Source organism: Cibotium barometz, chromosome 39 (assembly GCF_041138505.1).
Source record: "Cibotium barometz isolate CiBa-2024 chromosome 39, ASM4113850v1, whole genome shotgun sequence".
Lineage (NCBI taxonomy): Eukaryota > Viridiplantae > Streptophyta > Polypodiopsida > Cyatheales > Cibotiaceae > Cibotium > Cibotium barometz.
The window spans coordinates 44058027-44130115 of record NC_141084.1 but is presented as its reverse complement, the minus strand read 5'-3'; the positions used below and the strand labels follow the sequence as shown (position 1 = coordinate 44130115).

The following is a 72089-nucleotide window of genomic DNA, read 5'->3' as shown; positions in this document are numbered from 1 at the left end:
GCAAGCAAGCAAGCCACCATAAGCGAGAGAGAGAGAGAGAGGGGGGGAGAAGGCAAGACTCAATTGAGACAAATGGGATTGTCCCTTTTCATATTTCATAAAATGTCTTATATACATGAGCTCATATTTACAATGTCTTGTCACCTAATTACAAATGGGGCCCAATACTAGTCTTCCTAGTTTATCTAGCTCTATGTACATCAATTCCGTATGATCGGCATTGCACAAGTCGTAAGCTTGGTCATCCCATGTCTCATTTACAATTAGCGATCAGAATGGTTACAAAAAGATGAATTACAAAGGAAGTATAGTTGCCACGCGAAAGGTCATGTTAACCAGAAGGGCTAACATACCTCCCTCTCTCGATTGCAGGTCTGTCTTTGGAACTGGTCAAAGACGTTATCTGTAGAGTAGATAGAGTAAGTGCATACAAAGTTCCATCAGCGAGGTAGGAGAGGGAGGGCATGATGGAAGACGCGATAGCTCATCCAAAAGGTCAACTCCATCATGTCTTCAAAAGTTTGGAGCCTCCAAATAGGTATCCACATGACTCGTTCATAGTAGTCAAACATCTGCTTGAGTGTGGGCCCTTTGTTGATGTCGAAGGCGAGGCCTTGGTCTCCAGCAAAGTAATGGTCCCATGTCAGGAGGAAGGACTCCAGCAAGGTGATGATGAGGTTGAAGAATCAAATTATGGCAACCACCACTAGGTTGTGGACCTGGTCATAGTGGTGGATGAAGTCAAGGAAGTGCTTGACCATGGATTCTTTAGTACATGGATGTTGTGGCGAGACGGGGGTGCAAACCATGGGAAGTTGAATTGAAACTTCGCGCTCTTCTTTTTTGCTCATCGTGGAATGTCTTCCACGCCCACCGTCTTTGAATGGTAAGATAATCCAGGCTGATCCTCAGCGCGTGGGGCGCAATATAGTAGATGTCGAAGATGTTGCAACATTTTCACATAGGTCCCCACGACCTCGTTCTATAAGATAGTCAAAATGCTTCCCTCAGTATTCTTGACATAAAACAATCTTCAAAAATAGGTTTCACATACAAATACAGTTTCCAAACAAAATTCCCATCTTTCCACAACATTCCACATCATTCCTCATCATTTCATATCATTCCATGTCATTTTTCATTATCCCACATTTTTCTACATCAATTTACATCACATCCATTCACATCATCCCACATCAATTCACATCCATTCACATCATCCCATATCATTTCCACATTCATTCACATCATCCTACATCATTTCCACATTCATTCACATCATCCCACATCATTTTCACATTCATTCACATCAACCACATCAATCCACACATCAATCCTCATCAACCCACATCAATCTACATCAATCTACATCCTTCCACATCACTCCATATCAATCCATGTCAATCCACATATCTCACACATCGCTCCACATCAATCCATATCAATCTGCATATCCCACACATCACTTCTCATTACTCCACATCATTCCACATATCACCCCACATCACTCCCTACAATCCACACATCCCACATTCCACACATCCCACATCTTTCTCCACACATCCCTCCAATTTCTACAAACAAGATGGTCTCTTTTTGCTTTGAGCGAATCAGGTTTGATTATCAACTTTCCTTGATCTAGTTATCAGATATTTTGTTCCACTATCAACCAGATTAAAAGTACAGTTATTCTACTTTTCATACTGCCATAACTTTCTAAGTCGTGGCCATTACTTGGCTCAGTTAAAGGTAACTTTTTCTCGACTCAATTATTCTAAATTTTCATTCACTTTTTACATTCATCCAACTAAGCGTGCTTCTGGTCTTACCGTGTTTCTAGTCTTTTTCTGGGAAATCTCTTTTCCCATTCAGAATGTACCCAAGATTCTATTTTTCGAGATTCTAGATGCATACTTCATAATTCAAAAAATTAAATATGTTCGTGATTCCTCTTTCTATTTAAAATTTATCCATGCTTTCTTGATCCATTCCTATGAATATTTTCACATTCTTATCTCAATTTTCCAAAATAAAATATGCTCATTATTCTTCTTTTTTAATAAAAGATTTATGATTACGACCTCGTGGGATTTACAAAATCAAGTATACCCATATTTCCTCTTTCTAATTAAAAATTTATGCACCCAAACTAATTCATTTTTATCTAAATGAATTATATTTATAATCATTTCCATAATTCTCATAATTTGAATGAATCTAGAAAATTTGTGCATAATCTTCTTTTTTTCGAGTAAATGAGTAATGCTCAAAACTCCACTTTTAGCATAAAATTTATTATGCATAAATGCTTTTCTAATGATATAAATTTTACCATAGCTTCCCCACATTTTCTATGAAAGGAGAATGCCTAAAATTTCACTTTTTGCATAAAATTAATCTATGCAAATCCTTCATTTTCTAATGATAAAGATTTTACCATAACTTCCCCACATTTTCTATGAAATGAGAATGCTTAAAATTCCACTTGTAGCATAAAAATTAATTATACATAAAATTCTTTTTCTAAAAATTCTACCATAGTTTCTCCGTATTTTCTATGAAATAAAAATGCTTAAAATTACACTTTTAGAATAAAATTTATTCTATGCATAAACTCATTCTCTAATGGATGAAATTTTTGCCATAGTTTCCTCGATTGAAAATGCTCAAAATTACACTTTTAATATAAAATTTAGTTTATGTATATACCTAAGCTTGAACATAAACATTAACTCATCATAAATCAAGAAAAGCATGGTTTTAAGAGAAAAAATTACAAAATAAAAAGCCTCACAAGCATGAGGGATGTAAGGAAGAAGATTAACATTAAAAAAAAGAGTATAAACTTCATTATTTAGGCTTACCCTTGGTTTACTTGATTCTTTACCTTGTAAAAATTGTGTAGCCCTCAAGGAAAAAGCTTGAACACTAGGGGAAAAGGGTAATTTTCAAGAGAAGAAGAGGTTTAGTGAAGCACCAAAGCTTCACAATGGAGGGCCAATGAAGAGGGAAGAGGAAATTACACTAAATTAAAAATTACACTAGCATAGAATTACTTTAAGATGAAAAGACAAAGGAATAGGGTTCTATTTATAGGTGAGGGAGGCCACCAACCAAGTCCAACTAGAATCTAGAGGTTTCCAGCTTTACTTTGATCTAATTTGGACAAGTTTTGGACCAGTTAGGCCCACTTTTCTAATCTAGTTTAAAAGAGGTGAGAGGAGAGATGAAATATCTCATTTTTTTGATTAAAAAATTGGGATAATCATGAGGAAGCACCTAAATCAACGTACCATATATCATCTTTATATGTTGCTTCTACATTTTCAGACATGGCATTAACGACATGCTGCATAACAAACAACCTTTCATTATCCTCATTGTTTTTGCTGGAGGATGCATAGTTGTTTTGCTCTGCAATTTTCCATTTTACATGTCAGCCTGCTTCTTATAACAATCTGCCTGCACATGTCCAGGCTTACTACAATAAAAGCATCCACATGTATCATTATATTACCTTTGCCAATTTCCATAACCTCTTTGACTCCCCCTGCCTCTCTGAATTGGCCTCTTCCACCTCCATGTTGTTGTTGTTGTTGTGAATTCTGGGACTGTTGTTGCTGCTGCTGCTCGCCATAATTTTGATTACCTGTTCGGCCACCTCCTTAATCGTGTCCACCGCCTCCTCTACCTCGTCCTCTTCTTGAACTTGTGTAGAAGGCCTATTGCTCTGAAGAACTGTTTTTGTTTTGTGAAGACTATTGGTCTTCCCCAAGCTCTTCTCTTCTATAATCAACATAGACACCAAATGTGTAAAATTGGAAATGTTTTCCCGAGTCTGAATAGGCATCTTGAACGCATTGTATTATGGCCCGAGACCACATAGACAGACTTCCACCTTATCATCATCATCTACTGAAACACTAATAGATACAAGGGATTCCACAATACCCTTTATCTTCAATGCATAGTCATTCACAGACATACTCTTTTTCTCCACAGTATGAAGTTCATTCTTCAACTGTATCTTTTGTGCCTTGGTATTTGTTTTATAGAGTTTTACCAAGGTGTCCCACGCCTCCTTAGGGGACTTGGCATCCTATATGTGCCCAATCATGGTGTCCTGTATACTGATAGAGAGCCAATACATAACTTTTCTGGCTCCTTGGTTCCAATCCTTGAACTCTTTCACATCTGCAGCTAGGGATTTCATAAAGATGTTCACAAATTCGTGATCATGTTAACAAAACGTGTTATTAACATTCTAAAACATGTGATCACAACATATATTCACAAGACTTGATCTCTTACTACCGGCCAAAACTTACTATTCTTGTAAACCCGCCGGGATTCTTTGTTTCCCGATGGGCCCGTCGGGAAACAAAGAATCCCGACGGGCATATTTCTTATTAATAAAAGGCGCCCGACACCCTTCAGCCAGCTTTTCGTGAAGATTGTCCTTGTTTTGGGGGCGTCACATCTTTCCTTGAAGTGCTTATACAGCTCCCGGTTGGCTAGGAGCGTCCTCTAGGGAAGAACGTCCTTATCTTACGGGCTATTATCTTTCCTTGTTGGCACTCCTAAGGCTACTGAGCCACTAGTCCTCAGTTCTTTGAATTGTGGGCAGAGTGTGGTTCGTAGCTAATACTCGCGGAGATTTAGGGACAAAGTTGGAGTCACTTCAACTTTGCGTTCGAGCAGCGCAGGTAGTCTACCTTATTCTGCTCTATAAATGGTTTGATGGAGCCAAGAGTCCTCCTTAGAGACTTGTATTGGTTCTTGATATTTGATATAGCCTTTATTAGACAAGGGTCTATTGTCCTATACTAGAGTGTTGGGCAAACATAGATCTTTGATTTGCTTTGTCAATGTTAGAGTCTTAGAGAAGGTCTTTTGTCCTATACTAGAGTATTGGGCAATCATAGATCTTTGATTTATTTAAAGTATCCTTAATTGGGTACGAAAGACATCCTTCATCGGGGGTGCAATGTGCATTGTATACATGATGTCAATTACATGTATCTTAATCTTAGAATACACATTTATGCATTTGTCTTGTCTTATCGTGACGCTAAAAGTCTAGCAAAATTTAATATCTACAGTTCTGTAAGTTGAAAAATAAAATTCCTATAGGCAAAAAAACTTTCAGTCATCCTTTGCAGTTAGCATGAATCGTCATGGATGTCTTTCTCTTTTAAAATAAAAACAATAAACAACATATATGACGAGCTTTTATTTTTTTCAAAATAGATTCAAACTAGTTTCAGATTTTTGCTTGGCTACATTTTAGCTTTTCAGTAATCACTTTGTTTTTTAAGGCTTCTATATTTCTGTGGTGGTGATATATGTTTTGTAATATGTGAGTGACTTTGTTGTTACTTCGTTTTTGTATTCATTATTGTATGCTTGCTTGAATAGGTTATTTTGAGATGGAAGAAAACGTTGGACCTAGCGATACTTCTAATAGAGCCCAAATTCAGAAGAGCAGAAAAAAAAAGGCACCTGGGATAGAGTGGCAATATGTAATTAACATCGGTGACTGATTCATAGATTGAGAGTGTAAGCTATGCCACACAGTAAAATCGGGTGCAGCGCCTCGATTAAGAGAACACTTTTTAGGTGGAGTGAAGAAAAAAGGCTGAGGATGTACCCACCCCTCTGCACCTGCAGTGGCCAAACGTTTAAGAGATGAAATGCAGAAGAAAGACGCAAGGAAATTGTTCTCATCTACTGCCAATGTATCGAGGCAAGAAGAACATTGTTGTTCTAATCATCAAACTCCGGAAGCATCGCCGGCTTGTACTCCGAACTTTAATGTGCAACCAGAAAGTAATCTACCCAGTGCATCTTCTTGCAAGCGTCACTTTAACATACCCATGTGTCAAACTTCATTGGCAGGAAAGCTTACGTAACGGTCTGCTCGATGATGCACAGCTCGCCCTTGCTGAAGCGATCTACTTTTTAGGGAGTGCTATGGTGATGGTGGAGATGAGCATTGGAAGAGAGCATGGAAGAAAATCGGTGAATTTGGATCAGGGTTTTCACCGCCTTCGTATCATGCTATGCAAAATGATCTATTGGAGAAATGTTATGCTCAAGTGAAAGAACGTGTACATAGAATGATTCTTAGCAACATAGAGCTTTCTGGATGTAGTATAGTCAGCTTTCTGGTCCAATGTACAAAGAAAACCATTAATTAATATAATGGTTGTTTCACCTAGAGGTGAGACTTTTATGCGTGCCATGGATTCGGCTGGTGCAATAAAATCTAGGGCATATATTGCTAGTATCGTTGCCTCTGTGATAGAAGAAGTGGGTGCTAAAAATGTAGCCCAAATTGTTATGGATAATGCAAAAAATTGCAAGAATGCATCCAAAATCTTAAAGTGGCAGTATCCACATGTTTTCCCGTCTGGCTGCAATACTCATAGTTTGAATCTTGTATTGAAAGATTGGTATAAAAGTGATGATACCAAATGGTTTGCCTCAATCGTCGATACTGTTCGCAAGCTTGTGAGATTTATGCTCAAGAGACAGAGAGTGTTAGATATTTTTCGGCATCGCATGTCAGTTATGTTAAAGCTTCCTGTGGAGACCAGGTTTTGCACTCACTTCTATACTTTCGAGTCTCTTCTTCAAAACAAAGATGCAGTTTGTGAAACATTTACATGTATGGCATTTCATGATTGGGAGAGCGTTTAGACTGAAAAAGTGAAAGAGAAAATTAAAGTCTTAAAGACAGCCCTCACGAAGAAAACCTGGTGGAATAGTGTAATGGATGCGTACCACTTAATGATGCCTGTTATGTATGCGATACGAAATCTTGATCAAAGAGCGCTTAATCTTGGAAAAGTATGGATGCAATGGTGGACTGTCCAGCGGAGTTTAGAGTGTCCTAAGAAATTAGAGCATTCGGTGGTTGAAAAGCATTGGCGTGTACCATTCTCCAATCGACAAAGAAAAGTCCTATTGAAGTACTTCCATGCCAGATGGATTGGAGCGCATACACCATTACACAATGCTGCTTATATGCTAGATCCTGAATACTGGAATATGGATTTGATGTCTAACGTTGAGGTGGTTCAGGATTTCTACACAGTGGTTAACACTTTTTATGACAATGTTGATGATCATGTAAAATGTATAAAAGAGATGTCATGTTTTTGATTGAAAGAAGGTCTATTTTCCAACTCCCTTGTTCAACAAATGGCTAAAGAGCAACCTGCATGGAAGTGGTGGATGATGAATGGTGGTGAGCACTATGCTTTGTTGTGCAACCTTGCGATGAAGGTTCTAGGCTAGTGTTCTTCGAACACTGGCTCAGAAAGAAACTGGAGCATGTACAAATATATTCACAGCACTATTCGCAATCGACTTCTTACAGACTGAGCTGATAAACTTGTTTACATGTATTGCAATGAAAAAATCCTGTGACACATTAAAAGCAAAGAATATGAAGAAGATATGGCCAGATGGATGTATAATTGTGATGATGTAGAAGACGAGTACTTTGACGTTGTGCACTAGCCTTGAGATAGAAGATAATCTGAGCATTGACTCGGATGAGCTCAATCAAGCAGATGGGAGAGTAGACAGTGAAAGGATTTTAGAGCACGATGTTAACATAGGGGAAGAAGGAACTTGAAGTTACTTAAAATTAAGTTCATTATATGAATTATCAACTCAAATGAAAGATTTCAATTCGCCATTACAAGTCATTACAATTTGTCAGTACAATTTGTCATTACGCAAGAAGTGTTTGTACATTTAGCTTTCGTCTTGTGAAAGAGATTGCGAAGTACACTAGGAGTAGTAGAGGATGACCCCGGTGGTTTGTATTCATTAGTCATACCGAACATAGCATAAATACCACGGTTAATTGCTATGCTGCCTAATGTACATGTGGACACATTCTGCATCTGTCTCACCAAGCATATCAAGTGATAGTAGTGGCCACATGGTAGAACATAGTGGCCGCTCCAACCGTCGAATGGTTTGTAGCACATGGGACATTGCGAGGTGGAGGAACTAGTAGCACCGCTAGCAGCCCCCACAAGCTCAGGATGCATCAAAAAATGTGAAATATGATTCCCTTGATGCATAGGATTTAAATGTGCAGATAGTCCTTGCACATCTTGGCTAAGCGGGGTGAGGTGCTCTTGAACCTCTCTGTTGGCCAGGGGGTGTTTGGGCCTGTGACAATCTCACTGCTTCTTGCTCCTTCTCTGCGAGTTTTGCCCCTAGGTTGTCTTTGACCGCGTTCAGCTCTAGCCCACCAGCCCCTTCCACCATGAGAGCAAGCTCCTCTCTTGTGAAGGTCACTGTCTCTTCACGCAAATCGTGGGTGTTGACAGTGACCTCTCTAGAAGCGAAGTCCACAGGCGTTTGTAGGAAAAACTGGGCATACAGCATCTTGGCAAAATATAGTGGAGCGTCTGCATTGTGGAGAGGATGACCGTACACTTCTAAAAATATTCGTTCCGCATTATTTTTGATGTCGTCTTGATTGCATCGCGACACCTTCCACCTTCCCTTCTTGATCTCGCCATCTAGGCATGGCCATATCTATTTAATCATATCTATGGTTATTTGTTTGTTGATGTCTTTCCATTGGGCATAAGAAGGGTTTGCCCATTTTGACAACTGGCACGCCGTTCTAGTCGCTTCACGAGCAATCAATCCGTGTGCAAGGGATTTCATGTGCTCGTACGACGTCTTAGCTAGCTCGTGGCGCTCGTTTGCTTGTGCATCTCCCATGTCTGCACGAATAGAGGACAAATAAAGATGACTTTAGGCTTTTAATGAACTATAAAATAAAACGTACGACAAATTCATCATTTTCCTAAAAAACTTAATTTTAAACACCACGGGATGAAAGATGAAATGCAAAGACTCGGAAAGTATCCACTTAACATAAAAATACTTCAAAACATTGCACACATTGGTCATTCTTCAAAGTAAGGAGGACACCATGTTCAATTACATAATGGGATTAAATGATACAGAAAGCTCCACCAGCGGACGTTGCGCCCTTGCTAGTTCAATCTTAAGTGATCTAAAAAAATTTGCTACTTGCAAGAGAGATTTTCTCTCGTCACAATTAGGCAAGCACATCCAATTTCTGACTTTATATATAATTACGTCCATGGTGGCTTTGTCGTGAGTACTGCCGCCCATCCACAACTCCTGCACTTTCCTCCAAAAGTCATATAACACCTCTAATAAATATCCCAAGGCAAAAACATCGCTCACAGGAGTGTATGCATCTTCCAAGAGAGGATCAAAAATCTCTGGAGCTATCCATGGTCGCTTGTTCCGCTCCCTGTCGGCATAAGCTTGAGCCTCTGCCACCTTTTCTGGATTTTTACTCGCTTCGAATACAAAATTGAGCGATACTCGCTTTTTGGGCGCTCTCAGCAGAAGGCCCCAGTCAATGATACCAATGCGTGCTTTTAAATCCTTTGTAAAATCTAGCACAACATTGAAGGGATGTAGGTCAGTGTGAATGATACTAGCCATGTGTGCGGCTGCTAGGCCATCCACCAGCGCATGCATAATGTGAGGCATATTCAAAGCCACCTCCTAAAAAAGCGTTGATTCCTTCAATTTAAGTCTGTAATAGTTTCCCTTCTATCTGGTTTAATCAGATGAAGGTTAGTTCAGTATCTTGACGTGGTTAGAAAAATTCGTTAAGAAAATAAAAATGGTGGAATCGTCCCCGTTTTTCGAGCATGGGAAATTTTCCCGGTTTCAGTTTTCGAAATGACTACCAGCTTAGTCTCGTGCCTAGACATTCGAGGGCGAGGTCCCGAGTGAGAAACCCTGCACCCGCGCAAGAGGAAGCTACTTCCGCTGCTACCATCCAGGGATCCTGTGCGCAGAGGGGGCAGTGGGATTTCAAATAATATACCAGCCTATAAGGGCAGTACCAAAGGGAGCCCAAACGTTACATAGGGGTGGTAGAGGATCCCTTGGATTACTGAGAAAATTTTGAGCCCCATTGGATATTGATGCATCACCTTGGTGTGCCCAAATGTCCTGTTTTTATAAAACCCTTGACATGCTAGAACCTAGTGAAAGGAGAAAATTTGGCCATACCAACCTATGAGGATAGTGTTGGATGGGGCCCAAACTTTTCACAAGGTTGTTAGGGAATGCCTCAAACTTGTATGCAAATTTTGAGACCCACCAAATATTGACACATCACGTCTATGCGCCCAAATGCCCTCTTTTAACTATGGCTGATGAGCTAGTGAAAAGAGACCATCTGGGCATACCAACTTATACGGGTGGTGTTTGATGGATCTTAAAATTTGCACAAGAATGGTAGAGGATGCCTTGAACCACTGTGTAAAGTTTGATCCTCATTGGATATACTCACACATCATGTCAAAGCACCCAAATTCCCTCTTTTTAAAAATCCTAAACATCAGGGTACCTAGTGAATGGAGGCCATTAGGATGTTTGATGGCAGTAAAAATTTGTAGAAAACGGCTAAGGGATGCCTTTAACTAGTGTGAAAAGTTTAATCTCCATAATCAGATACTTGCACACTATGTCGGTGTGTCCAAATGATGTTTGATCGGGATAACGCTTTGCATGCAGGGGCTAAGGGATGTCTTGAAGTGGTGTACAAAGTTTAATCTCCATTGAATACATACACATCACATTGGTGTGGCCAAATCTTAATTTTACTATAGTTGGCGACCCGGGCGACCCTAGTAAAAGGAGGCCATTTAGACGTACCAACTGATATGGGCATTGTAAATTTTGCACACGAGCCCCATCTCACAAAACTTGCTAGGGTAAGGTCTCGTCTCACTTGTTTGGTGTTTGACAGCAAACTTTGAAAAGGAAGGATCTTAGGTCCCATGCCCCTCCTTGCTAAGTTTGGTTGCAATAGAACACCGAACAAGTGAGAATCGGCCTTGCCTTGGACATTTTTCACTCACAAGGGCCCTAACTCACAAAATTCATGAGGATAAGGTCTCATCTCGATCGTTTGGTGTCTGATGATAACCAAACTTTGCTAGAGAAGGGTCCAAGATTCCCTCTCATCCTTGCCAATTTTGCTTATACTTTGATATTGAATGTGCAAGAATTTTCCTAACTTTGGTAAATTTTGCACATGGGAATTGTCTCACAATATCTGACAAGGTAAGGTCTCATCTCGATTATTCGATGTCCGATGGTTATAAAACTTTACAGAGGAAGGGTACTATGTCTCATTCCCCTCCTTTCTAATTTTGGCTACAATCGCATACTGAAAAATCGAGAAATTTCCTTACCCTAGCAAATTTTCACATGGCCCCAGTCTCACAAAATTTGCTAAGATGAGATGCTGTCTTGATTGTTCTGTGTTTAATGGTAACAAAAATTTGCATGGTAAGGGTCCTAGGTCCCATTTTCGACCTTACAAGTTAGGTTACAATCCAATATCAAACATGCGAGAAATCGACTTACCCTAGTCTCACCTTGATAAATTTTACACATGGGTCCCATCTCACAAAATTTGCCGAGGTAAGGTCTCGTATCAGTCAATTGGTGTCTGATGCTAACCAACATTTGTAGGGGAAGGGTCCTAGGTACCATGTCCCTCCTTGTAAAGTTTGGTAAGGTCTCGTATCAGTCAATTGGTGTCGGATGCTAACCAACATTTGTAGGGGAAGGGTCCTAGGTACCATGTCCCTCCTTGTAAAGTTTGGTTTCAATCCCCCGGGGGGGGAGGTCACTATATGTAAACCCTCTATATCATGTGCATTCAAGGCCTAATTAAAAAACACCTTATATGTGAATTTCTCATGAATAAAACATACCCTTTTTCTATTCAATCTATGATATGCCCTTACCCGAGCGAGTTGTTTACATAATATTCACTAGGGTAAGGCCCCATTTCTATTGTTCAGTGATCAGACATCACATTCTAAAGGCCGAGGGCCTATTGTTACAAGAAAATATTATATATTTTAATTTAAAAAAATAGCTATTTTTCTCAAACTTTTAAATTACTCATTTTTTTACAATTCTGACATTAGAAATGAGCTGAGAAGGCCCAAAACTTTTAAAAATGATTGTAAACATGACCATGTAAAAAAATATTATAAATTATCAAACAAAATGATGTTTTTTAGGTGTCGAAAATAACCTCGATAATGGTGCCAAAAAAGCACCAAAAAATTACCGACGTGATTGCTGGCACCCTATAAAAATTTTGAAAATTGAAGCCCGATACTTGGGAACCTTCCAAGCAAAATAGGGCACTGTCCACCCTAACTAGACACATGACATCATTAGTATTGTAGACACATGACTTGGGGACCTTCCAAGCATAAGCATAATCATAACATATTTAAATAACCATAATGCATTAGGGCACAGTGCATAACCATACAGATTAGGCATAGTGCATAAGGTCATAACCATAAGGCATACACATTATGCATATAGTGTAAAACACCTAAACTATAATGCATATACATTAGGCATAACGCATTTTGTATACGCATAGGGCATTAGGCATAACACACGCATTTGGCATAGCGCATCATGCTTAACGCTCCTTGCATAGTGCATAGTGCGCATACACACTAGGCATAGCACTTAACGTCATAACCATAATGCATTCGTCAAAGCGCATAATATATACGCATTAGGCGGTAACCATAAGACATTAGGCATAGTGCATAACTCCATAATCATAACGCAAATGCATTAGGCATAGCACATAACTCTATAATCATAACACATACACATTAGGCATAGCGCTTAATGCCTAAACCATAACACATACACATTAAGCATAGTGCATAATGCATATGCGTTAAGCATTAGGCCATAATCATAATTGCTGCTGAGCAGTTGAGTACCCTGAGTAAGACCTTCAATGATGAGGCATGGGAGCCTCTTTCTCTCCATGCAGCCCCTCTCTCTCTCTCTCTCTCCACACGCAAGGCCATTCTGTCGACGTGCATGCGCACTCTATAGGTGCTACGCTCTCTCTCTCTCGAAAGTGCAGTGCACAGTCTTTCTCTCTCTTCTTCTACACACAAACTCTCTCTACGTGAAGGCTACAACCCACTCTGTCTCTAGAGAGTGCAAACCACACATCGAGTATATCTCTCTCTACTGCCCAACCTGCACTCTCTCTCTAGAAAGTGTAGTAATTCTTTCTAAGCAGGCTGTTATTTCTCTCTCTACAATTGAGCACTTTTATGTGGTTAAAATTGTGATTTTAATTTTAATTTTTATGCACACACCAGGCACACAGAGAGTATGCTCATATAGTAACAAAGAAAAACAATCAATAGCAGAGAGAAAATTCAAAAATTTAGAGAGTTTTTCAGCTTAGAGAGAATCTACAGTTTGCAATCAATGAGAGAAAATTTAAAATTATACCTACAAATTTAACTTTCATGAAAAATACACATTTTTATTTGCCTGCTTCAATGTAGAGCAAGAAGATAAAAGTACTTCAATACTTCCCTCCTACTACAATATACAGCAAGAAATAATTTTAAAAAATGACAAATTTCATATTTCTCTTTTTTTTTTAATGAGTTACCATATTTCTCTTGCATAAAAATTGCACACACACATGCTCAATATGCAAGTCTTTAACATAAACTGGTACACACATTAAAAATGAAAACCTGATTTTTCTCAATTAAAATTTAATCCTCTTCCTCCAAAACCCTTTCACACGATCCCCTCGTAGCCAGGCTCGCTGTGGGACCACCGAAGGAATTTGAGTCGGATCAACCACCCACCGTCCAGTGACACCCCCAAGCGTCCATAGGCAAGCGCCCACACCGTTAAAACCAAGGTGTCCCATACCACACGGCCTAGCCCCCTCGGGGTGACCTCATGCCATGCTAGCCTCGCAGGCTACGCACTAGCTCTCAAGCTAGTGGGTCTCATGTGTAGAATGAGGCCTTCGGCCTCGTATAAAGTCACTGGCTGCAATGGTTGCTTTCACACAGGGGCCCGCCCGGACATCCGGACACCAGCCCTAATGCTAGACCTACCCACACCTATAATGTGGACGTAATATACGGCCTCTACTTCAGCAGCCTCGATAGCAGACCTACCCACACCTATAATGTGGACGTAATATACGGCCTCTACTTCAGCAGCCTCGACAGCCACAACCTCAACAAATCCCGCTCCTACTCCACCCGCCCCAGCAACCAGTGCAATTTTCCATCCTGTCGCCAGTTTGCATGATGCCCCCAGGGTGCACTTTGTGGATAAGAAAGAGGACACATCAGCACCATCTGGTTTGCTTCGCACCTACGGCCTATAGCCCAAGGCCATCAGTTTACGGTGTTATTTGACACCGGAAGTTCGGAGGACTTGATTTCTCCACAGTTAGCCAACGAGTTGCACTACTCTTTGACTCTAGTGCACGTAGATGTTGATTGATTCACACCCAGCATCTGCACACAAATCACGCAGAAAGCTGAAAAAATCCAATTCCAGATTTAGCAAGTCTCATTTAAGCGAGATTTTCTAGTTGCCCCCTTGATTGGATGCGACATTGGGTAATCCGTGGATGGAGTTTCACACACCGGTCCTAGATACCAAGATGGCGACTTTTTTCCTTACCGAAGGAGTCCCCACCCCCACATCCATCACCTGTGATCGGCGCCTCCCGGGTTTCCCCCTTATCTCACATCTTCAGGCTCTTAGAGCACTCAAAAAAGGCACTGAGTGTACCCACAGCATCTATTCACAGCATTTCATTGGTTGGAGTAGCTCCGGAGTCCGAGGTAGCAGCAGAGCAAGATATGGAACCCAAAATGAAAGGCCTTAGTGGACAAGTACTAGCATCTCATGTTGAAGGATGAACTTGCTCCGAAGCTTCCACCTTCGAGACCGGAGGATCATCACATCCAGTTGATTCTTGGCGCATAACCTCCCTGTTAGTTCCTCTATCGCTTTATCCAAAGCTTTGGAGGGCGAATTGGAAGTCAAAAATAGCACTTACTTCGGGCTGGATTTATCCGTCCATCGTCACCTCCTTTTGCAGCACTCGTTCTCTTCGTCATGAAGAAGGACAAGTCCACTAGCTTATGTGTGGACTATCAAGCATTAAATAAGCTTACCATTAAGAACCGGTTTCCCATGCCCCGCAAAGTATATCTTAGAGAGACTAGATGGCGCGAAGTATTTTACAAGATTGATTTGAGGAGAGGCTATCATCAGGTCCGGATTTTAGAATGTTCCAAAGAAGGGTTTCCAGACTGAGCGCCATTTCAAGTTCGTGGTGTGAGGACTCACAGGCACATCAGGGACTTTTAATATGACGATGTATCAAGCTTTTGCCGTCCTCATTGGCAAATGTGTTTTTATCTTCCTCAATGACATCCAAGTCTTCTCCATGACATACAAGCAGCATTTGTTGGATGTAGAGAGGTCTTCCGAATCTTGGAAGAGAACCAGTTCTACGCCGACGCCAAAGAAGAGCGTGTTTGGAGTCCAAGAGATCTCATATCTCGGTTTATCATCAGTAGAGTGATGGCATTTGGTTAGATTCCGAGACAAGGTCCAGGCCATCCAAGCTTGGGAAGTTCTTCAAAACGCTCAGACATATGGCAATTTTTTCAAATACAGCAGCTTCCCTTAGAGACATACTTAAAGGCTATAAGACCAAGAAGCAGAAAGTCTCAGTCCCAAGAGAAGCATTGGAGAGATTTCATGCTCTCAAGCGGTTAGCGTCCGAGGCACCAATTCTCAAAATTGCTTCATGGAATGAGCCCTTCGAGGTCATCAACGGATGCCAGCAATATTGCCATTGGAGTCATACTTCAGCAAGATGGCAGACCAGTGGCGTATTATAGCAAGATGGCAGACCAGTGGCGTATTATAGCAAGAAATTGAATAGTGCTCAGCGTAACTATTCAGTTTATGACAACAAAAATTTTGCAGTTATCTCCACCCTGAAACATTGGAAACATTTCTTGTATGGGCAAGAATTTGTGGTCAAGACTGACCACCAAGCTTTGAAGTAGTTGCAGACGATGCCTGCACCAATTGGAGCGATTGACAAGCTCGATGGAGCCAAATCTTCCAGCAATTCGGCGGCATGATCGAGTACCTTCCAGGGAAGCACAATCCCATGGCGGATGCTCTAAGTCGCAAGTCCGGTCAAGTCCAACTGGTTCATCCAATCGCATCATCCACACATCAATCCACAGCATCCATCCATCCATCCACATCAATCCACATTATCCATACATCCATCCACATCAATCTATATTATCCACACATCCATCCACATATTCCATACATCCATCCACATCATCTATACATCCATTCACGTAATCCACATTATCCACACATCCATCCACATCTTCCATACATCCATCCACATCAATCCACACGTCAATCCACATCATCCATACATCCATCCACATTATCCACACATCAATCCACATCATCCATACATCCATTCACGTCAATCCACATTATCCTCCACACATCAACCCACATCATCCATACATCCATTCACGTCAATCCACATCATCCATACATCCATCCACATCAATCCACATTCATTTCATAAGTATTCTCATTCTCATCTAATCACATCTTTTTCTATCTCGTCACTTATTTCCTCATTTATCCTCATCAGATCTCATCCACTTGCATCTACCCATACATCTCATCACTTCTCATACATTAACATCTATCCTGTTTACATCGCATCTTATCACATCTCATTCATTCACATCCCGATTCACATGCTAACACATTCATTCACGTTCCTTATCGTTCATTCACATCCCAATTCACATGCCATCACATTCATTCACATCCCTTATCATTCATTCACATCCTGATTCACATGCCATCACATTCATTCACATCCCTTATCATTCATTCACATCCCGATTCACATGCTATCACATTCATTCACATCCCTTATCATTCATTCACCTCCTAATACACATGCTATCACATTCATTCACATCCCTTATCATTCATTCACATCCTGATTCACATGCTATCACATTCATTCACATCCCTTATCATTCATTCACATCCTGATTCACATGCCATCACATTTATCAGATTCACATCACATCCATCCATTCATTTGCATTTATCACATCCATCCATTCATTCACATTTATTAGATTCACATCACATCCATCCATTCATTCACATCACATCCATCCATTCATTCACATTTATCTGATTCACATCATATCCATCCATTCATTCACATTTAATAGATTCACATCACATCCATCCATTCATTCACATTTATTAGATTCACATCACATCCATCCATTCATTCACATTTATCTGATTCGCATCACATCCATCCATTCATTTACATTTATTAGATTCACATCACATCCATCCATTCATTCACATTTATCTGATTCACATCACATCCATCCATTCATTCACATTTATCTAATTCACATCACATCCATTCATTCACATTTATCTTATTCACATCACATCCATCCATTCATTCACATTTGTCTAATTCACATCACATCCATCCATTCATTCACATTTATCTGATTCGTATCCCATCTCATCACATTTATCTAATTCACATCACATCCATCCATTCATTCACATTTATCTGATTCATATCCCATCTCATCACATCTATTTACCTCTCATTCTCATCACATCTATTCTCATCACATCCATCCATCCATTCATTCCCATCTATCTGATTCGCATTACATCTCATCACATCTATTCAGCTCACATTCTTGTCACTCCTATTCTCATCGCATCCATCCATCCATTCATTCCTATCTATCTCATTTGCATCACATATCATCACCTCTATTTACCTCTCATTCTCATTACATCTATTCACCTCACATCCATCCATCCATTCATTCTCATCGCATCTATTCACCTCACATCCATCCATCCATTCATTCTCATCACATCTATTCACCTCACATCCATCCATCCATTCATTCTCATCTATCTGATTCGCATCACATATCATCACATCTATTTACCTCTCATTCTCATATATCTGATTCATATCACATCTTATCACATCTATTCTCATCACATCCATTCTCTATTCATTCTCATCTATTTGATTCATATCACATCTTATTACATCTATTTATAGAATGTAAGAGAATTCTTATTTTTGATATAAACATTCTTTATGCATTTATTTATGCACAAGAACAACTTCAGTGGGAAACAACACTTTATAAAAATCCGTTTATGCATCTATTTATGCATAAAATTTAATTTTAAGGAGAGTAACACTTTCGAAATAAAAATAAATCTTTTATGCATCTTTCTATGCATAAAAATAAAATTAATGAGAGTAACTCTTTTGAAATAAAAATAAATTTCTTTATGCATCTTTCTATGCATAAAATCAAAATTGATGAGAATAACACTTTTGAAATAAAAATAAATTTCTTTATGCATCTTTCTATGCATAAATTCAAAATTGATGAGAATAACACTTTTGAAATAAAAATAAATTTCTTTATACATCTTTCTATGCATAAAATCCAAATTGATGAGAATAACTCTTTTGAAATAAAAATAAATTTCTTTATGCATCTTTCTATGCATAAAATCAAAATTTGATGAAAGTAATGCTTTTATAATAAAAAAATTCTTTTATGCATCTATTGATGCATAAATTTAATTTTAATGAAAGTAACACTTTTATAATAAAAAATTCTTTTATGCATCTATTTATGCATAGAAATCAAATTTGATAAAAGTAACACTTTAATAATCAAAATATTCCCAATATGCATCTTTCTATGCATAGAAATTAATTTTAATGAAAATAACACTTTTATAATAAAAATTTTTCTAATATGCATTTTTCTATGCATAGAATAAAAATAACACTTTTAGAATACACAAGCGGTGGGGATTACTCTTTTTGAATAATAAAAAAATAAAACTTATTTCACCAAATTTAAGAAAATTTTTCCATAACCTCCTTTGTATGGCTGACCATTTTTCAATTTTTTCACTCTAAAATTTACTAGAAATTATCCAAGATGATTTAAATCATTCTAATCTAATCAATTTTCACTTTATTAAGAGTAAACAATATGAAAAAATTAATTTCATCAATTTTATTACACATCTAGGATAAAGAAAGGCTGAATTCAATAATGAAGAGAAAGGGGAAAGCCTTTCCAGCAAGGCATAACATCCATTTTCATTTCATTAGGAACTCAATGGAGTCTTTTTGGGCCCTTTAATTTGCCATGAGGTTATGGAAACGTTTAACTTTTTGACAAATAGGAGCCCGCCATGTAAGCAAAAACCATGGGTTTGTAAGAGAGGTGTAAGAGTGGTCAAAGGGTGCACTTTTTCCCCCAAAAGGGGGAGGGGGCTTACAATTTTTGGACCTCCATAACTTCTACATACAAGCTCCGATTTGAGCGGAGATTACAGATCCGTGATCTACGCATCAAGAGCTTTCCATAGATATGTTACATGATATGGTTTTATTCGCTAGATTTTAAATTCCATTTTTTTTTCAAAATTCAAATTCGAATAAGGTAGCCGTTTTGAAGCTTCAAATTAGAAAACGTTTCTTCTTAAGAGAAAAGGTTTGACTCCCTTAAACTGCCAAATAAAAGGGCCCAAGAAGACTCCATTCAGTTCCTAATGTAAAGAAAGCAAAAATCAGAAAACCATAAAATAGAATAAGAAAAAGTAGAATTTCTAACTTACTAGGAGTTTTTGTGAGATTTCCTTTGGCTTGATGGTTTGAGGGATCTACTCTTGTTTGCAACAAGAGTGGCCACCAATTCTTTTAAAGAAAAAATGGTCAAAAACAAATGAGCTATCAATGAATTCACTGTTTTTTGCTCTAGGAGGAGTAGAGTAACAGTGCATAAAACACTATTAACCATTTACAAAGGGGGAGGCTTCATTTATAGGAAAAAGTGAGCCTCTAACCAAGCAAACTGATTCTAGAATTTTCTAGATTGGTTTGGTCAATTTTTGACCATTTTTAGGTCAGGTTAGCTTACTTTTTGGATCTAATTGAAGCAGGAGACTAGAGAGATGAAAATATCTCATTATTTGTGAGTTTAAAACTCAACCACACATGTGAAATAGGGGCCTCCTTCATGAGGGAAATTTCCCACACTGTGTCAAAAATGCATCATTTCTTCAAAATATCTGTTCTTTTTTTACTAATAACCTTGTCCTTAGTAACTCTTCATCTTATGTGAGCATTTACTCATTTTTTGGGGGGTTTTTATTTATTCTTCCATTTATCTCTTCCCTACATTTGGATTAATCTAATTGGTCCATAGGAACCTTAATTCAAAAATTTTACAAAATTTAGACCCTTCAAAATTCACGAATCATCATTTTTCAATCAGAATCCAATTCAACTCATCAGTTCTCAACCAGAATTTAAAAATCATATCAACCACATTGGAACTCATCATCTGCACGGTTCTTGTTGGAACTATAAGGTAAATACCATCATGTCTAGGCCTCAAGCAAGTCAAGGATTCCATGCAATTGCGGTACTTCCATCTGAAGACCTAATTACTAAATTATGAATTTTCGTCTGAATAACAATTTGTATGAATTTTATCACACAATTACAATCTTTTACTGTTTTTTCATAAATTTTTGATATTTTGGCTTCTCGATTGATCTTCATTAGCCAATTTGCTCTGATACCAACTGTAAGATCCCTGTACCCACCGCGCAACGAATTCTGGGGTGCTAGCAACGGAAGTAGCACTTCTTGCACGGGGCAGGGTTCCACACTCAGGGCCTCGCTACCCACGGATATCTGGACAAGAGACTAATTCCTTGGTTCTTCCAAAACTGAACCCGGAAAAAACTTCCTTCGTCCAGAAAGCATAGGACGAAATCCACACTGCGTAAGACGAGGCTACCCTTTCAAGTAGAGATCCTCGGGCATAGTCCTAGCACTATGCTTTGCAAGGCATCCATCCTAGGAAACTGAGAGCCATTTGACAAGTTCCAATTTAGACTGAAGGTGAGTTTGGCCCTCCCACTCGACGCTTACCAGGTCAAGTTCTACCTTCTCTACTAGGCCTAAGGCTGTGGACAACTGGATGGAGAGTAGCTCTCCCTCGCCTCCATCTTCTAGGAAGCTGGGAAAGTGGATGCTTATGTACACCGAGCGAGATTCGCCTACTTGTTCCAGCACAAGCTTTTGTAGATCCTTGGGGAGGTTACGCACAAGGGTAAGGACAGCATCCATGCTGCAGCAGACATCTTGGGTTAGCTTTTGCCACACTAGGATGTAAATAAGATTTGCAGTAGCTAATAAGCGGAAGTATGAAAGGGTGAGGGGACGACAAAATCTCAGCCGGACGTTCGGCTCCAAACAAGGAAACGAGGTGTGTTATTGAAGAAATATCTTATAGTCAATGTGCAGGATTCTCAGGCCAAAGTTAGGGTTAAGTCTCCGGAGGGGTGGTGGGGGGTCGGATTCATGAGCCCTTTGTTAGCTTCCTTTTTGTGAGGTTAGAAAAGAAAGAAATTGACAGCATATTGATGTTGTGCAGGGTTGCAGATATATATATATATATATATATTATTTTTCTTTTTTTCCCCTTTAGACAAGACTAGTGGAGAGACTCGACAGAAACTAAAAGAAAATAGATCGCCAAGAAACTTTACATTTGTTTCTGCTTTCCAACAAAGAGTGGGTTCACCCAATAAATGTCCTTGACGCTCATGCGCACTGTCAGGCGGTACCTACGTGGTGAGGTTTGCTTTACTTGGCTAGGAGTTTTGGAGCTAGCCTCCTCCAAGTCCACAAAAGATGGGGGAGAGTTCACAGATGGCTCCGACACAAATGTTACCCCCCAAGGGCTGATCCTAGACTTGAAGGGGTGCTTGACTCATCTCCAAGCTGCTAGGACAGCCTTCCGAGTGTTCGGGTCAATGACATAAAGGTTTGGGTCACTAGATTTGTTGACCTTCATGACGTTCATCAACGGGAAATCCAAAATCCCGGTAGCACTAACAACACATCCATTTTCTTAGTTTGTTCCCTTTTGTTTCTCCCTTTTTATGATTGACAACTTAAACAACACAAAACGGCAAGTGCCACACCAATTTTACACGAGTTAGCGCGCTAATTCCTCGTGACAAATGATGTTATAAACTGAAGGTCTTGACACCACCTCGGCAGGGGTGCCACCTATGAGAGGGGAAAAATTGGGTAGGGTGCCTCTACACCCCAAACCAACCTCCGCTCTCACAAAGGATGCTAGAGGCAAGGACCTCCCTAGCAACCAAGGTTAGAGGGGCACCACCTAGTAGCCAAAGATGCGGGCGGCTAGGACACTGTTATGCAAGGAATGCGAACAAGCAAAAGTGCTAAAGCACACACATGGCTTTGTATTCAAGACAAGCAAACAGCCAACCCTTCCTTTGCGAGGAGGCACCTTAACACAATAAGAAGGCTTACTAGAACGTGAACATACTAGCATAGTGTGAGCAAACACAAATAAAGCAAGGTGCTAGAAACAATCATGACAAATGCTCCAGGCATGCCGGCATACACTCTGAGGTCTCTTGCATCACAAATTCAAATTGACACCCACCTCTAAGCACACGAAGAGAAACCATGCATGCATGACCTATTAGCTCCAAGGCCTAACTAATCCACAAATTTCATTTAAGGACCATTATCTACTTCATTTGAGGAAAGAAAAAGAGAGAGAGAGAGAGAGAGAGAGAGAGAGAGAGAGAGAGAGAGAAGGGAGGGGAAAATAGAGGGGTGTGGGTAAGAGGAACAATTCATGCATGGTACGGAGAAATCCAAGCAAAACACATTAATTTCACATGCTAAGAGAAGGAAAACCAAACACAAAAGAACCAAGCTCACAAAACCTTGGAGCGAGAACGGCACTTGTTTTCTTCTTGAAGAGGGAGCCTCGGTGCCACCAAGCAATTGCTTTACAAAATATGTGCGTTTATGCGCAATGATGTAGGTGTGAATGCCCAATGCTATGAGTGAGGGTGGTGGTGAATGATGTATTACCCCCTCGCTTGTGCTTTCAAACTTGTGTGGTTACAGAGGTGTCGATGAGGGATATGCTAAGTGAATGCAATTTCTTCTATGATGTGTTTGGGTTTTTTTTTGGGGGGGGATGATGGCATAATGCTCATAGTGAGAGCTTCATGAAATGGGGTGCAAGTAAGCTTATGGTTTTCCTAAGAGAGGTGAGGGTGGTGGTGGCTCATGTGGGAATCCCAAATGAGAGCTAGGATGCAAGTACTAATGTGAGTATTCCCCATAACGGGCCATATGCAAGTGTTCTCTCTTCTCTTGCTCTTGGTTGGATCCCCCAAATGAGAGGATATGGGGGGTATATATACAACTCCCCTCTCATGGTTTAGGGTTTTGCCCAAACCATGGTTTTGCAAAATGTGTGCTAGAATTCCATTTCACAAAAAAAGAAATGATCACCCTAGATACCCCCTCTTAGATGGAGGGCTCTAGAATGAGGTGTTGGGCTGCTACAGAGATGAGCGGTTATATAATTTTCATAAAAGATGGGCATGATACATCATATGGACATGCAAAAAGAAAGGAAAAAAATGAAAAGGAAAATTTGGTGTTGAGGCTACCCTCCCGCAGTTGGCATTGCCGGGCTTCCCACTTGTCAAAGATCTCATCCCTCTCTCTCACCATCATCAAACCTTGTAGCTATCAAGAATGGAAGGCTCATGCCCTCCTTCCACTTACACCTTGCATGCCCTCCTTCCCACTTGTCAAAGATCTCATCCCGCTCTCTCACCATCGTCAAACCTTGTAGCTATCAAGAATGGAAGGCTCATGCCCTCCTTCCACTTACACCTCGCCTAGGTGATGCTTCATGGGTGGACTCCATGAGGGGGCATGGAGGTTTTGGGTATTCACATGCGTGTGCACATAGATGCATGTGCATGCATGCATACAAGGATGTAAGAAAGCATGTTTGTGTGTGAGTAGGCATGATGAGCGTGGCCTACATCAAGATGTACAGGAATGCTTTAATGAAGGTGCTAGGGAATCATGCTCATGTAGAGGTTGGACTTGATGGTAGACAATGATTCCATCCTTCTATGCTATGCACACATAGATGGGTAGCTTTTGCATACGGCATAGGTGGGCATCCATACTTACAGGTCATGAGTCTAGTACCCTTGTGCTTGGCTAGGATGTGCCATGTATATACATGCTTATTGTGGTGCATGCTTATGCCTTTTTGCCAAGACCTACTCATGGGGGTGTCCATGAGTGGACTTGCATGGGTACATATTTTTATGTAAATGCATGGGCATGTGGATAAATGCTAATCATATGTGCATGAGCTTATATGGGCCTTAATTGGGTATAGACATGGCTAATATGATGGTTGCAAAGCATAATCTTTTTTTTTTTGCAATTTCCTTATTTTTTAAATGTGGATGAAATGTGGTTTAGCATGTCTGTGGGTGCATTCATGTTTGTAGGTGAATGTGTATGTGTGTGTGTGTGTGCCTTGTATGTATAGTCGTACGTGTGTACGTGTGTACGTATGTGTATACATGTGTATGTATGTGTATTTGTGTGAATGTGTGTACTAGGTTGGTGTGTGCTTGTATATGTGTGTATGTATGTGTGTATTGAATATGCAGCTTGTATGTAAGTGCATGAGTATACATGTGTGTGAGTGTGCATATGGATGCACGTATGCGTGTGCATTCATAATATGTGTGCATGTAAGTATGTGTTTATGTGTATAGTCCTGAAACGTGGGATAGAATGCATAAGAGAAGGTGAGTGTGTGTGAGTATTGTATGTGTTGGGAGCGTGTAAGTGTGAGTGCATGTGTGTATAATGTGAACAAATGTGGGTGTGTTTGTGATGGGGAAGGTGCACGTGAGTATGCATACGTACATGTGTACATATGTGCTTTGTATGTATGCGTATGTCTAGGGGATGAGAGCGTGGAAGAGTGTGTGTGTGAGTGTGGGCGTGCAAATATATGTGTGCACAAATGTGTGTGCTCATAAGCGTATGTGTGCCCCGTAAGTGTGTGTATGCTTGCATGAGAGCGTGTGCATGTGTGTGTAACTTAGAAGGAGAGCAAAAAAGGGCATGTGTGTGTAGCTTAGGAGGAGAGCAAAAAGGTCACATGTGTGTGTAAATATGCATGTATGTGTGTGGGCATGAGGGCGCACGAGAGAGATGAGCGTATGTGTGTGTGTAGTGACTGTGGGCGTGCATATATATATGTGTGTGTAGTTATGTGCGCAAGAGAGAGTAGGAGAGAAAGAACGAGAGAGAGTGTATGAGAGAGGGAACGAGAAGAACGAGTGTGTGTGCTCGTATGTATGTGTGTGTATGTGTGTGTGTGCTCAAGAGAGAGTAGGAGAGAGGGAACAAAAGGGAGTGTGTGTGAGAGAGGGACAAGAGAGGTGTGTGAGAGAGGGAATGAGAGAAAAAGAACGAGTGTGTGTGCTCGTATGTATGTGTGTGTATGTGTGTGTGTGCTCAAGAGAGAGTAGGAGAGAGGGAACGAAAGGGAGTGTGTGTGAGAGAGGGACAAGAGAGGTGTGTGTATGGTGTAGATAACGAAAGAGAGTGTGTGAGTGTGGAAGCATGAGAGAGAGTTTGAGAGAGTGAGCAAAGAGAAGAGGTGTAAGAGGGGCTCTCTCCTAGCATCATAGAGAAGGGATCCTATGGGCTCCCCTTTTGTGAAGCAACAGGGAGAGAGATGATGCATGGGCCGACGAAGACCCATACGGCAAGCAAAAGGGGGGGGTGGTAGCAATAGAGAGCATGGGGGTGGGGCTTTTGTGAAGCGCAACAGCACAAGCGAAGGGGGTGGTGGTCAGGGCGAAAGCAATGGGGAAGTAGGGGCTTGCATGCCCCCCCTTTAACCTTTATATATATATATATACATATATATATATATATATATATATATATATATATATGTGGGTTTGATTCCCCAAGGGACCACCCATAAGGGGTTGTCCCACGCTCATAAAGAGTGAGACAGGGAGCTCTTCTCAAGACCCGAAGGCCCCAATGATGCACCCACAGTGGTGGGTTTTGACCACAAGACCTGCCGAACACCATCCCCTTAAGCTACGCAACTTGTTGTGGCCCGAGTTCACACACACACACACATTTTTAGGGGGGAGACGGTTGCAAAAATTCCCAGCACACTGTTTTTTCCACTTGTAGGGCTCCCCATACCTTACACTATATGAGTTGTACTATGCCTACTCTCCCCACTAATCACATGTCTATACCCTTTGCAAATAAGAGGATGGCCTTGTTCACCCACTGATAATGTTTACTGCTAGAAACATGACAATTAAGGAACAATTAATAATTTTTGGGTAACCTAGGAATTAAGGGCATGGTTTACCTTGATTGGCTCACCATAAGTACATAAAAAAGCATACATCTATTGATGCATGTAGACAAGAACAAATTTTTGTCTCTAACCTGGTTAAGGTATATTGGAAGGTCAAGCTGAAAATCTTCTTAACATGAGCCTGGCAAAGGGGAAAATGCAGGTAAGTATACACTTGTCTTTTCATGCTATCTAGATATTTGGCTCGTAATATCACGAATTGGCTCTAGTAGGCTGCTTGGTTAAGTTGTTTAACAAGACTTGCATGCCTATGGGAAGAAAAATTTGCATGACACTTGCTAATTGTACTCACTAACTATCTCATTAGTTTTAATGGAATCTATGACAAATACCATGGTTATATTCTAAAACTTGGAAAAGTGTACTCCTAATGGCTGATGGAGTTCCTATTGTGTTTTGGTCTGGTTTTGCTAGTGAGCATGATAGTGTTACTACCTTTTAAGGGGTATGATAAACATATACTCTCGGACTATAGGAGTTGTATGCTACATGCTATCTCCTACATCTTAGATGCTTGTGTAGGCAAAGGATCTACACATCACCTATGGTTGGCAGAATTTGGGCTAGTATGATGGCACTAATTAATTACTATCTGTCCTTTCTGATTACTTACACTTTGTGCTTGATGTTTACAGTTCAAAAATGCTATTTTACTAATACAATAAACATTCTAACACTATCATAGTCTATCTTTTACATACAGATGTCTCTTATTGAACATCTTTATAATGGCTTATTAAAGGGGGAGAGATAGCTGGAAGTTTATTTCTTTGATAATGGTGCAATGGCATTTATCTTGTAGGCCCTCCGTGATTGGTATGTCTTATGGGTCTTGTTTATGCATCCAACTTTTCTAACTAGTTTGGGATGCATGCAACTCTTACTTGTCCTTTCTTTCTAGTTAAACATGGGTTAACTCCTTCTAATATCCTTATGCCAGCTAAGTGCCGAGCGTAATGAATGCAGTTTTTCACGAGCTAACTGTAGGTCAAAAGACTTTGGGGACTCAACATTCCCTGCTAGGATTTTTTCTTAGCACAATGCTTCATTTATTTTTAGCTACATTAATGCTTTGACTATATGATACTACATTCATCTTTACTACAAGACTCAATGTAGGCCTTGGAATGTTCAAATCACAAGCTTACTTCTGATTGGATTTGCAGCACACATGGTTTGCTAGGTTTCATACCACTGGCTAATTGCAAAAGGAAGGATCTAACACTCTCTGTTATGCTTAACATACAAATTTGTCTAACTTCTCATAAGCATAAGTTTACAGAATTCTCTTGGTTATATTCATGGTGCACTGCATCTATGGGTGCAATGAATTTTGTTGATACTTGCAAGATGTAGCATCACCTGCACTACTTGCTGGTTCTGGGTATTTTTAGTAATGATGTTGAACTTCTAGATTACTAGTTTGCTGATCTTTATGTGAAATTGATGAATGGAAGTAAGGAAATACATAAATTCCCATGTATGCTTAATTTTTATGGTTTTTATGATTTTTGTCTTCTCTAATATGAATATGATGTTATGCCTCATTGAAAAAAGGCATTCCCCTCTCTTCTTTAGTAAATCCAACCATTCTTTATCCTAGATGAATGATTAATGGATAAAATCAAGCTTTTCATAATGTTTCTCTTTGATAAGTAAATGTTTACATTAGAATGATTTAAATACTCTTGGTGAATTTCTAATTAATTTTAGAGAGTTAAAAATTAAAAAATGGTCAGCCATACAAAGGAGGTTATGGTGAAATTTTCTAAAATTGAGAAAAATAAGTTTTACTTTTTTATTTCAAAAGAGTAATTTCCATCGTATAAGTATTCTTAAAGTATTATTTTTCATGCTAGGTATAGAAAATGCATACTAAAACTATTTTATTAAAAAAGTGTTACTTTCTTTAGAATTAAATTCTATGCATAGAAGGAAGCATATTGAAAATGTTATTTTGATTATAAAAGTGTTATTTTCATCATAAATGATTTTTATGCATAAATTAGATGCATAAAAGAAATTCTTTTATATTAAAAGAGTGATTTTCATCATAAATGATTTGTATGCATAAACATATGCATAAAATATTTTTTATATATTAAAAGTGTGATTTTCATCATAACTGGATTTTATGCATAAATTAGATGCATAAAGAAATTCTTTTATATTAAAAGAGTGATTGTCATCATAAATGATTTGTATGCATAAACATATGCACAAAAGATTTTTTTTATATTAAAAGTGTGATTTTCATCATCATAATTGGATTTTATGCATAAATTGGATGCATAAAAGAAATTCTTTTATATTAAAAGAGTGATTGTCATCATAAATGATTTGTATGCATAAACATATGCATAAAAGATTTTTTTTATATTAAAAGTGTGATTTTCATCATCATAATTGGATTTTATGCATAAATTGGATGCATAAAAGAAATTCTTTTATATTAAAAGAGTGATTTTCATCATAAATGATTTGTATGCATAAACATTTGCATAAAAGATTTTTTTATATTAAAAGTGTGATTTTTATCATAATTGGATTTTATGCATAAAAGAAATTCTTTTATATTAAAAGATTGATTTTCATCATAAATGATTTGAATGCATAAAAGATTTTTTATTAAAAGTGTGATTTTCATCATAAATGGGTTTTATGCATAGATTGGATGCATAAGAGAAATGTTTTTATTCTAAAAGTGTAATTCCTACTAAATTGGATTTATGCATAGAAAGATGCATAAAGAATTTATTTTAATCCAAAAGTGTTATTCTCATCAATTTTGATTTTATGCATAGGAAGATGCATAAAGAATTTTATTTTTATTCCAAAAGAGTTATTCTTATCAATTTTGACTTTATGCATAAATAGATGCATAAAGAATTTTATTTTTATTCCAAAAGAATTATTCTTATCAATTTTGATTTTATGCATAAATAGATGCATAAAGAATTTTATTTTTAATTCAAAAGAGTTATTTTTATCATTTTTTATTTTATGCATAAATAGATGCATAAAGAATTTTACTTTTAATCCGAAAGAGTTATTCTTATCAATTTTGATTTTATGCATAAAAAGAAGCATGAAATATTTATTTTTATTTCGAAAGTATTATTTTCATTGAAATTGAATTTATGCATAGATAGATGCATAAAAGATTTATTCTCATTAAAATGAAATTTATGCATAGTAAAATGCATAAAAGTTTTATTTTTAATTCAAAAGTGTTATTTTTCTTAAAATTGAATTTATGCATAAATAGATGCATAAAAGGATTTTTATAAAAGTGTTATTCCTGCTAGAGTTGTCTTTATGCCTAATTAGATGCGTAAAGAATCTTTATATCAAAAATATAGAATTCTCTTACATTCTATCAATGGATGTGGATGTGAATGTATGAATGTGGATGTGGATGTATGAATGTGGATGTGGATGTATGAATGTGAATGTGAATGTGAAAATGGATGTATGGATGTGGATGTGGATGTGGAAATGGATGTATGGATGTAGATGTAGATGTGAATGGATGAATGTGGATGTGGATGTGAAAATGGATGTATGGATGTAGATGTAGATGTGGATGTGGATGTGGATGTGGATATATGAATGTGGATGTGGATGTGGATGTATGAATGTGGATGTGAAAATGGATGTATGGTTGTGGATGTGGATGTGGATGTATGAATGTGAATGTGAATGTAAAAATGGATGTATGGATGTAGATGTGAATGTGGATGTATGGATGTGGATGTATGAATGTGAATGTGGATGTATGGATGTACGAATGTGGATGTGAAAATGGATGTATGGATGTAGATATGGATGTGGATGTATGAATGTGGATGTAGATGTGGATGTATAAATGTATGAATGTGGATGTGGATGTACGAATGTGGATGTGAAAATGGATGTATGGATGTATGGATGTGGATGTGGATGTGGATGTATGAATGTGGATGTGGATGTGGATGTATGGATGTATGAATGTGGATGTGGATGTACGAATGTGGATGTGAAAATGGATGTATGAATGTGGATGTGGATGTGGATGTGGATGTGGATGTACGAATGTGGATGTGAAAATGGATGTATGGATGTAGATGTGGATGTATGGATGTATGGATGTGGATGTGGATGTATGAATGTGGATGTGAAAATGGATGTATGGATGTAGATATGGATGTGGATGTATGGATGTAGATATGGATGTGGATGTATGAATGTGGATGTGAAAATGGATATATGGATGTAGATATGGATGTGGATGCGGATGTATGAATGTGGATGTGAAAATGGATGTATGGATGTAGATATGGATGTGGATGTGGATGTGGATGTATGAATGTGGATGTGGATGTGGATGTGAAAATGGATGTATGGATATAGATGTGAATGTGGATGTACGAATGTGGATGTGTATGTCGAATAATAAATGCGAAAAATGTATGTGAATGGATATGAAGTCGATATGAGCGAATGGATGAGATGAGATGTCATGTGAATCAAAATGTGAATGAATAATATAAGATGTGAACGAATGAGATGTAATGAGAAATGGATGTGATGAGACGTAATCTTAATTAAGAAAGATAGGAATGGATGTTATCAGTGAATGAATCTGATGTGATGGGATGGAAAATGATGTATTTGGTCAAGAATGGATACACATATAATTTGGATTTGGGTTAAGTAATATGGATTGATGTGCAACAATCTGGAAAGACGTGAGTTCATTATAGAAATTGTATTTGTGAACTGTTTGTAAATGATTGTTTTATGTCAAGAATGCTGGGGAAGCATTTTCACTGTCTTGAGAATGTGGTCATGGAGACCTACCTGATAAAGTCATTTTCACTGTCTTGAGAATGTGGTCATGGAGACCTACCTGATAAAGTTGCAACAGCTGACGGAGAGTCAACGGAGGACGTCTCACGTAGCAAGGTCGGCCGAGGTCTTGACCAGCCTCGGTTCGATTTAAATGGTGAGCTTCTGGTACGGTGGATGAGGGACCAAGGAAGCGGCCTATGAGTGAAGCGCTAGGTGACCTACGAAGGACCCTAGAGGGTGCTGACCATATGGTGCTCGGTCGAAGATACCCACATGTGCATCGTGGAAGATATTGGAACAAGGAGTAAGAGTTGTTTTCTGAAACCGAGTATGGATCTGGTTGAATGACCTTGTTGGTCCTCAACGGATGAGTCCATGACTCTTTTATATGGACCTGTTGGTTGATCTTGCTGATCTTCCACGGAGATTCCATTTTGTTATGTTAATATATTGCCGGTTACTATGAGCTAGGAACTATCGAAAAGGCCCCTGAGTGAACAGGTGGTGAGCGTTCTGATTGCCTATGTTGCCATAAGTACACCGATGAAGGAATGATTGGAAATAAGGAATCAACCAGGGATTTTAAGGATTGTGATCAGTGACACAATGGTTTCTTTAAAGGATTGTTTTAAAGGATTGTTTTAAAGATAGCTGATGCTAAGAAAAAAGGTAATTTCATATTGGGTGTGTGGTGTGACTAGTTTTATGTTTGCATGAACATTCAGCTAGGGGGCCTGGGAACTCTTTTCCCTGGTACCCGGGACAAAACCTAACCAAATTTCTAATTGGATCCCATCACTACAGTGGTTGGGCGGTTGGTTAACCCATGGGACTGGATGGGGTTAGGCTGGACTGATGGATCTGTAAATCGAGACTCAATTTCTGTTTAGTTCGATAGATGAAGTAAATCCCGGACAAAAATTATTCTATGGAGAAAGAATCAACGGCTGTGCCTCTCGATGAGGAAAAAAGCGTTGCCGCATAGTTATTGGGCTGAGGCTGTTTCTACAACAGTTTACATCATGAACAGGACTCCAACTGTAGCCATACATGATGTAACTCCAGAGGAGAGGTTTACTGGTAGAAAACCTGATTTGTCTCATCTGAAAGTCTTTGGATGCATTGCATATGTGCATGTGCCAGATGAGCTGAGAACTAAGCTGGATCCAAAAGTTGAAAAATGTGTGTTTATTGGATATTCCCTTGAGCAAAAGGGATACAGGTGTTATAACCCTGCTACACGTGAGTTGAGGGTAAGCAAGGATGTTGTTTTTGATGAGATGAGCAGCTGGTATGTTGCTAAAAAAGAAGCTATTGGGGCTGATGTGAGTGGAAATGTGGTTGCACAAAATGCAAGTCAGCAAATCACAGTCTTTGAGTGGACCAGGAGAGTCCTCATCTAGTGGCTCAGTTGATAGACCATGGAGTAGCAGGCTGCATCATAATACCAGTCCTGCAAATGTGGTTAGAACATCACATAAAGGCAAAAAGAAAGTGGTTGAGTCCCTTGGTATGCCTGACATTTCTGCAGGGCATTCTCATGTTGATGGAGAGTCTAGTGGCTCAGAGATGAGCCTTGATGAGGAGCTTGGGATACTAGCTATGAGAACACCTGGTATAAAGAAGGCTATGGAAGCCATGAATGCAAAGCTACGAAGATCTGGGAGAGTGAAGAATCGTGTGCAGAGATTTACCTATGAAGGTTATGTGGCACATCACTATGCATACATAGCAAAGGTTGTGCAGGTTGTAGAGCCCACATGCATTGATGAGGCTATTGGAAATGTGTGTTGGGAAAAAGCTATGGATGAGGAGATGGATGCACTATATAGAAATGAGACTTGGGATTTAGTGCAATTGCCTGAAGGCAAGAAAGCCATTGGATGCAAGTGGGTGTACAAAGTAAAACATAACAGATTGATGGAAGCATAAACAGGTACAAGGCTAGATTGGTAGCCAAAGGATATGCGCAAACATATGGCATTGATTATGAGGAAACTTTCCACCCAGTTGCCAAGATGGCAACAGTGAGAGTTGTGATAGCAGCGGCTGCATCAAAGCAATGGTCTTTACATCAAATGGATGTAAAGAATGCATTCTTGCATAGGGATTTGTAGGAAGAAGTGTATATGTTGTAGCCACCTGGTTATGAGGATGTGAGTCACCCCGAGCATGTTTGCAGGTTGAAGAAAGCCTTGTATGGCTTAAAACAAGCACCAAGAGCATGGTCTGACAAGATTTTTGAATACCTTTTACTATTGGCTTTCATGTAGCCAATGCAGATTTCTCCCTGTATGTAAGACACGGTGATAGAGGGGTTATGCTTGTTGTCATCTATGTAGATGACTTGATCATTATGGGGGACCATGATGCAGAGATCTTTGATGTAAAGATCTTGCTTAGACAGAAGTTTGAGATGGAAGGATCTAGGGGAGCTCAGATATTTCTTGGGCATTGAGGTGATTAGGTCACCACATGGTATTGGATTACTGCAGAGATAGTATGGCTTGGACATGTTGTCCAAGTATGGTATGACAGAGTATAAGCCTATCTCAGTGCCATTGGATCAGAATGGCAAGTTGAGTGCAGATTCAGGAGAGATTTTAGAGGATCCTACTATGTATAGGCGCATAGTAGGAAGCTTGATCTACATGACGATCACCAGGCTGAATTTGAGCTATGCTGTTGGGTTGGTGAGTCAGTTTATGCAGGCTCCTCAGAAGCCCCATTTGGATGCATTGAGATGCATACTGAGATATGTGAGGTCTACTTTGCATTGTGGACTATTTTATGAAACTGGGACATATATATGTGTACATGGGTACAGAGATGTTGATTGGGCTGGTAGTATCTCAGATAGAAGATCTACTAGTGGCTTCATGTTCTCTTTGGGGAGTGCTACTATGACTTGGAGAAGCAAGAAGCAACCTACGGTTTCTCTATCCAGTACAGAGGCCGAGTACAGAGGTGCTGCTATGGTAGCATGTGAGGTAGCTTGGTTGAGAAAGCTACTTGTAGATTTGGGTCTATCAGTGGATAGACAAGTTGTCATTTTCTGTGACAGCATTAGCAGTATACAGTTGGCCAGGAACCCAGTTTTTCATGCTCGCAGCATATAGAGGTCCACTACCATTTTGTCAGAGAGAAGGTCTTGGTAGGAGACGTTGACCTTGTTTATGTCAGCACACAGGATCAGGTAGCTGAGATCTTCACCAAAGCATTGGGTACAGAGAAGCTCCGTAGATTCAGGGCTTTGCTTGGTTTACATGAGATAGAGTTGAGCTCGAGGGGGAGTGTTGAGATATCAAGCTCATCTAGTGAGGCGGTGGACACTGATGACCCGCCTGGGGGATAGGCCCCACACTTACACCACTGGCATTGATTGGTGAGATCATGGGTGATATGTGGCCAGTGGGATGACAGGCTGTGTGACGGTCATTCTAGAGACTGGCATAGTTATAACGTCAGCTCATTTAGTTGGGTTCACACTATAGAGAACCCTATTATGTATTTGGTTGAGTACCTTTCATTTTGTGAGTACTCTTATCTTTGTATACGGTGTGTTGAGTGTTGAGTGAAGAAGAATATTTTCAGCCTCTCACCTTGTGTGTTCTCTATTAGCGGTTTGTGAGTGTGTGTGTGCTTGTTGCAAGAGCTCAAGCTCTCTTCTCCCATGTATATTTTTCATACAATAGAGTAAGATGTGATTTTGTATTGGTTGTTTTGGAAAAAATGGGAGTGGGACACTTATTCAACAAGATGGTGAAGGCCTTGCTCTCAAATGCTTAGGCAAGAGTGGGTCTACATGGATATTAGTCTGATGCCTTTAGCCTCAGAAGGTCCATAAGGCGGGGCTGCCCCCTACCCCATTATTGTTTGCAATGGTTACTAATCCCCTTCTCAAAACATTGACAAGTTGGTCATGGCAAGTACCTCAACTTTGCAAATGGAGATCACTTTGTGTCAATTTTTTGTAGATGATAATAGCAATAGTATCAAAGATGATATGGATAATGTTAAAGAGCTCCTTAGAGTATATGATGAATTTTACAAAGTCTCAGACTCAAGGATAGCCCCTTCCAAGACTGAATGTTTATTGTTAAGTTGAGGTGGTAAAGCTCAGTGGTTGGATGAATTTGGTTTGAAGAACATTGGTCCAGGGAATGTAATCAGGCATAGGATGCCCCATGGGATTAGATCTCTTCTCTTCTCACAAATGTTTGAGTGGTTTTTCAACAAGCTAAAAAACCGAGTCTACGAAACAATTAGTGCTGAGAGTGAAAACATTATTTTTCAGATTTACTTTAAAATTTTAAGCAATTTCTATTGCTGTTACGTAAATTTACAACAATAATTTCTATTGCTGTTACGTAAATTTACAACGCTTTGATACCAACTGTGAGATTCCACTGCCCCCTGTACACACCAGATTCCCGGATGGTAGCAGCAGAAGTAGCTTCCTCTTGTGCGGGGCACGGTTTCTCACTCGGGGCCTCGCCTTCGAATGTCCGGGCACGAGAATAAGTTGGTGGTCATTCCGAAAACCGAAACCGAGAAAATTTTCCATGCCTAGAAAACGGGGACGATTCCACCATTTTTGTTTTCTTAACGAATTTTTCTAATGAGGTCAAGATACTGAACTAACCTTCATGTGATTAAACTAGATAGAAGGGAAACTATTACATACTTAACTTGAAGGAATCACTACAAGGGATTGGGCTCATACCCGCGCTCTTAGCCGCTAAAAATGACTTGTGAAAAAAAGTAGCGGGCCCGTGTATCAGCGCGTGTATAATCGCGGCCAGAGACATGCGTGTAAAACCGCGTGTACAGTACCTCTCAGACGCGCGTCTACACGGGTATATACCCGCGTTATTGTATACAGACGCGTTAATACACGCATCTATACACGCTTCTTATTATATTAGACGCGCTTATACACGGGTGAATAGCCGCGTTCTGCTCAGTTCATGTTCCAGACGCGTTTTTACTTGCGTCCATACACGCGTTTTTTTAATTTAGATGCGCTTATACACGCGTGACTTCCAGTTTATACGCGTTAATACACGCGTAATTTCCAGGGTATCCGCAAAGATACACGCGAGTTTTAGCAGTGTTGACGCGTTTATACACGCGAACAGAGAGCAAAAAAAAAATCCAGAGAGTGCTATTTGGTGCCTGAATACTGTTCCAGCATTCCAGCACCCAATAGCACTCTCTGGTTTAGGGTTTTTGGTGCATTATACCATCCCATTAGACCATCCACGAAGAACATATGCACGAGGGAGATTAAGACAAGAACGACATGAATGCATACTGCATTGTCATTACACGATTCAAGACAGCCATGAATGTAATACTATCGATCAATCAATTCAATATTACTATCAAAATTTCATACATGTATACAAGGGAGTCCATATCTCGAAGTAGCCCATGGCTTGAGTTTACAAAAAAATATATACAATCACATCCTAAATATGGAATGTGATACTACAAGTCTGAGTACTACTCAGACCCAGATGATGACTCGGTGCTCCCCCCATGCTCAGATGAGCTCGCATCGGTCGGAATGTCCGAGGAGTAGTGCTCACGTCCACCCTCTGCAGCGGCGGCCGGTGGATCATCAGCAGCTTGTGCCTGTTCAAGTAATATATAGTATATAAGTATATATATATGCAATTCAATAAACCAAAACCATTCGTTACGAATTTTCAAGTACCTGTCGACCGTATGGTCTCATGGCCAACTCAAACTGCGCGTCCGTAATACGTCCCTCGGCTCTGAAGATGGCCCACGTGTCACGTCTGCTATGCCGGCGAGCATACGCAGTATCGTGGGTTGTGGGCTTCCTCCCCGTAACCCGTCGCTGTATCATAATCAACACAATTCGTAAGATTAAAACAATTCATAGAATCAATGAATTAAGTAAACAATCAAATAAAGTGGCAGGATACTTACGAACTCTGCCTCCCATGACTCGACGCCGCCAGATCCGAAATGCGAAGATCCAACGGTCTCCATCTGGATCCGTCGTGCCTCCACATGCTGCCTGCTCTTCACGCCACCCTCTGCTCGTTTCTTTGCCTCCTTCCACTCGCGTTTGTGCGCAGTGGCAGGTTTCTCGGCAGGATAGCCACCCGCAGCTACATTTAGCCGGTCATCGTACGCGAGTTTTTTAAGGTGAGATCTTTTATTACTTAAGATCTCCCTTATTCGCGTCCTTCCCCATACATCCGAGAATGTAGCATGTGGGGGATTGGGGTACCGACTATGTACAGCCTCTATCACCTCCCCAACTAATCTGCTATTTTGATCTTTAAATTTAATAAAACAATTTCTATATGAGTTTGATACTACCCCACGCATGTATTCCATTACCTCCCTCCCCCTCGCATCCATCACTATCCCGCCCCTATCCGTCACATCATAGCAAACCACTCTCTCCATCTCTCTCATCTCCTCCTCTTCCGAACTGTCTCCTCTAACTCTTCTCCCTCTATCTCCTCTCTCACCCCGTGCCCTACTACCTCCCCCACCTCCCCCACCTCCCCCACCAAAGCACCCGCCGCATCCTCCCCCACTCCCACTCTTCCTACTGCTACGGGTGGAGTCACGACTGGGGGATTGTCTACGTGACGGTGGCTGTGAGCCCTGACGTGACGGTGGCTCTGAGGGAGCACGTGATGGTGGCTGTGATTGAGGGTGTACGTGAGTGTGTCTGGGACGAGGTATGTCTCCTCGGTGGACGTGGAAGAGGAGAAGCTGCATGCCGTCTCGTCGGACTCGGAGGAATAGACGGCACTGGAGTGCCCTGGATACTCGCGATAGGGGTATAGACACCAGGCAGGGAAGGAGGGGGATGGACATACATATACTCTGTAAGCTCAACCGGACCAGGTTGGCGCCCAAAGTGATTCATCATCTCCATCAACCAATTGCTGTACGCAAATGGATCGGATGAAGAACCTGGAATATCCATAAAGAACCTGCAACAAACATCATCAGGGCTGTCTCTTTACTCACACATTGTCATTACACAAGTCAATTGCCTGCAAACCCTAAACCCTAAACGCCGCAGTTTTTTGTCTGTAGAAACGCGTGTATACACCCGTCAAAAAACGCGTGTATACACCCGGCCAAAAACGCGTGTATATGCGCGTGAAAAAACTCTGCAGACAGGTTACACGCGCTTCTACACGCGTTCGTACACGCGACCTGCGAAAAAATTTTCTCGAAAAGCCCGACCCCCCGACAAAGACAGAATGTCCTGATAAAAGGACCAGCCATTGTCGCCCCTGTCAGGATGCAGCAACCCAATCGTGTGCAAGAAGACAAACCCAAAGAGCAAAGAGCAAAGTAAACAAATCTGACAAAAAGAGACAAGGCACAGGACAAAGTGACTCACCTCTGGAAAAGTGAGTCCTCTCTGCTCCTTCTCTGCTCCCTCCTTCTCCCGTGTGTGTGCTCCTTTCTCTGCTCCCTCCTTGCTGTTGGAAGAGGCGAAAACAAGCGAAAACGCATGCACTGTTGATTTCTAAGTTCAAAATCTATATTTGGGGAAGGCGGGCTATTTTTAGTTTAAATATGCCGCCGCGTTTATGTTCGCATTTATGAAGGCGGGTATATTCGCGTGTATATGCTTTTAGCTGCGTTGATACACGCGTTTTGCAGAAAATAACTGTGTGAATACACGCGTTTTTTAGGAAGTAGCCGCGTTAATACACGCGAATTTTAGGAGATAGCCGCGTGAATAGACGCGATTTTGTGCTTTCATTAAAAATATATAGTGAGTTTGTGTTTTCTGATTTGTACACAGGATGTCATCAACCTCTTCAAGCAGTTCTGGGGAAGATGAGACAATGCGTCATCGTAATCGCGATGTGTGGTTGGGACAACGGATCAAATGTATGTGTAATCGATGTCAAGGATGCATTGTACGAGCACGTCGAATTATCTTGAATCACATCTCCATGTATGGAGAATGGAATCAAACAGGTTTAGAGGTGAGTAGATGTAAATTGATGGTATTCAAATGACTCATGGTATCCAAATTAAATTAATAGAGTTGTAACATATAATTTGATAAATTGAAGCAGGATGCAGTACCACACCCTAACATGGTACCCTACGCGCGACGAGAGCACGTAAAGCGTCGACGAGATGATGCTGGAGCTTCGGGATCTATTGTCAGAGATGAGTGGGAAAGGGACGACAATAGCCCTGCACCCCACGAAGTTGTGGAAGAGGAGGTGCTTGATGATATGGTGCGGAATCTTTTTAAGGATGATCCCAAAGGTATGGACGACGATGATATGGAACAAGAGCATCTTTATAAAGCTTCATCGACACCGGTGTTTGAAGGGTGCACATTCTCAGTTTTACGTGCTTCACTTGAACTACTTAATATACAAACAGTTTATGGATGGAGCAATGCAAGTCTTGACGCATTGTTGAAGTAAGCATTCTAACTTATAAATTTGAATTAGTGGTTTAAGGTTTAGGATTTAAGACTAATTATAATTGATGATATTGGATGCAGGCTATTGTCAAACATGCTTCCAAAGGAAAATAGACTACCCACCTCAAGAGACATAGCGAGGCGATATGTGACATCTCTTGGAGGACTGGATTATGATAAAATACATGCATGCGTCAATGATTGCATTCTCTTTCGTGGGACGCATAAGGAGGCTCTGACATGTCCCACTTGTGGTGAAGCAAGGTACAGAACAGATATGAAGAGTTTTGATGTACCTCGTAAAGTCTTGCGACACTTTCCTATAATTCCTCGCATCAAACACATGTTCAAGTGCAAATCCATAGCAGAGCTCATGTCATGGCATTCCTCACATCGATCGGATGATGGCATGTGGAGAATTCCCACAGACACTCCTGCTTGGAAGCATATTGAAGATGAGTGGCCCAGCTTTAAAACAGAGCCCAGAAACTTGAGACTTGGCCTGGGTATGGATGGAGTGAATCCATTTGGTTTCAAAAGCACCGCATACAGCGTGTGGCCAGTTGTGCTGGTGAATTACAACCTTCCACCATCAATGGCGATCAAGAAGGGACATCTTATGTTATCCCTTCTAATTCCAGGGAAACATAAAGTCAAGCATATGGATGTTTATCTTGAACCACTGATTGATGAGTTGGAGGAACTATGGAGAGGTGTTGCGGTGGTGGACATTAGTAGGCCTCCCTCCTCTCGACACTTCGACTTAAAAGCAGTGTTGATGTGGACAATGCATGACTTTCCAGGATACAGCGATTGTTCTGGTAAGAATTCTAATTACCTCCCTACTCTATTACTATTGGCTATATATATTAATTAGACGGTTTGACTTTATTATTCTAACTTTTATTTATATTTTAACAGGTTTGAAAACATCGGGTAAACATGCATGTCCTGTTTGTGGCCCCTCGTTAGTACATGAGTATGCTGATGGTTTGTGTAAGACTATATTCGATAATCATCATCGATTTCTCCCCTCAGATCATCCTAAATATGTTGCTAGTAAGAGTAACATTCCTCCACAAACACTTCGTGCAAAAGATTGGAAGCGTATTTGGGAGTCTACAACTATTCTTCCTCCAGATGGCATGAACAGGTATAGTGATGTTTTTTCAATCTTGTTTTGTGTAGTCTCTAATTGGATTAAAGGTCACATAGAGCAATCCCTTGTGCAGGTACTCCATTTTTTTTCGGCTGCCATATTGGACCCATCTTAAGATCAACCATCTTCTTGATCCCATGCACATCTTCAAGAATGTGGGATCTGGTATTTGGGAACATATTACTGGTAAACGAGACAATGTTAGCGTACGTGAGGACTTGCGGGTCGCAGGACGTATGCGTCAAGCTTGGCCACGAGAGGTGGGTGGGCACGTTCGTCTTCCGCCTGCACCATGGATTATATCAAAGAAAGAGGAGAAGCAGGTAAAGCAGGCCATCACCACTTTGCGTACTCCCACTGGATGCATGAGATCATTGAAGGGAGCCTTTACAACCACTAAGAAAAGAGGCGTTGAGCAACTATATGGGTTGAAGTCCCACGATTGGCACAAGATGCTTCAAGTAAGTGTTTTCCAAGTCTTGTACGTACGTTGAAATTAAATTTTGTAATGCCATAAACCATAAATGTGCTCTTATGTGCGCAGTTCATACTACCTACTAGCATCGACCATTGTGCGAATAAGAGTTTGAAAAAATGTATTTATAAGATGGGCGAGCTTGTGAGGTATGTAAAACCCATGCTCAGATCACCCTTCATTATACCTTGCAAAATGAACGTGCATGAGGTATAACGTACTATTTATTTATTTTTCAGATATGTTAGTTCCAAAGCAATTGATCCAGCCACGTTGGATGATGCGCGTGTTATGGCAGTGGAGGTGGTTTGTTTGGTAGAGGAGACTTTTCCGCGAACCATTCTCACAAGTCAACTACATCTCATTGTGCATTTAGTGGACGAAATTGCTTTATGTGGTACTGTGCATGCACGTTGGATGTTCTTCCTAGAGCGCTTCATGAAGACCTTAAAAGACTTTGTGAGGCAAAGTGCAAGGCCTGAAGGAAGCATGGCCGAGGGTTGGTTGATACAAGAGTCTCTTGTATATATTTCAGAATTTCTTGGTCAGGTGGACAGCTCTTTGCCACGACTATGGAGCAATGAAGAGGACTTGAGGATGACCTCTATTGTGCCTCAAGGAAAAGGACAGAGTAAAGTAATTGACAGAACATTGATTGATGATCTCAATTTCACTTGTATCCTTAATAGTGATGTGATGAGCAGATGGGTTACAAGATATGAGGATGCAAAGACAAAAAGGCAAGCAGAAAGAGCTCTCTTTCGGAGGCAACATGGCTCTCGGAAGGCGTACCCTAAGCATCTAGCAACACTTCCGAATGATATCCATGTTGATTGGTTGCATGAGGAAATGGAGAGAGCAGAGAGCGACGAGGGGCTGCATATCACGGCGGAAGAATGGGAGTATGCACGAGGATGCATGTCAAAGGTACATAGAACTAATGTTTTGCATTAGTTGTAAGTGATTTGCTTTTAATATTTATTCACATTGCTTACACAAATATTGCTTCTATTTTGGTCCAGTGCACTATGTTCAATGCTATATGGTGTGAAGGCAAGCATTTTCGAACACAAAGAATTGATGAAAAGAGAAATACACAAGATTGCGGTGTCATTAGTAGCTTTGAGGGAGCTAATGGAAAAATGGATGATTATTGTGGCATAATCCAAGACATATTTAGGCTTGACTTTCGTCGCTTCTTTGTGTATGTTTTGGATGTCAAATGGCAAATGAACGTGGTGGAAAAAGGGCCTGATGCAACGATAAAACGCCATGCAAGTGGATATGTAACTATTGACTCTACAAAGTTCTGGCAAACAAAGAAAGATAGGCTCGTATTGCCACAACAATGTGAGCAGGTATGCATTTTTTTTACTAATGTGTTTCATGTACATATATATCTAAGCTCGCGTACCCCTTGACTTTTGATATGCTAATTAATTACTGTACTATGTGTATTTGAGTAGGTTATCTATCTACCAATGGTGCATGACATCAAATGGTGGTACGTCATCCCTATTGCACCACGTTCCAAAGTGATGTATAATACATTCACTGATATGGAGCATATGGAGGATGTAACAAGCCGCAATGAAGATGACGTCGAACATGCCATTGAAGATGTTGTGATCGATGATCAAGAAATAAGAGATGATCGTGATAATGAGGATGAGCATGCCATTTCTCATGATCATGAGAATGACCCTACCATTGAGGATGATGGTGATGTTGATGAGGATGATCAGGACATCGATACCATTATCAATGGAGTACAGAATATCGATAGTGGAATAAATTTAATCGTAGCCTTACCAATTGATCAAATGGATATTGATGTTGATCGTTTGACAAGGATGGATCTTATTGAAGATGAGATCGAACCCTAACCAATCCGTCACTGTATGTTCTAAATTGATGACATTTCTATCATCTCATATGCATGATTTATTTTTGAATATATTTCATTGTTGTAAATGCATGTAGTGGGATTGTGTAATGATGTATACTGTAATGTACTATGAGATGGTTTAAGGAAAATAGTTTTTAATTTTGTTAAGGAATTCAGTTTTTTTTCAGTTTTTCTCTGCCATGCGTGTATTAATCCGTGTGCAGTAGCGTGTATTTACCCGTGTATAATACCGAGTATCACCCCGTAAATATTACCGTGTATTTATGCGTGTATTACTGCGTGTATATAAACGCATTTATACACGCGTTTATAAATGCAAATATACACGCGAACTTAAATGCTAAAATACACGCGCCCGATTCTATTCAAATACAAGCGCGACCATACACGTGTTCGTAATTTATCGCGTGTATGAACCGCGTGTATGGCAGCATTGTCTTGTAGTGAATCGACGCTTTTTTCCTAATTGAATTAGGCACACCCATTGATCTATTCATTAGAGAAGTCTTCAGGATTTTAATTAACTACTCGAGTTCTAAGAATATTCCTATCAATCAATTTTATTATTAAAGCTCTACTGATACAAGATGACTATGAGAATATTGGCATCGGTTTTCTTCACATACAATGTGCTTTCAACTCGACTATTCACATAACCTTGGCTGGTTAGAAGAGCATGTATCTTATCATACCAAGCTCTTGGAGCTTGCTTTAACCCATACAATGCTTTGTGTAACCTGCATACTTTATGCTCCTCACCAAGAACTACAAAACCAATGGGCTGATTTACATATACTTCCTCCTGTAAATCCCCATTTAAGAATGTAGTTTTGATGTCCAATTGATGCATTTTCCATCCTTTATGTGCAGCCAATGCAATATCACTGATCTTATTGTGGTCATTCTCGAAGTAGGAGCAAAAGTTTCTTCATAATCTATTCCCTTTTTCTAGGAGTAGCCTTTATCCACAAGTCTTGCTTTGTACCTGTCAATAGTACCATCAAACTTTCTTTTGACTTTTTACACCCACTTTGTTCCAATGACATGCTTGCCTTTAGGCAATTCCACAAGATCCCATGTATTGTTCTTCATGATAGAAGAAATTTCGGCTTGCATAGCTTGCAACCAATGCTCATTCTCATGTGCTTCTTCATAAGAAGAAGGCTATTCTGAATCAAAGAGACTACCATGTATATTCAAAGCATGGCTGGAACTAGCCCTCGTTCTACCTGTGAGTGGAGCTGCAAGTTTGCTTTCTTACAAAGTTTTCAGCAACCATCTTGGCACTGACTTGGCTGTGTCTATGGCTGTTTGCTCTTCCCTGACAAGATCTTCCACTTCTTCCATAGAAGGGGGCTAAATGGCTGGCTGTTTCAGTGTTCTACATGAAGATTTTCTTGTGTAGGGACTCGCTGATCTGAATCCCCCCTAATTGCAATGGGTAAAAGTCCTTAAAACATGTCCTGTATGTTTGTATTATTGCTTTTATACAAGGTGTACATGGGCTGTTCTGAATTTTCAGCAAATACCACATCTCTACTAACAAAAATCCTTCGTGTAGTTGGATTATAAAGACGGTATCCTTTGCTCTCATTGTTGTAGTCCACAAAAATGCATTTCATTGCTTTGTCATCTAGCTTTGTTTGGAGTTGTTCTGGCACATGTGCATATGCCAAACACCCAAATGTATGCATATAATCCATTGTTGGCTTTCGGCTATACCAAGCCTCAAATGCTGTTATGGTTTTCAAAGCTTTTGTTGTTCAACACATGAGTTGCACACATTATAGCTTCCATCCAAAATTTGTGAGGCAACTTTTTTGCTTTCACCATGCATCTTGCCATCTCCATGAGAGATCTATTTTTCCTTTCAGCTACACCATTTTGCTGTGGTGTATAAGGCACAGTACATTGGTTTTTGATGCCCTTTTGAAGCTTATAATCCTTGAAAGCATTTGACATGTATTCTCCACCTCTATCTGAGCGAAGTGTTTGGACTTTGCATCCACACATATTTTCAGCCATTGCTACAAAGTGTCGAAAGCATGTAAACACATCTGCTTTCGCTTTCAAGGGGTAAGCCCAAGAAAACCTGGAGTAGTCATCAATGAATGTGACGAAGTAAAGATGGATGGTGTCCCGCATCGGACCACATACATCACTATGTATGAGCTGTAATTTACTTTCAGCTCTAACAGCTCCATCTTTGGGGAATGGTTTTCATTGCATCTTTCCCAAAATACACCCCTCACATACATGTCTTGGTGGAGACTCAAGAGGCGGCATATTATCAACCATATGATGCTTCTGCAAAAGCATCAAACTCTAAAAATTTACATGCCCAAAACGAGCATGCCATAGCTCTGCATCATGCATAGCAGGAGTGTGGGCAGCCAATGTATTTGCATCATAAGTACGCTTGTCATAGCTATCCAGCTTATACAAGCCTTTGTATCGTGTTCTAGAAGTGACTATTTCATAACCCTTTGATGGGTCTTTTACCAAACACTTCCCATCTTCAAATTCAACCTTTAAACCTTGGTCGTTTATGGCTGAGACGGAGAGCAGATTTTTCTTTATTCCTGGAACATACAATATATTTTTCATACATATATTGGCACCATTGGCTACAATAAGTATGACATTTCCAATTCCCTTTATTGGATATGTTGTATGATCTGCACATGATACAGTGCGGCCATTTGAAGCATAAACCAAGTGTTGAAATACATCTTTGCATGAAGTGATGTGGCTCCAAGCACCACTATCAAAATACCATGTCTGTCAGATGCAATGCAAGCCATATCAGTGTCTGAAGCACTTGGTGTGCCACTAGTGCATGTGACCAAAAAAGTGTACTCTTCTTGGATTATATTAGCTGATTGCTATGCTTTGTCATTAGAAGAGTCTGCGACTGCATTGCCTGCTTCTTTCCTTTTCTCTTTTGCAATCTGCTTCCTACATTCACTGATGTAGTGTCCAGGCTTATGGTAGTAGTGACATTTGCCCTTCTTTTTGGGCTTGTTTGCATCCCCTTTGTCAGACTTTTCACCACCAAAAGAGGGCTGTCCATGACTAGCCTTGCTAGACTGTTGTCCCCCATGCTTAAAGCTCTTTGCTTTACCCTTATCCTTGGCTGTAAATGCCTTGTCTCCACCATGGTTGCTCGATAAGTTTGTTCTTGTTTGCACCTCCTGCAAGAGTAAACCCACCAGCTCTTCAAAAGTGACGGGATCACCACCTCCTCTCATTGAGAGGTTGAGAGAGGTGTGAAAGCCCAAGTAGGAAGGTGGTAAAGAATGAAGAGTGTTGGTGACCATCTGTCTATCTAGGATAACCTCATCAATGTTGAGCGATTGTTCCTACAAATCTTTCACTTTGATGAGATGATCTGCCATGGAGTCACCCTCATCCATAGAAAGAAGATCCAATTGCTTCTTCAAGTAGGCAACTCTTGCCTCGTTGCGTACCTGATACATTGCTTCCAATGTGTCCCATGCAAGCTTCGATGTCTTGCGAGAACGAATGTGCGAAATAATAGTCCTTTTCACTGAAAGGGCTATCAATGACATGGCATGTGCATCTCTAGAGTCCCATCTCTTTTTCTCTTGTGTGGGAGCAGGTTCTACATCAGGAGCTCTTTGAGAACCTCCCCTTTGAGGCGTGGCTGGTTGTATGGTAAGTGGGCGTGTGTCATCACCACACACGATGCCCCAAAACCCTTTGGCTACCAGTAATTACGGATCATGAAACTCCAGAGGGAGTAGTTGGATCGATCCAACTTGTCCTCCTAGGTGAGAACACCAAATACATCTGTAGCATTGTGTGCCATGTCAACAAAATATACCTGCAAGCAAACCAAGCACCTATGTGCACTGCTAGGCAACCAAATGTCCTGTGCAAATGTATGCCTGCAAACCAAAGCAAGTGTAAACCTGCACCAAATTGTCCAATTACACACAATGTGTATACATACGCGACAAATCACAACTGTAATGCCCAATTACATGCTCCAATCTGAAAATCCCCAATTTTTATGCATTCCAATTGCTTCAATGTGTATTTAATTGGCCAATTTTCACAAAAGCCCCAAATTTCTGCAACTTAAAGAGGTTCAATTTGCTGATTTTGACCTCAATTTTGAAGACCCCAAATTGCAAGCAAAGCAACATGCCCAATTTTTTCAATTTGTCCTGAAATTGAGAAATCCCCCAAATCGCTTGAACCCTTTACCACATGCACTGTAGTGTCTGCAAAATCTGCATATTTTCACCACATGCACTATAGTGTCTGCAAAATTGTATCTAACCTGCACTGAAATGGTTGCAAAATTTGTATTTGTGTTTGAAAAAAAAAATGTATAGAGAATACCTTTAGGCAAGGGTAGCACGTGTAAAGCAGGTGTTAGGCGTGGAGCAGAGAGGTGCAAATGTTGACCAGATAGCCGCGAGGCGCAGGCATGCAAAGGGAGCGAGAGGGAGCCGTCGTAGCTGCTGTAGGGTCAACGAGGAGCTAGAGCGCAGGGTCGACAGCGGCGCACAGAGCGGACGGGACAGGCGGAGGCGGGGCGGTGCCAGGGACCCAGCGGGGCGGAGGAGGGCTGCCCACTATCACAGCCAGCTAGGCTGGGCGAAGGAGGGCTGCCCACTGTCGCAGCCGGCCAGACTGGGTGGAGGAGGACTGCCCACTGTCCGCAGCCGGCCAGACTGGGTGGAGGAGGACTGCCCACTATCGCAGCCGGCTAGGTTGGGCGGAGGCAGCTTGTTGCGCAGAATGAGTGCCGGTCGGGCTAGGCATTGGTGGGCCACTATGCACTAGAAGCATTGGCGCGGCTGGGCGGTGGCGCGGCGAGTTGAGGACCAAAAGCCAACGGGGAAGAGCGACAGCGAGACGGGCAGGGCGGTGAAAACCAGGAAACACCCTAGATGTCAGTTTTCGTCGACATTTCGCCGGGTTTGCTACAGAATCTCCACGGGCAAAATTCCAGGGCGAGCTCCCAGCTCTGATACCAATTGTTGGTGTTGGACTCACACACTCACACACACAAACCTGCACATTAGGGTTAGGTGTAGGATAGAAAAGCTCACACAGAAATGAGAGAGAGAGAGAGAGAGAGAGAGAGAGAGAGAGAGAGAGCCAAAAGTGTGGTATCCACAAAATTCAAGTCAACCCTTGCATGTGTGCCACATCCATATAATATAGAAGTACAAAATATTATATGTAGAGTGTCCTTTCACACTTGATATCCAAGGGGAAAAACCACATGGGAAAAAGTGCCCTTCGTTAAGCCCTGTTCACAAGTAGCACTACCATAAGTGAGCATATTCTTACACTACTTTCTTTGTATAATCAGATATGGTCCACAATATTTGGGGGATAACTTCTTGTACTTCCCAAGAGATAGAGAACTTATTTTGGGGCATACTCGAATGAAGACCATATCTGCTTCTGTCCTCTTCTTGTTTGCATACTGCTTCTATCTATCCTGGGTAGCTTTTATATCTTTAACGAATTGACTGCATCTGCTGCTTCATGTCGTCAAGCATGTTGAGAGCTTTGATAGCCCAAGCTCATCTACATCTTCATCTATGGCAGTACATCATGAGCTTGAGAGGGGCTGTTGAGATTCAAGCTCGATGTCAGTGTGTGCTAGCGGTGCTATCTCTTGCATGTTAGGTAGCAGCATGTGTGAGACATAAATGACCGCGTCTAGCTAGTCATAGTGTGTGGACATTAACAAGGGTTAGATGTGTGTGGACACAACACAGTGTGTCTTGTGTATTATGGATTAGGGCTTTTACGCATTGTGTAAGAAGGGAGATGGCTTTCCTCCATGGTTAAGGGTTGTAATATACATTAGCGTTTGCTCCTGTGTGTGTCTCCTCTCCCTCTACCTGTTTTTCAACATGATATCAGAGCCTGGTGCTCTCTATTAGGGTTTATGAGTGAGTGAGAGAAGAGGGAGAAGAAGCTGTGAAGCTTGTCATTGATGCTGTGAAGCTTGGAGCACACCAATTTCTATCAGATTTGAGAGCTTGGCCTATCGAGTAAGGTTTACTAAACACCCTTGAGCGGATTGCAGGTGATTCAAGTAGAAACAAAGCAAATTAGGGTTGCCCAAAGCAAAAGAAAATTTTGATTTTTTGCAAAGCTTTCCATTGAAGCTTGGAAGTGGTGATGTATGGTGAAAATAGATGCAATTCTGGCAAAGAAACATGTATGTGACAAGGATGAATGTATTGGAAACTCATGTACAAGCCCCACAACTTATTTTGGAGAAAATATGATGCATTTGAGTGATTGAAAATCATTGGTTTTGAAGCTCTCACAAAACAGAGAAAAAGAGGTCAACTTTTGATGAAATAAACCCACCCACTTATGTCAAGGAAATTGCCTACAACATATATATATATATATATATATATGTATGTATGTATGTAGGTGTCTATCATTGCCCAGTGCAATTTCTTTTTCTTTTGTCTGTGTAGAGAGAGAGAGTACTATTCTTTATTGGAATTTCTTGTTTAAAGAACAAGGTGAGAGCTGTTCAAAGCCTTAAGGTCTTGTAGCTCTCTGCGCACGAATTTTGATTGCATTTGAGTACATGGCTTTTTGGCATAAGGAATGCATTTAATAGAATTGTTGAGCATAAGTAGTCGATAAAATTTTTTGTACATTTTAAAGCCATGTGCCCTTTACCAAAGCACTTAAAACATTTCCCTTTAGCTTGAGCTCTTTCTTTAAGATCTGGAGCCAGGTAAGATCCCTCACTCTTATCACCTTTGAATGGGGGTAAATGAGATTGGCTTGGCCAAAGGTTCTCGAGTTTGGCTTTAGCATTGATAGCATCCATTATGGATGAGATGGCCTGAGGTATTCGAATAATAATAACATTCTATCTCTTATCATGAGATAGAAGGCTATCTAGAATATCATAGAACTTGTCATTAGACAGACTAGTCATCACCAACTACATAATACGTTGTCGTGAAGTGTGCGGTACAGCCAGGAAAGTACGAGACTTCTAGCTGTGAGAGTGAATGTCAAATCTAACAAGAAAACTCACACACAAAATTTCCCAAGGAGTATTGAACATCACTATTTCCAATGACAAATTCATGTGTCGATTCACCTCAATACATCCTTGAATTCATCTTGATGATTGCACAAAATTGCATACCAAGTGTTTGTTCCTTTACTCACTGACTTCTCTCTCGAAATCCTTTGAACCATTCACATGTAGGCATAACAAGGCCTTCCAATTTTTTCCAATATACATGTGACCAGTTACATCCTTTACATCCAGTGCCATCAAAACCATTATATCAAGATGCTCTTTTTCACTTGAAAACCTGCCTTAATATTCTAACATCTCACAAGCAAAACATAGCATTTGGCATAGCTTTAACATACTCGTAATTTCCAAAATTCATTTGAGTAGATAGTAAGGCGAATTACCCTCGACTTCAATGCATTTTTTGCAAATCTCCGAGCTCCAAATTCTTTAGCTTTTTCCCAAAGTCCTTCTATTCATTTCCAAATTCTTTTTGATGTATGGGATATACGATTCTCTCAAATCGTATAGAGTGAGAGTAATTTTAAAGAAAATAAAAACAAACACTTAACTGATGATTTACATGCGTGTATCTCTTCATTTGTTTCACTAATCACAAGCTGCTCGCCGTCGACTGTTCGATGAAGGTCATCAAGAAAAAAAACAAAGAGTATCTCCCTTAATAATACTCAAGATTCCCTCCAATTCTAACACCTACAAGACACAAACAGTGTGTGTATTCATGAAATTAAAAACTCTGGTCGATTGGACGCTGTTCCTCTTTTCTGCAGAGATTTTTTTTCCTCTCTGAACTCGCCGCCGTTCACCTCTGGTTTTTTCTCTTTTTCCCGCGGAGAACTCGGCGCCCCCCACCACCTTTTGCAGCTATTCATGCGGGAATTTCCAATTACAAAGGCTGCGCTCGCATTTCCCTTCCATGCTATCTAGAAAATTCCCAAATAAAAGAAATACATTTCTTATGTATTTCCTTTCCACGTACGCTGCCACCCATTATGTGTTACTTCTAACCTTAACATTAAGGTTAAAATTCTCAATGCAAAGCATAACCTTAGCATTAAGGTTAAAGTTCTCAATGCAAGGCAGTTCATTTAATTCTATTCCCCGGCATTCAACAAATTCTTTGGCACTGTAATGTCCATTGAATCTCTATTACTCTTGATGTCTCCGTAGTGTATAGATCATCATATTGGCCATGTGATTTATAGACTCCCCAATTGTTCATTCAAGTATTTTCCCATATCTTCATAAATACATTCCTTTGTGCATTGAGATGCCCTCATGTTTGCATTCCATAAGAGGTATTCACTGATTTGACCCAATCAATACCATTTAAAAGCTACCACACATTATGCACATGGGAAGCCATTAACATCATTAACTTATCCCTTTGGCGTGCCACTCATACCATCATATATAACTGGATGTTTCTAACTTACCCATGGGCTCTGAGTAACAGCAGAACCATCACCCTCCACACTCATATACAGAAACTCCTAGATCTGGCTCAGCCTCAGCTTGTCTTATTGAACCTCATTTACAATATGAACATATGTACATGGCATCATATAATGACTCGTCATGGCACATAACCTCATGCATCTGGATGTGTATTTGATGGCCTCACATGCACGGTTTCACATCATAGACGTGCCATGGCACGACATCCACCCCCTCTAAACCTGCACATCCTCTGGTATGTGCCAAATCATCATTAAGGTCCACATATAACTGGATGTTGTCTTCTTCTTCTGCAGTTCTAGGAAGATCATCCTCTTCCTCTTCAACCATATCCATACTACCACTGTCAAGCCTCTCATCCTGAATCTCTTGTGAATCAAAAGGATCATTATCATGTCTTCTTTTAAATATCTTAATTCTTTTGCCAGCCACAAGATTCTTTATTTCTGTTCCATCAAGCTCACACAGAGTATACGTGGCATTTCCATGCACATGCTTGACAATGTAAGGGCCAAACCATCTTTTTGCAAATTTTCTTTGAACAGTGAATTGTTTGTCAAGGCTACTGTCATACATTAGAACCCAATCACCTTCTTCAATAGGTTTTGGCCGGAGTCTGTGTCTACTATCAAATCTTTCTTTATTTTTCAACCTTGCATCTTTCAAGCGGGCTTTAGCAAGCTCTATATCTCCAGGCCTCCTCTCCAACTGTCTTATTCGCAATGCAAGGAGGTCATCTCTGCTCAATCCTTCGACCCAGGGCAATACATTCCAAGTTAGAACTACTTCTTCAACTGGCATCACTGGCTTCTGACCATACATCAATTCTGCAGGCATGTATCCTGTCACTGAGCTATGAGTTGTACGGTCAGCCCACAAGGCATATGGTAGCAGCTTTGGCCACTCTCGCATTCTTTCTCTGCATGCCTTAGCCAAAGCTTTAATGATTGGAGGATGCCCTCGCTCACTTTTCCCATTGCCCTCAGGATTGTAAGCACATGTTAGGGACAGTTTGATACCAATTCTAGAGAAGAATTCCCTTGCTTCTTCAACATCTAGCTCACCCCTATCAGCTATTATCTTCCCAACACAACCATACCGGCAGATCACATCTTCCAAGAGAAATTTGCATACTGTTTCCGTACTCTTTGTTCTAAGAGCACGCCCTTCTACCTGATTTGTCAAATCTTCTCTTGCAAGTGCAATGTACCGCATCTGCCAAATTCCCAAAGGCATTGTAACTAGATCCACTACCCATTTGTAGTGCATGGCAGGTGGGTAGGTTGGTTGCAAGCCATCACGATGCCGCACATTTGAGTACATTTGGCATACCATGCATGTTTCCATATATTGGGAAATATCCTTGTACATTCCTTTCCACCAATATTTTTCCTTTATTTTGGTAAAGGTGGCCCACACGCTTCTATGTCCAGCCCAGAGACTCTCATGGAATTCTTTCACAAGCTTTCCTTGAGTCTCTTTATCACATATGACTCTCTGTGGCATAGCATTCCTCTGCTTAGGATGCTTCCAGAGATACCCATCCTTTAGGAAATAACCATATGCTTTTCTGCAAATTCTCTTAAATTCTGAGTCAGACCAATTTTCTTGCCTTGTCAGAGTACTCAAATATTGACCAATAAGCAACCAATCCCCTTCATATATTTCCTCAATAAAAGACTCAAGTGCATTTGATAGGCAAATATGATCCCCCTTTGCATATGCTGTAGTATAGAATTTTGTACCCACATCATCAATGTCACTAATCATTTCTTTCTCATCTTCATACCTGGCTCTTGATAGCATATCTGCAACTGGATTATCTTTTCCCGCAATATGCTCAAACTCAGGATTTAGTGACTTGATATAAGCAATCCACCTAAGCATAGCAATATCTGGAGTGGTACAACTTGCTATCATCCCAAGAAGTGGCAAGCAATCAGTTTCCACAAGTACAGATGCCCCAATAAGATATTCTTTTTCACATTTTAGAGCAGTGACTATTCCCCATAACTCTCTCTTGATCTGTGGATACTTTCGTTGTCGAAAGCTTAATACCTTTGCTCCAAATCTAATTACATACCTATGATCATCCTCATCATCTTGCCCTACTGCCCATCCTATCCCAGTAGGACTAGTTGATACAATCACAGGCCTGCCACACTCATAATCTGCCTTTCTCAAAGTGGGTGATGATTGGAGCAAATATTTCAGCTTCCGCATAGCTTTAATATGTACTGCACTCCACAGAAATTTTTGATTTTTCCTCAAAAGTTGATAAAGAGGATCTGCTACATGTGCATAATGTGGGATCCAAATAACATAAAAGACACATGCTCCAAGAAATCTCCTCAGCTCTGTAACATTAATGCATGTCTCTTTCATTCTTTGTATTGCATCTATTTTGGCTGGACAAGGTCGACGTCCACTAGTACTACAAAGATGTCCCACTATTAGCACTTCACCAACTCCAAACACTGATTTCAGCCCAGATAAAGTAAGATTCACTTCTTCAAGCCTGGATAGAATCATGTCACAATCCTTTATATGATTTGCCACAAACTTGCGCACCCCTTTGAATCCAAATCCCCATCTTTGTCTTTCTCATCATAGCCCTTTATTGGCACATCATCCAAAAATGGCATAGTTTTTTGTGGTATGAAGTCTCGTAAGACTTTATTCATTCCATTCATCATATGTGCCACTGAGTTAGTGGCTCCCTGTGGTAAGGTACACATCCTTACTAATCCCAAAGGAGTTCTCATTGTGGTCAAGTCCCTGCTTTGTATATCCAGCTGGAACTGATCATATCCTGAATACAGATCACCCATAGAATATATAGCTTTCCCTGCAAATGCTTCTGCAAACTCATCCACAATTGGACCTGCTCCCACATTCCTGATTGTGACTTTGTTTACAGGTTGCATGTCTTGAATAAAGCGCAATGTCCCATTTTTCTTTGGTACAGTAAACCATCTGTTGGAATATGGGGCACATGAAGGCTCCAAGATCCCCATCCTAATCTTTTCCTTTAGTAGTTCCATCAACTTTGGCAAGAGAGCCTTTGGTACTGGAATTGGCCGCAGGTTCCAGGGTACATGTGGAACAGTAAAGATCACCATTGGTGCTGTTACACTTGGATCAACACAGCCTATCTCATGCAACTGAAAAGCAAAGGCTTTCCCATGTTTTACAAGCATCTCCTCAAAGCATTCCCATTCAACTGGCAACAGAAAATCCTTCTCACCAATCTTCAGCTCTTTTAGAGTTTCTTGAGTAAATTTATGCCCAATTTTCTTCGGATCTCTAAGATTTGGCTGCATAGAAGCTTCATCTATCTTCTCCTTGCTTCCTGGTGGCAAGGGCAAGGCAACTGGGGTTTCACCTTCTTTGCAACCGTTTTGTACTTTGTATCAACATGAGCATCCATCTCACAATTCACGTTTTTACATTCCACCCCCTCAAATTCCTGGATTATATCATACATCTCCACAGATGACACCTCTATCATTTCATTTCCACCCTGTAAGCATGCTCTTCCCATATCAAAAAGCACATCCATAGTATCTACAAATGACACCTCATCAAGCACCCCTGAAATAAACTCATTCTTTTCTAGAAGACCACACTGCTCAAAACTTTTTTGTTCATTTTGTATATGTTTTTGCATACCACGCTTCAAATCCTTGCTTTTTACAAAAACCAGTGACCCATAGCTGGAGAATCCCTGAAAATTTGCTTAAAAGCTATTTACATTGATTGAGTCCTGCGAGAACTCATTTCCCTTGAATCCCGCTTTACAATGGCACCTGGCCAAAATCCCTCATCTCCCTGTAATTCATGAACTCTCTGTTTATCTTTGGGAGTGACTGTGCCCGAAGAGACTCACGATTCCTTTCATGATTAATGCAAACTGTCAAAAACTGAACAGCTTTTTTGCCATCTTTACTCCTTATTCTTGCATATGCTGAACCATCATCCAAAACCTTTGTTTCCATCCTTACAGCTGTAATGTAGGGTTGCCCAAGGATAAGGGGATACGATGACATCTCCTGAACAAAGAAATTCTGATCATCCTTCACATCCCCTATAGTTACCCTTACATTTGGACATGCTGCATAAAGCTCTCTAGATGAGTTATTAGCTGCTTTAATCATCCACCCATGATCCACATCCATTGGCCACTTACATTTGTTGTAGAGATTTTTAGCCATAAGATTTATTTCAGACCCATGATCAATTAGAGCGACATATGGCTCTTCCAAATCACCTATCTTGACAAGGGTTTCAGTGGTTGCTCTTGCCCAATGGCTCCTGGAGTAATGACTCTTTGTAAGAACTTCTTTTTCATCATCCTCTTCCACAAAGCGCACTTGTCGTGCCCCATCAGCAGAGTGATTACATTCCACCACATTTTCTCTCTCTTCCTTTTTCTGTACCTGTACTCCATGAGTCTTGGAAGTGCTTGCCTCCCCTTGTGATGGAATAGATTCAATTATGGACTGCCTTTTTCTTCGTATAATATCAATTATCTCATCATGAAATTCTTTCTTTGCAATCCCCAAGACTTCCCCTAGTGTGAATTCCACCCTGCTGTTTAGAATCCTTTCTTCAAGTACCTTTTTGAGATCTGTTGCAACTTCAATATCAGATTGAAGCTTGTAGAGTGGACTTTTCCCTTTACCCTTCTCCTTCATTTTTGCTGGCTTCTTCCATTGAAACATCCTGTGGAGGTCTGCTATGCTGTGGAGGCATATGTGATGACCCAGGATCCTTCTTTTCACTTCCACGTGTAACTCTTTTTGATGGCCCTCCTTCTTCATTTTCCCTTTTACGCTTCTCCTCCACCTGTGCCTCATTATTTTGGCATTTAGCAATATAGGCATGAATAGATAAAGAATCCACAGGCTCCTCCCAGCTAGTCTCAAGACGTATACAATCACCTGCTTCATGCAAAGCTTGCTTTGACACTTTCTTTGACGCAATTAATTCCATTGTTGATGGCCAAAAATCCTCATTCTCATAATCCTCATCATTCTCAAATCCCTGCTTTAGTTGACCAACCTTTAATCCATAGGTTGCTGCCTCAACCATAGAAATGGCATGACTAGCAGCCATATCCTCTACCAGCTTTTTCATCCCTCCTTTCCCAAAGTTTGTACTCAATGGAAGACCAGTCTCTGTAAGATGGATTTTCCCATCTTTGAAAAACACAAGTTGATTTTTAAGAGCTTCTTTATAGCTAGCACAATCCTTCTTTGCATGCTCTGGGTCATCACACCATATGCATCTATATGTAAACCCTTCTTTGCTTTGAGGCCTTTGCATAGATACCTGCCCCAATGGTAGACCTTTTTCTTCAATCCTAGACATCTTCAATTTTAAGTCACGCATACCCTTGATAAGCTCATCCATCGGCCCATCTATCTTTGGAATTGTAGCAGCTGGTTTGGATAGATTCTCAGGGGTAACAGCAGTTATTGGGGTTGCAGAGCCCATCACCATTTTATCCCTCCTCCGCTGCCGCTTTGCTAACATAGTGACTGCATCCTCAACATCATTCCAATCACTCTTTAATCCCTGTTCTGTATCCTTATCCTCAAGGAGGATTTCCAATTTCTCCTGGAGATCTTTCCCAGCTGCTTGTAAGAAGAGCTCTGTCTTTTCTCTGTCCAAAGTTGCACGCTCTATCCTTGACAACTGGGCATAACGCTTCTCAAACTCTCTTAGCAATTCTGTGGCAGAAATTCCCATTTTAGGTTTTGTGACCCATTCCAAGAAAGTTCGTTTGGTCACTCGCTCAGAATCCTCCATGAAGTATTCATCCTTTAAAGCAAGCTTGAACTCCTCCCAATTTCTGCCACCATGTGCCGTCTGCAATCCTCTTATGCGCTCTCTTATCTCAGGAACACATACCAGCTCGAAACTTCGAACCATATCCTCCTCAGTCACCCTGTTTAGCTCCATCTCCTTTATATAATTGCGCAGGTACTTTGTAATGTCCTTCCCATCAAATTGATCCACCTTTTTCACAATTGATTGTAATGCCTTGGTCGTGGAAATTTGTCCCCTCTCAGCAGCTTGTTGCTGTTGCATGTACATGGTAAACATCTGAAACATCTGCATAACTCCGGGGTCAAAATGAACCCCCTGACCCTCAGAATTCTCAGCCATAGCTTCCCTGTATATTTCACCACACTCTCACCCCAGCAGTTTCACATCGGGTTCACCAAAAGATGTCGTGAAGTGTGCGGTACAGCCAGGAAAGTACGAGACTTCTAGCTGTGAGAGTGAATGTCAAATCTAACAAGAAAACTCACACACAAAATTTCCCAAGGAGTATTGAACATCACTATTTCCAATGACAAATTCATGTGTCGATTCACCTCAATACATCCTTGAATTCATCCTGATGATTGCACAAAATTGCATACCAAGTGTTTGTTCCTTTACTCACTGACTTCTCTCTCGAAATCCTTTGAACCATTCACATGTAGGCATAACAAGGCCTTCCAATTTTTTCCAATATACATGTGACCAGTTACATCCTTTACATCCAGTGCCATCAAAACCATTATATTAAGATGCTCTTTTTCACCTGAAAACCTGCCTTAATATTCTAACATCTCATAAGCAAAAGATAGCATTTGGCATAGCTTTAACATACTCGTAATTTCCAAAATTCATTTGAGTAGATAGTAAGGCGAATTACCCTCGACTTCAATGCATTTTTCACAAATCTCCGAGCTCCAAATTCTTTAGCTTTTTCCCAAAGTCCTTCTATTCATTTCCAAATTCTTTTTGATGTATGGGATATACGATTCTCTCAAATCGTATAGAGTGAGAGTAATTTTAAAGAAAATAAAAAAAAACACTTAACTGATGATTTACATGCGTGTATCTCTTCATTTGTTTCACTAATCACAAGCTGCTCGCCGCCGTCGACTGTTCGATGAAGGTCATCAAGAAAAAAAACAGAGTATCTCCCTTAATAATACTCAAGATTCCCTCCAATTCTAACACCTACAAGACACAAACAATGTGTGTATTCATGAAATTAAAAACTCTGGTCGATTGGACGCTGTTCCTCTTTTCTGCAGAGATTTTTTTTCCTCTCTGAACTCGCCGCCGTTCACCTTTGGTTTTTTCTCTTTTTCCCACGGAGAACTCGGCGCCCCCCCCACCTTTTGCAGCTATTCATGCGGGAATTTCCAATTACAAAGGCTGCGCTCGCATTTCCCTTCCATGCTATCTAGAAAATTCCCAAATAAAAGAAATACATTTCTTATGTATTTCCTTTCCACGTACGCTGCCACCCATTATGTGTTACTTCTAACCTTAACATTAAGGTTAAAATTCTCAATGCAAAGCATAACCTTAGCATTAAGGTTAAAGTTCTCAATGCAAGGCAGTTCATTTAATTCTATTCCCCGGCATTCAACAAATTCTTCGGCACTGTAATGTCCATTGAATCTCTATTACTCTTGATGTCTCCGTAGTGTATAAATCATCATATTGGCCATGTGATTTATAGACTCCCCAATTGTTCATTCAAGTATTTTCCCATATCTTCATAAATACATTCCTTTGTGCATTGAGATGCCCTCATGTTTGCATTCCATAAGAGGTATTCACTGATTTGACCCAATCAATACCATTTAAAAGCTACCACACATTATGCACATGGGAATCCATTAACATCATTAACTTATCCCTTTGGCGTGCCACTCATACCATCATATATAACTGGATGTTTCTAACTTACCCATGGGCTCTGAGTAACAGCAGAACCATCACCCTCCACACTCATATACAGAAACTCCTAGATCTGGCTCAGCCTCAGCTTGTCTTATTGAACCTCATTTACAATATGAACATATGTACATGGCATCATATAATGACTCGTCATGACACATAACCTCATGCATCTGGATGTGTATTTGATGGCCTCACATGCACGGTTTCACATCATAGACGTGCCATGGCACGACAACGTAATTACAATATCACTAGTTTTAATCGTTTAGAAAAAAGCTAGATTAGTGGACCATATGTGGTGCAAGTCCAAAAGGCTCCTAATACCAACACATGAGAGAGAGATACACAAAGACTCAATAAAATGTTATGGGCTAGGTTCTATCCATGATGGCTATTCTAAAAGGGTGGCACCCCCTTGTGGTACTCGGGAGTGTGTGTGTGTGTGTGTGTGTGTTTTCGTGTGGTTAGTATGGTGTGTGTGTAGCCAGGTGAAATTCCCATGTGCAACTCAAATTAACACACTATTTAAACCATGATACAACACCAATTCTTTCAATTTTCATTGAATAGGCCTTCTAAAGATGGTTGAGATACCCAACAAAGATCTAAAAAGGTTGCATTGCCTCCTCGATTCCCGTCGGTGGTCACAACTACATTCTCACCCTTTCATACATCTTCTTTTCTCAAGCTAAATATAGCCTTGGAACTCCACTTCTAATACTATTGCATGCTCCTCTGGGTTTTTTCTTTCTTGTCCCACCCTTCGACTTCTTCTAATTGGGTCACCACATGAACACACGTGACTCTTGCGCTCCTTCTTCTCTCAGCACGGTCTGAGGAGAGTAGGAGAAGGAGGAATTGTAGAGACGAGACAGGTTTTACGCATAAGATAAGAAAGAGCATATTCACCAATAATTCCAACTATCAAGGATAACCTTATCAGAGTTAGGCTCTCTTTTTATTTCAATCAAAGTGGTAGCAGCATTTTGGCGTGTTTGGTTAGCCTTCTACAAAACAAGGACCCCCTAACTCCTTTTATAGGCCTTCAAGCTAGCTTCCACATAACACTATTTCTAGCTTTAGCTCCATCGTCCTGCTGTCGTTTCCTTTTGTTGCTATTTTGCTGACGCTCTGTTCTACGCTTACACCATCACGATTGTCGTTGTCGATGCTCGGGTCTATGCATACACAATCATAGTTACTGCTACCGATAGAAACTACACCATCGTAGTTGCCATGAATTGCTGTCTCCTTGGGTCTGCATCATTTGTCGTGTTCTACACCACCTACACCAAGCAAGGACCATTATTTTGTAGGTAATTCTCTACCACTAGTCATAGTTGACAAGTTCTTATAGTTAGAACCATAGGTAATCTTGTTATTTTCTATAGTATTATGAGGTACGTTATGGATGTAACTTGGAATTCCTATACATGAAAACACTTGGGATACCTATGCATGTAGTACTTAGGATGCCTATGCATGTAGTTCTTGCCGCCGTGATGCTTAAGAATATGTGGCTAACTATTGTTTTCTTAATGTCTTATAATTGTGAATGTGAGAGAGAGATATGCAAGCATGGGCATGCTTATACAAAATAACCTTACATTGTTTATATGATAAGTGGTTACTTCCTTTATAAAGAAAACTACCATGGATCTAGGTTAGATCTTACCTGATTCTCCCCTCTTTAATTTCATTTCCTCCATGATTCTCCCCTCTTTCTACATGTTATATGATAAGATCAAGGTCTAAACTAGGTTGTTATCTGTGATAAATCTTATCATGCTTTACGTAAAGTTTATCCTTTGATGATTAAGCTCGACTTTCATTATTCTATAAGTACTCATGTAGTAGTTACAATTTACAAGTTTTGACGGCTAGAACCATCGGTAATCTTGTGATTTCCTATGGTGTTATAAGGTAGGTTCTTTAATGGAGTATGGCGTTTGTATAAGCATGGAGGTGTTATAAGGTAGGTTCTTTAATGGAGTATGGTGTTTGTATAAGCATGGATATGTCCCTAAGCATGGATGGTGTTTGTATAAGCATGGATATGATATGTCCCTAAGGGATCTAAATCAAAAGGTTACAGATATTTAACACAAAAAATCAAGAGTTAGATATGAGTATTAATTATAAAACTTAGAAATGAGAACTAGGTCCAGACGTTGGCACAAAATATAAATGTGAATCTTAGTTAGGGGATTATTTGGGGACTCCAAAAGTTTTTTTAAGAAGTCTAAGGATCCTAAAATAAACACCTAGTTAAACTTTGATTGGAGACTAAATCCCAGATGTAGCCACATAAACACATTCATACACGCGAATAACCAAAGGATTATATAATTGATAATAATTTATATTCATTTCTTGATGTGTATGCAAAGTGAAGGATTTTTCGTGTGGGGATGGCCTCCCATCCAAAGGATGCTGCATACTAATCTTCATGTGTGGGATGGTGATCCTAATGAATCCAATGACTTGTCAATGAAGTAAAGATGAGGACTTGAGGGGTATTGACCTAACTCCCTCCTCAGGTCCCCACTAGGTGACCAAGAAGAGGTCTTGTGATATGGACATCGGAAAGGCCATGACCCATGACTTCAAGAAAACTCCGAATGTGGTGTAAATGAGAAATTCCAAGGCACATTTGGCTATTGGACCCATGGACATGCTGAGGTCAAGTTACGAAGGTATCTTGAGATGAATCCAGTATGGGCATGACCCATGACTTCAAGAAAACTCCGAATGTGGTGTAAATGAGAAATTCCAAGGCACATTTGGCTATTGGACCCATGGACATGCTGAGGTCAAGTTACGAAGGTATCGTGAGATGATTCCAGTATGGGCAATATCAAGATAAATTTGATTTAAATTAATGTTTGTTTTATTTGTTTGATATCTTATGATGGTGATGAACTTAAGGTAAAATAACTTAAATCCCTCCCTAGGGATCAAGTGGCAGGGTGGTGGAGGGATCACGGGGTCCATAACCAAAGTTGGATCCAATGAAAGTGCTAAAATGAATAAACTCGATTGTATTCGACTCGTTTAACCAAAACGTTTTTAAACTGACCGAAAATTCAATAATGCTTTTAAGGCCCTCGTGGATTGGGGGAATGTCCATCCGGGATCCCAAGAGAGTAGTTCAATAATCTTCTTCAACATTCTGCAATTGTTTACAGATGAGGATGTTCCCATGGTCTCTATCCCTCTCTCTCCTTATACATACATACATACAAACATACAAACATACAAACATACAAACAGACAAACATGAGGATGTTCCCATGGTCTCTATCCCTCTCTCTCCTTATACATTCAATAATGCTTTTAAGGCCCTCGTCGTGGATTGGCGGAATGTCCATCCGAGATCCCAAGAGAGTAGTTCAATAATCTTCTTCAACATTCTGCAATTGTTTACGGATGAGGATGTTCCCATGGTCTCTATCCCTCTCTCTCCTTATACATACAAACATACAAACATACATAAATACACACATATATATATATATATATATATACATGCATACATACATACATACATACATGCATGTGTGTGCGTGAACATATATATATCCATACCAAGAACACTTATATTGAAAACTTATGTTGTGGCCTATGGATGGAGCTCATAGTTTCAGTAACTAATATAAAAAAGCATATCACCAAGGTAATACTACCATGAGTTTCCAAAGATCAAGGTCATTTAGATGTAATTCCTTATCTCAAGCCATGTTAGTCGACAAATATAACATAAATCAAATGTAAATAAACTCATAGTATGATAATATGCTAGAAAATGAATCAACTCATAATAAGGTAATATCATAGATTGTGAATCAAATCATAGTAAGGCAATATCATAGAAAGTATACAAAATCTCATACGAAGATGAATACTACTATTGTCTTCGCTGTATATTGAAAAACAAATCAGTGGAATCATACACTTGAATTTTGACACACTTGCACACTTGTACTAACAGATCATGGAAGCTTAGGTATTCATCATAAGGTATTCATCATAACATAGTCTTTCACGTATTATAGCGAACCATTATGTTAAAATTTCTTCCAATATACTATGACTTTTTGGCATAAGTAATGCATTTAATAGAATTGTTGAGCATAAGTAGTCGATAAAATTTTCTGCACATTTTAAAGCCATGTGCCCTTTACGAAAGAACTTAAAACATTTCCCTTTAGCTTGAGCTCTTTCTTTAAGATCTAGAGACAGGTTAGATCTCTTGATTAGTTTTGGATTTTCTACTTGGAAGGCTCTTGGTTGATCAAAGCTTCTCACTCCAAAGGGCTAGTTATTGCGGCCTTAGCCTCCAAGATTAGGAAAGAAAGAACTCTTATTGCCTTTGAATGGGGGTAAAGGAGGTTGGCTTGGGCCAAAGGTTCTCGAGTTTGGATTTAGCCTTGATGGCATCCATTATTGTGGATTGGCCTCCAATATTAGGAAAGAAAGAACTCCTATCACCTTTGAATGGGGGTAAATGAGATTGGCTTGGCAAAAGGTTCTCGAGTTTGGCTTTAGCCTTGGTAACAAAAAATCATATGGTACACGAGAAGTTAGAGAATCATACTCTCAAGGCAAGGGGAGATAAATATCTACAAGAAGATGTAGATGGCAACCTCAATAATAGTATGGGAGTGGCATTGATTATCATTATTGTGGTAAGATTGGACCTATGGCCAAGGAATGGTACAAGAATCACAATGATTTACAAGGTAGCAAAATTAAGCATTATAACTATGCATCCTCTAGCAATGCAGATCATGTAAATGAAGATCATTTATTGTAATGAAGCATGTGACGGTGGGCACTATGAATTCACGTAGTGAAGGAGATGATAGATTATGGTGCATCAAATCATATGACATGTTATGGTGAATGGTTTGATAGACAGTTGCCCACATAAACACAAGGATACATGGTTACTAATGATGATACGTAACATTGCATCACTCATGTTAGTAGTATACCACTAAAGATACATGATGGGAGAGTAAAGACAATGTCATATGTATTGTATATGCCATCAATCATTAAGAATCTTGCATCCATGGGTTGAATGGTTAATCGGAGATTGCAAATAAAGTTTAATAAGTATGGTATTTTGTTGAGGACTTCAAGAATGGATGTAATCTCATTGCAAAGGGACAAAAGGAAGGAAGAATATTTACTTTAGATTCAAGTATCTTAGTGTGTATTTAAGCTCATTGCAAAGGGAAAAAGGAAGGAAGACTATTCACTTTAGATGCAGGTATCTCGAGTTAAAATCAACCATGTTTTCACATAGCCATGATATTGTATAGGACATTGTATGTGACATAAGAGAATTGGACATGTGAATATTCAAAAGCTAAAGTCTCTGCGGGAGATTAATATGTGGCACAAGAGAATTGAACATGTGAATATCCAAAAGCTAAAGTCTATGCAAACTAAAGGGATTAATGGTAGTTTGCCAAGGTTCAAGTATGATGGAAGTAATCATGTGTATGATGCATGTCACTTTGGGAAGTAGGAAAGACTTCTATTTCCAAAGGATGGTCAAACGAGCAAGAGGCCTTTGGAAATCTTTCATAGTGATATTTGGGGTCCAGCACAAACCCCATCCATAAATGATTGTAGGTATTAAGTAACCTTCATTGTTGATGACTATAGTAGAATGACATGGATCTACTTTTTGAGGGAAAAAGGTGAAGGATTTGGGAAGTTAAGAGATTTCAAAGGATATATTGAGAAGAAATATGGACAGTGCATCAAATGTTTAAGGATAGATGGTGGAGGTGAGTTCATCTCACATGCATTTTGATGATTTCTTAATAAGAGGTACGAAGGTAGCTTACATGCAGGTACACACCTTAGCAAAATGGTGTTGTGCTAAGAGAAGGAATAGAGTCATTAGTGAGATAGCACGAGTCATGCTTAATGAGAAGAGTCTACCAAATTACTATTAGGCAGAAGCATGTATAATAATAGTGTACTTATTGATGAACAAGACACCTACATCACATGAGAGCATACCAAAGATGAGGATGATATAGACCTGACATTGGGCGTTGATAGTTTTTAGTTGTGTGGCTTACGTACATGTGCCTAATGAGAAGTGAAGGAAATTGGATTCGAAGGCAGAAAAGTGTGTATTCATTGGGTATGCACAAGATAGGGAAGCATATAAGTGTTACAATCCAATGACAAAACATGTCCTTATTAGTCGTGATGTGATATATGATGAGATGGCTAGTTGGTACAAGGAAAGTGAGAGTGTCATGGTTGATGAAATTGATGCCAATGTGGATGTGGACTTACCAGTCTACTACTATGTCTAGGCCACATGAGATATCTAGCAGTGATAATGTGAGTCCATGGTCAAGGAGATTGAGACATGATCAAGCACTGCGAGTAGTGCATTAGACAAAGGCAAGCATAAGATTGAAGGCATTGGCTTTGGAAATGCAGGTTATGAATCATCTAGTTCAGAGAGTAGTGCATTAGACAAAGGCAAGCATAATATTGAAGGCATTGGCTTTGGAAATGCAGGTTATGAATCATCTAGTTCAGAGAGTCTTGATGATGAGTTGGAAATTATAGTGATTAGGTGTAAAGCATGATAGGTATGTATCGCCACACATGCTAGAGCTCATGAAGCTTGTAGTGACCCCCACATCCATTAAGGATGTCAAAATGGGTGGGATATCGAGTGGAGAGGTTGACATATATAGGATATATTATGCATTATGAATATATGACATCTATGGTGAAGCATGTGGAGCCTACTTGTTTTAATTAGGCTATTGGAAAAATCAAGCTATGGAATGAAGAGATGGATACATTGACACATAATGACACATGAGATTTGGTTGAGTTACTAAACGGAAAGAATGTGATTGGCTACAAATGGGTTTATAAGGTCAAATGTAAGTTGGATGAATCTATAGAAAGATATAAAGTAAGGTTGGTCATCGCCAAGGGACAAACTCATGGACTTGATTATAATGAGACATTTAACCTAGTGGTGTCTAAGATGACTGTAAGATCAGTGATTTCATTGGTTACGTTTAAATGTTGGGAATTACATCAAATGGATGTCAAGAATTCTTTCTTAAATGGAGAGTTGTAAGAAGAGGTGTTTATGGAATAGTCAACAAGGTTATGTATACCCAAATTTTCCCACACATGTATGTAGATTGAAGAAGGCATTATATGGGCTGAAGCAAGCACCGTATGCATGGAGTGACAGGATTAGTAGATATCTCATTAGCATTTTATTTCATGTGAGAAATTTAGATTCATCATTATATGTGAAGAAAACACAGAATGGTATGGTGGTGATGAGTTGGATGTTATGTAGTGGGACTAGTGAGTTTATGCAGAGTCCTAGGAAGCCACATATATCATGAGATATGTGAAGAACACTACCCATTATGGTTTATTTTATGATCATGGAAAGGATGTGATGGTGTATGGATGCACTGATGCAAATCGGTAGAAAGTGCTTAACAAAAGATCTACTAGTGGGTATGCATTTACCATAAGAAGTGTTGCAAATGAGTTGGAGTAGCAAGAAGCAACCCACAATTGCTTATGTGTTAACAATCCGAAAATGGGATTGATCATGGTGTTAGACATAGATTAAGCAACATAATTAAGGTGGATTAAACCATACCAAGAACTCCATAAGAGAGAGAGAGAGAGAGAGAGAGAGAGAGAGAGAGAGAGAGATTGCACACTCAACACTCAATTCTATTACATATTACAAATGAACTATACAATGATATAGGCTTTCTAGCCTTATCCCACTTTACACATCATCATCCATGTGGCAAATCCTTTTCCACTCTTTTAGTTAACACTCACATACCATACAATAATATCACATGTGGCATTCTTATCTTACCACAATATCTTGCACCCCTAGGGTGCGTTCCCACACTCAACCAAATAACCCATTCATTTTACATTGCACATTTCAACACCCCTCCTCAATGTAAACTTGGGTGTGTGCATACAATCTCTCCAACCAATTTGATCAACTCACCTCTCACCCCATTAATTTGGCATTACCAATCTCAACACTCCCCCTCAATGCAAATTGGAGTGTTCCAACAAGTGTGTGTCTTGTGCCCAGCCAACCTAGACATAAAGTCCATTTTGAGTCCACTTGCTTACAGCAGAACCACTAAGTCCAATTTGAATGTAAATGTTCGGGTGGGAACCAACCCATGAAGTGCAATGCGTATGTATGCACAACTCAACGCACACCACAATCATATTCCTTTTTGAGTACCCATGGACTTAGGCATGGGACCCTCATAAAATCTAGGTGAGAGAAAATATAATCCTTTTTATGCGTGCAAGCAAGGGTAGGGTACCCACAAAATCCAAGTGGTCAAAACAATTTCCACAGCTTTATATTTACAAGCCAATATTTGTCCGCTATTTTAGGACACTGGGAGAGAAACAAATACAACTCATTTTTCGTTGCAGCTTTCATGGCAACCTCCTTAAGTCGTTACTTCTTCTTCTTATTTTTAGTTGCCAGATCTACTCATTTTTCCTTGGAGCAATAATGGCAACCTTGCTGCCTTTGCTTACACACACCACCTCTAACTTTTCTTCCACTTGGCGTTGGCAGTGTTCACCTGATGTACTTCCTTGGACCGATGAAAAACTCCCCATTCAACATTTCTTATTGTAGGTTCTATCTTCTGCTGCTCATAGCACTTTCTATGCTATAGCATGTCATCTATTGCTATCTTGCTATTTGTTGCTGCTGTGCTGAGCTGACACTCCAACAGCCCATCCAAACAGTCTGCGCCTAGCTTTTGGACCTTATGAATGCATTTTCACTTGTAGTTTCATTGTTTGCCTTGACAAACCTCTTAATAATGAGGTTAACATGGCCATTGCTATGGTCGCCCCATGAACTCCCTGTTGAGCTCCAAAACTGCACGCTTCTGATCTTTGCCTTTTTGAACCTCCAAGTAGGGGTTTCTCCATAGCCATCAACATGGCCACATGAGCTCACCATTGAGCTCCAATATGCATGCCTTTCTTTGCATGCATCCATTTCCAAGGGTGCTTCTATGCAAGATTTCTCACAAGAAATCTAAGGTGATATACCTTGTGAAGCTTCCTCTTGCTTCCACCACCCAATACATTGCTCATCTTTCATGAGCAAATCAGCACATCCCTCCATTTGATGTGCACATTCATGGACTCCTTCTTGCCTACAATGCTTTCCCCTTGCTTCTTTGGACAAGCCTTTCACCTCCACACATGCTCTTTGCCCACTTGCAAGAGCCATGGGATTCACTCATCCCATAAATCAGCAAACCCTTCTTTACATTGAGCATTCTTTCATGCTCAAACCAAAAAATTAATGAGGCAAAATCCAAAATACATTCGCAAATCTTTTCTTGGCAGCTTCTCCTTGATGACACCAAGGACTTCATAGCCTTCATACTTGCTGAAATCTCCATTTTCAGCTTCCAAGGCGATGAGCATGCTTTTCATGTTGCAAAACTCCCATTTGCAACTCTCTTGGGCAACTTCTATGCAAAACTCTGATTTGCAACTCTCTTGGGCAGCTTCTATGCAACCTCCTTGTTGTTGCAAATCTCCTCTCAAACTTGAGAATGGTAGCTCCAAATCTCTCTCAAATCCTCACAAATGCAAATCCAAATGATAATATGAGTGTGCTTAATTTTTTCATAATAAACTAAAAATAATGCTTAATGAAATAACCACATAACCAAAAAATCTATATATAGATATTCACCATGACAAAGAGCCCATCCAAGCTTTGATACCATGTTAACAATCCTAAAAGGGGATAGATCATGGTGTTAGACATAGATTAAGCAACATAATTAAGGTGGATTAAACCACACTAAGAACTCCATATAAGAAAGAGAGAGATTGCACACTCAACACTTAATTCTATTGCATATTACAAATGAACCATACAATGATATAGGCTTTCTAGCCTTATCCCACTTTACACATCATCATCCATGTGGCAACTCCTTTTCCACTCTTTTAGTCAACACTCACACACCATACAATATCATGTATGGCATTCTTATCTTACCACAATATCTTGCACCCCTAGGGCATTGTCATCTTAGTAGCCATGAATATTTTGTTGAGGGAGGGTGTTGAAAACAATACGCCAAAATATTACATGTGACATTGGGGATAAGGGCATATGGTCCAAGGGTATTTTTAGCCTTAGTAGATCTTCATAGACTATGGTTAGTAGCATCTTTTGAAGCATATTCTAGGCGCCTTCTTGTAGTGGAGGATGATCTCCTTGCACTTAAATCTAGGATTTTGGGCGCTCTCTTCAAGAACTTATTAGGGTTTTGCTTAGGGATTAATCACACCCTAATCTCTTATATTCCAACCTATAAAAGAGGCTTTCAACTAATGCAAGGGTACACGACCTCCATTATCCCATCTCTTGTGTCATTATGCTTTCCATTTAGTTAATCATGTGATTAGCATTAATCTCTCTCTTTCACATCTTGTTTGTTTGTCAGAATTTTGATGAAGCCATTACTATAGCTAGGAAAAAGGAGAGAAAATCATATGTGAATAGGAAATGACTAGGCGTAGGGGTAGGGGTAGAGAGGATCATATTTTTGAAGAGGATTAGGGAGCTACTGATCAGGTAAATTAGAGATGTGCCACAAATTCTCATCTACTTCAGAGGATTAATAATCTAAATTTGTATATGATGCAAGTTTTGGGACAAAGATAGGCTATTCCAAGGGAACCAAATAGACTAATTTAGGAGGCAACAACAACATGAATATGTATGCTACATTTGTCATGCAAGAGGTCATGCAATGAACAATTTTCCATATCCTAGAGGAAATTTGAGGAGAATACTTTTTACCCAAATTAGACTAGGCATATTACAAAGACCGAAACAAGTATGAAGGGTGTTTAATCAAGAGGGTGGGCTACCCCCACCACTTGTGCAAGAAAGAAGACCTATGGAAGTAGGAGGACCAGCCCCAATAAATCCACCTGTTCAACCAATTCAAGGAGGTGACAAAAACATCAACATCAACATCATAGAGGTTGAGGAAGATGAATTGGAAGATGATGAGAAAACGGATGAAGAGGTTGATCTCATGCTAGTGCAAAAGAGGAAGATGAATTGGAAGATGATGAGAAAACGGATGAAGAGGTTGATCTCATGCTAGTGCAAAAGAGGTTGATCTCATGCTAGTGCAAAAGAGGAAACTCATATCAAATAAAAAATAAGGATAAAGAAAAACTTTTGAAGATTATGTATGAAGGAAAAGGGGAAAGGATGACAAAGGCAAATATGTGGATATGCAAGAGGAACGAGAAACAAGTAAGAAGAAGAAGAGGATCATAAGGAAGGTAACCCTTATTGATTTTCCATTAGGACATGGTCAAAGACCCTACAACATTTTACTACAAGATTTAAACATAGGAAAAGGACCAAACATCACAGTCTCAGCTTTTAGAGTTAGTACCAAAGATGAGAAGGCAATGGAGTAGCGATGTTGGCATCACATTACCCAAGAAGAAGAGAATTGTTCATTCAAATCTAATCAAACTTAAGCCACAAGCTGATGTGGAGCCCACCCATTCATCTATCTTATAGAAAATTCTGAATGGGTGTCTCATGTTGTCATACCACCAAAGAAGAATAGAAAATGGAGAATATGCGTGGACTTTAAACCCTTGAATGTAGTAACCAAGAGGGATCGTTTTCCTCTCCCATTTCAAGATGAAATATTCAATGAGATTGCAAGTCATGAATTATAAACTACATGTGATGGATACTCTAGATATTTTTAGATTAGAAGATCTCAAAAAGACAACCTTTGTGACACCTTGGGGATGTTTTGTATACAGAGTAATGCCTTTCAGATTGACAAATTGCCATGCTACCTTTCATTGAACCATGTGTTTGAGCCTTTTTTTGGAGCTTCTAGGGTTAACGTATCCATTGTCTGGCTGGATCATTTCTTCACTGTCACCTATGATGTTTAAGTCATCTACATATAAGATAACCAAAGAAATTTTGCCATGCCTTTTTAGAACATACGAGTTTGCATCAAAAACACTTCTAGTAAACCCAATCTTTTTGAAAAACTGGTCTATCATATGATACCATGCCCATATAATGTCTTCTTCAGCTTCTTGCAAACTTTGTTTTATAATCTGGGCATCATAAAACCTCTGGTTGAGCTACATATATCTCCTCCTTGAGATGTCCATTCAGAAATCTGATTTAACATCCATTTGAAAAAGTGGCCATAATTTATGAGCAGCACGGCAAGTACTATCGTGATAGTTATCATGCGAGCTGTAGGAGCAAAAGTTTTAATAAAATCAAAACCGTCCACCTGTAAAAATCCATGTGTAACTAACCTATCTTTATATCTTTCAAGTGAGCCATCGGACTTATACTTAGCTTTCCAAATCCATTTGGTACTAATTACCACATCTTCCTATTACTGTGATTGTCGACTGATAACATAAAGTAAGAAGA

At 39.9% G+C, this 72089-nt stretch overlaps 1 protein-coding gene across 1 annotated transcript; it reads left to right on the top strand.

Moving 5' to 3' along the window:
• The first annotated feature begins 39055 nt into the window (after nt 1-39055).
• Nucleotides 39056-66159, top strand: LOC147616134 (uncharacterized). The gene is made up of 4 exons (XM_086777938.1): nt 39056-39241; nt 39335-39693; nt 39778-40103; nt 66008-66159. Exons 1-4 carry the CDS (start codon nt 39056-39058, stop codon nt 66157-66159), a joined length of 1023 nt encoding a protein of 340 aa, XP_086634064.1.
• The last annotated feature ends 5930 nt before the right edge of the window (nt 66160-72089 follow it).

Coding starts and splice junctions, on each gene's coding strand:
- LOC147616134 (XM_086777938.1), top strand. CDS start 39,056: ATGTCATCAACCTCTTCAAGCAGTTCTGGGGAAGATGAGACAATGCGT. Junction 39,242..39,334: donor GGAATCAAACAGGTTTAGAG/GTGAGTAGATGT, acceptor AAATTGAAGCAG/GATGCAGTACCACACCCTAA. Junction 40,104..66,007: donor CTCACATCGATCGGATGATG/GCATGTGGAGAA, acceptor TTGGAAATGCAG/GTTATGAATCATCTAGTTCA.